This window comes from Triturus cristatus, chromosome 12 (assembly GCF_964204655.1).
Source record: "Triturus cristatus chromosome 12, aTriCri1.1, whole genome shotgun sequence".
Classification (NCBI taxonomy): domain Eukaryota; kingdom Metazoa; phylum Chordata; class Amphibia; order Caudata; family Salamandridae; genus Triturus; species Triturus cristatus.
This window is the reverse complement of record NC_140595.1, coordinates 784097319-784169407: the sequence shown is the minus strand read 5'-3', so window position 1 is coordinate 784169407 and position 72089 is coordinate 784097319. Positions and strand designations below refer to the sequence as shown.

At 49.7% G+C, this 72089-nt stretch overlaps 1 protein-coding gene across 1 annotated transcript; it reads right to left on the bottom strand.

Annotated features, from left to right (window-relative positions):
- Positions 1-41614: 41614 nt before the first annotated feature.
- On the bottom strand, positions 41615-64923 carry ATP1B2 (ATPase Na+/K+ transporting subunit beta 2). Its single transcript, XM_085639115.1, has 7 exons — positions 64680-64923; positions 50798-50926; positions 49787-49891; positions 48748-48956; positions 47627-47695; positions 46240-46353; positions 41615-43025 (listed from the first exon to the last, which is right to left on the bottom strand). Exons 1-7 carry the CDS (start codon positions 64786-64788, stop codon positions 42867-42869), a joined length of 894 nt encoding a protein of 297 aa, XP_085495241.1. The 5' UTR covers positions 64789-64923; the 3' UTR covers positions 41615-42866.
- Positions 64924-72089: the final 7166 nt, after the last annotated feature.

Here is a 72089-nt window from a genome sequence, read left to right as displayed (position 1 = left end):
TGTGGGTCATGGAGCCAACAATAGGGCAACAGCTGATTGGTGAACAGTCTCTCACCTCGCTTCCCCTTCTCACACAGCCCTTCTTATAGTCCTTTTCCAGGCACCAAATGTGATTTAGGGTCTGAGTCTTTGAACTTTTATGCTGGGGTTATGATTCTTGTGATGTGTATGCTTCTCTCTTTCTTCTTTTTCCATGAAAGATGTACGTCACAGCAGGCATGACTCCAAAGCTGGTTGACCCACAACCACATTCATGGGAGTGTTCCGTGTTCACACCTGAATGTCAACCACAGTGATATGTGCATCAAAAGGTTAACCCCAGGCTCCCAGCCCTACCCTTTATGATTCTCTTATCAGCCCCATCTCCCTTCCTCAGGTGTGTCCAGGCCCCTTCTTTACTGAGTCAAAGAGTAACCTCTTGAAGTAGAAAGGAAGTCCCTCCCTCCAGTGTGTGTCCCTCCCAGCCCACAGGAATGCAGCAATCTACCAATCTCTCTGGGGGGATTCCTATTCTCTCATGCCGCCGCCAGGCAGGCCTGGGACCCCAAAATGAAACCCAGAGTTCTCCATATAAAGCATCCTTGCAGGCACTGTACACTCGTAGCAAATCTGCTGTCCAGCACTAACACCCCTATGCCTTGTACCCTTGCATGTACACATGACACAGCACACACACTCAATCTCCACTCACCGCACTGTTCAGTACTGAAGCTTCCCTTGATTCATCCAGGGCGTGCTTATTTTGAAACACACACACTGCCAGCCTTCACACTCACTATGTGTGCGCCGCACAACACTTCACCATTCATGTGTTGTACTTCATGTAAGCACACATACACCCAGCACATGCTTCCCCCGCGCACGCACTGCACAGCACTACATCTCTCATGTAATGTATTCCTTTCATTCATACTTACACCCAGTGCATGTACTAACCACACAAACAGTCCACAGTACTGCTCCATCCTTGTACAGTACCCTTACCAGACACACATACATCCAGTGTAGTCACTACTACTGCACTGCGCAGCACTTCACATCTGCCAGACGAGTTGAGCACACAGTAGCGGAACTTTACAAACGATGAGTGAGCCTGTAGGCCTCACTTCAGTGACACAGGATAAAAAAAGTTTTGTTCACTATTACTGACCACTACAAGGTATGCTGCCACCACCACCACCACACTCATGCTGCTTAACTCCTGGTGAAGGGAGTAGCCCCTTTCACCTGTATGAGGGAAGCGCTTTGGGCCTATGTCAAGGCGCACATATATGATCTGTGTTCGCCTATCACAAAAAGTCAGCAGTTGTCTCCAGACACTGTACAAAAGTGCGCTCAGGGCATGGGTACACGCCTTTACCACGTGGAGGACTTTTCCATCCCAACACACCATTAGGAGTGAAAGGCCACCCCAAGCAACCAACACTCTGAGTCAACTTTGAAAAACAGAAGTCATCAGAATCCACTTGGTGTCCTTGGTGAAAGATTGCAAATCGCCTGCTTGCACAAGAAACATGGGCATAACACCATCAGTTAAGGATGGGAGGTGTCTGTAGGAGAGTAGGATCTGCTTCATATAGTTAACTCCACTTTTTGCTGATGTTTCACTGTTTTTCTAATTAGACTGGCTGGGATCCTGCTGTCCAGGACCCCAGTCTAGCTGCTTTCTTCTCTAAATTGATTGCATGTACTTTAGGTACACTCCAGATTGGATTCTGGGGTACCCTTATAAGTCCCTAGTATATGGTATACTATATACCCAGGGCATAGGTACCCCAGAGGCCTCTCAGGGGCTGTAGCATGTATTCAAAATGACACAACAGGTCTGCTACAGCAGCCTGTGTAAGGTGGTGCATGCACCCTGTACTTAGATATAGGTTCACTATATCTATCCATATCACTGCACATATAAACCTATCAGTCATCCCTATGGCAGGCCTTATCAATCCAGAAGGCAGGGTGCTGGGTTTTATGTGAGAGGGTGCCACTGCAGGAGCAGAGCCCCTCTGCAGCCTTCGGAACCTCTATTCCGGGGTTGTTTGTGATGCAGCCAACCATATACTCTTAAGTGCATTGTAACCTCGCGGTAAATGCTAACTTTAAAACGGCTGCATGGAAACATGTCGTGTTTGGTGTCAAACACCTTGGAATCATAGCCAGTAATTGGTGGGGGAGGTATGATTCCACCCTCCTAGAGGGAGAAATATGACTCCGGTAGGGGACAGCTGGACCACCTCCCAGACAGGCTTGAGTGTATCTGGGCTGGGTGGGTGCACTCTGAGAGTGCTTTGATGTCTGCACTTGGGGCACATTTGGTTTCCCTGTGCATAGTCCAGCTCAAACCGGTTGCAGGGGCTATCAGCCCCTGCTCTGACACGAAACTGGACAAAGGACGTGGGTGTAGCCACCCCTCTGTCCTGACCCTCCCATAGGTGGGTTCCCAGAGTTCATCCCACCCCTTCCTTGTGTATAAAGTAGGAACCCCTAGCTACAGGACTTTAGATTTACCTGGACGAAACTCTGCTACAGAAACCAAGTACTTCAACTACCTACACTATGTTGGGTGACCGAAGAATCTCCCTTGGAGTAAAGGAGTTTCTCCCCTGCAAGGCAGGCGCCTGAAATGCATCTGACCGGTTTGCATCTATGCAGCTCCTGAAGGACTCAGAAGATTTTGCAACTTAGGAGGTGGGTTCCCAAGCTTCCCTGAGATTGACTAGTGCTCTCAGCAAACCTGAGACCCACAGCCCTCGTGGGGACCGTGCAACCCATACCCCTGGACACCATGCACATTTGCAGCAGCATGTGCTTTTTGGCAATCCCTGAGGCTGTGCTTTAGGCTACTTGTAGTCCAGACCCCTAGCAGTGATTCCACCAAAGATTACTGGCTTACACTTCACGAGTGTTCCGTGGGCTGGTATTTTGTGATTCCTCTCGAGGTCCCTTCGCGATCCCTGGTCCGTCGACCTGTGGGTCCCTGAGAAGGGAACTTTAACTTTCAGTGAGCTTTCCTGGTTGCTCCAGATGTGCCCTGACTCTCCATTACTTGGGGAGTCCCCAGGACCTTGCTGGTCCACACCGAAACATCTTTTCTCTCACCGAGTGGGTTGCAGTTGCCAAGGTTTGTTGGTCTCCAATCCAGACACTGACCCCTCAGCACTCGACATCCTTTGTGGGACAGCTCACCTGCGGACTTTGGTCATTGTTGACGTCTCATGGTCCCCGTGGCTGCAGAGTCCAGCTTCACCTCTTTGCACCTGAAAGACCCAACATCGGTGGGCATTCGTCTCCTGAGCCCCTGGTCACCGTGAAGTGACCCAGACTCTGTCCCCTCTGCTTTCAGATTCTTCTTAGCTCTGATCCAGGCTTGGATCACACCGGACACTTTTCCTCTTCCCGGCAGCAGCACTTTGCAGCATCACGCCATTGAAAACGACGAAGATTCCCGACACCATTTGACACCTATGCAACCAGCTTCCCTGGGTTAGGTAACGCGAGTACTCTGGTGCTCACATGAGTGCTGGCCTTCGAACCTTCTAAGTTTGAAAGGGTTTGCTCAAAGTCTTCTCCTAAGTGTCCTTAATCTTTAAAATTCCAACCGCGACTTTCCCATAGGATTGTTCGGAGCTCGGGGCTGTGTTCTCACGCTGCACGCGTCCTCCGTGGGTCCCCTGTGTCACTACCTTGGGTGGGTCCTTGGGGTCCCAGCGATTCTACGTGCTCTAGGCACTGTGTCTAGTCAAGTTTTGGTTGTTATACCACTTTCTTAGTATATGGTTTGGTCACCCCCTGGAGCCAGCTGTGTATTGTGCTATTTACTGTCGTTCTAGTGCTTTAATATTGTGTACCTTGTTCTCTAATCTCATAAAGAGGTTAGTAGAGAGTGTTTAGTAATAAATACATATATTTTATATATATATATACCTTGTGTGGTTCTCCTTTCATTTGGTCATTCAGGAGGTTATAATCTGGTAAACCAAGCTGCTTTACATTCCTTCGAGACTTCGCCTGAAGGCTGCTCTCCATAGCTACCACTAGGATAGCTTTCAATAAGGGTTGTCTTTAACCTATCATCAATAAGGGGTTGTTTGGACTGGTGCAAGGTGCCCACTATAACCAGTGGACAGCATATACCAGGCCAACTTCTCACAGTGTCATCGAAATGGGCACTTGGACCCTGGGGTTTTGGGAAGCATTGAACAATGAAGAAGGAAGGATGGCCAGGCTGAGGGCAAAGGGTGAGCATTATAACCAGGCCTGCAGAGGGCGCACATGTTGAAAGGCAAGCTCCAGCAGCTGCAGAGAACAAGTGAATAGGGAGGCATTTGACTACTATGGTAGTAGTCTCTGTGTCTTCCTTTACCTGTGCGCTGTCGGCCTCCACGAGGATCAGACCGCGCGCGCTGCAAGCACGCGACTGCGCCCCTGTTAGTTAAAGACAGTATGTGCTGTGACCGCCTCCGTGGTTTTTTTCCACGAGTCCCAGCAACCAAAGCTGATTGCGCAGGCTTAGTGGGAATCAGCTTTGACTGTCACGTCTTTTTCTCTGAAAAGTACTCCGGGCGCTTCCAGTTGCTTATTGAATAACCAGCTGGAAGGGACGCTGTCCTGTCTGGAGGATTGGCCTGCCCGACAAATAGGGGAAGTACATTCGGTGGAATTCCTGAATTCACTCCGAGTTTTGCTACCACTTCCCACGAATGAAAAATAAAACCTCCTGCAATACTGCTGATGACAGCAGGGCCCCGTGCGTGAAGCTCGGTCCCCCAGAATGCCCTGGGTAGTGTGAGACTGTCTACCCTTTGACCTCTCCCTCAGCAAGGTCACCCTGAGCTCCTCAGCGTCCTCCTGTTTGCTGCTGTGAGGCCGGGCAGCACCACTGCAGATAATCAACATGTCTGCTAAGGCTGTTTACTTTCTTGCCTTGTCGCTGCCTTCATGAGAAGGGCACCAACGGCCAGCCCTGACTGCCCCCACTGGCATGATCCAGGACACTAGCCCTGTGGGTACAGGTGAGCGTGGTAAGGGGCACAGTTGCCCCAGTACTTGAATATGACGCCCTTAGTTATTGGATGAAGACAGTAAACATTGAAAATTGCACTGCCGTCCAGGAGGCTTCACAGCACTGCACCTGCACTGCCAGCCAGGTAGCACCACAGCACGGCTCCTGCACTGCGAGTCAGGTGCCTTCACAGCACTGCACCTGCACTGCCAGCCAGGTAGCACCACAGCACGGCTCCTGCACTGCGAGTCAGGTGCCTTCACAGCACTGCACCTGCACTGCCAGCCAGGTAGCACCACAGCACGGCTCTTTCACTGCGAGCCAGGTAGCTTCACAGCACGGCTCTTTCACTGCGAGCCAGGTGGCATCACAGCACTGCGCCTGCACTGCGAGCCAGGTGGCATCACAGCACTGCGCCTGCACTGCGAGCCAGGTGGCATCACAGCACTGCGCCTGCACTGCGCCTGCACTGCGAACCAAGTGGCTTCACAGCACTGCGCCTGCACTGCGAGCCAAGTGGCTTCACAGCACAGCTCCTTCACTGCGAGCCAGGTGGCTTCACAGCACTGCACCTGCACTGCGAGCCAGGTGGCTTCACTGCGCCTGCACTGCGAGCCAGGTGGCATCACAGCACTGCGCCTGCACTGCAAGCCAAGTGGCTTCACAGCACTGCGCCTGCACTGCGAGCCAGTGGCATCACAGCACTGCGCCTGCACTGCGAGCCAGGTGGCTTCACAGCACTGCGCCTGCACTGCGAGCCAGGTGGCATCACAGCACTGCGCCTGCACTGCGAGCCAGGTGGCATCACAGCACTGCACTGCACCTGCACTGCGAGCCAGGTGGCATCACAGCACTGTGCCTGCACTGCGAGCCAGGTGGCATAACAGCACTGCGCCTGCACTGCGAGCCAGGTGGCATCACAGCACTGCGCCTGCACCGCGAGCCAAGTGGCTTCACAGCACTGCGCCTGCACTGCGAGCCAGGTGGCATCACAGCACTGCGCCTGCACTGCGAGCCAGGTGGCATCACAGCACTGCGCCTGCACTGCGAGCCAGGTGGCATCACAGCACTGCACCTGCACTGCGAGCCAGGTGGCATCACAGCACTGCGCCTGCACTGCGAGCCAGGTGGCATAACAGCACTGCACCTGCACTGCGAGCCAGGTGGCATCACAGCACTGCGCCTGCACCGCGAGCCAAGTGGCTTCACAGCACTGCGCCTGCACTGCGAGCCAGGTGGCATCACAGCACTGCGCCTGCACTGCGAGCCAGGTGGCATCACAGCACTGCGCCTGCACTGCGAGCCAGGTGGCACCCCATCTGTGGTAAAGTTTTGCAAAGCAGCACAGATGCCATCTCCGTTTCCACAAGTACACAGCTCCAGTAGTTTGCAAACCACTGACACATCTTCTTGCAAATCACAAGCGAGGCTTTGCCCCCTTCTTTTCCTTATGATAAAATGTTTAGAGGATGTTTGCAATTTGCAATGTAATTTGAATTCATTTCTTTTTGGTTTTCCTCCCATGCCTGTCACTTGCCGCAGTGCAGGCTTTACCAGAGAGTCATTCACTGGGCTGTAGTTTAAGGTTGCTCCCACTAATGTAGGTGCAATAGCGGACAAGCTCAGCTCTGGTACACTGTCCCCATCAACTGATTGCTTTTGTACCTGACAAAAAGGGTTTATAAGCCCTTATGGTGTGTTCTCCAAGTCAAGAAGGACAGAATATGAGGAGCCTAAGAAGATGCAAAGCTTTCTCTGGTGATCTCTCTGTAATTCTCCACAATACTAAGATTACTACCCATAGTTTGCAAAGTTTTCTGCTGATTTCTACCTTTCCTGCTTTCTCCTGGTTCTCACACTAAAATCAAGTTAAAACCGCAACCTTTCCTTCCCTTTAAAGCTGTTTTAAGAAAACAAATATCACCACTATCCTTTTAGTTTCCAAGTGTGAGGAAAATCAATTTAAAGTTGCGTGGGAAACGTACGCCAGGGAGAGTGGAAAGCGGGACACATTGTCTAGCACATCTTTTTCAATGCTCCCCAGTGCTCAGTATCCGCGGCTTGCGTGGGAAACGTACGCCAGGGAGAGTGGAAAGCGGGACACATTGAAAAGCACATCTTTTTCAATGCTCCCCAGTGCTCAGTATCCGCGCCTTGCGTGGGAAGCGTATGCCAGGGAGAGTGGAAAGCGGGACACATTGTATAGCACATCTTTTTCAATGCTCCCCAGTGCTCAGTATCCGCGGCTTGCGTGGGAAACGTACGCCAGGGAGAGTGGAAAGCGGGACACATTGTATAGCACATCTTTTTCAATGCTCCCCAGTGCTCAGTATCCGCGGCTTGCGTGGGAAACGTACGCCAGGGAGAGTGGAAAGCGGGACACATTGTACAGCACATCTTTTTCAATGCTCCCCAGTGCTCAGTATCCGCGGCTTGCGTGGGAAACGTACGCCAGGGAGAGTGGAAAGCGGGACACATTGTATAGCACATATTTTTCAATGCTCCCCAGTGCTCAGTATGCGCGGCTTGCGTGGGAAACGTACGCCAGGGAGAGTGGAAAGCGGGACACATTGTACAGCACATCTTTTTCAATGCTCCTGAGTGCTCAGTATCCGCGGCTTGCGTGGGAAACGTATGCCAGGGAGAGTGGAAAGCGGGACACATTGTATAGCACATCGTTTTCAATGCTCCTGAGTGCTCAGTATCAGCGGCTTGCGTGGGAAACGTGTGCCAGGGAGATTGGAAAGTGGGACACATTGTATAGCACATCTTTTTCAATGCTCCCCAGTGCTCAGTATCCGCGGCTTGCGTGGGAAACGTACGCCAGGGAGAGTGGAAAGCGGGACACATTGTATAGCACATCTTTTTCAATGCTCCTCAGTGCTCAGTATCCGCGCCTTGCGTGGGAAACGTACGCCAGGGAGAGTGGAAAGCGGGACACATTGTATAGCACATCTTTTTCAATGCTCCTCAGTGCTCAGTATCCGCGGCTTGCGTGGGAAACGTACGCCAGGGAGAGTGGAAAGCGGGACACATTGTATAGCACATCTTTTTCAATGCTCCCCAGTGCTCAGTATCCGTGGCTTGCGTGGGAAACGTACGCCAGGGAGAGTGGAAAGCGGGACACATTGTAAAGCACATCTTTTTCAATGCTCCCCAGTGCTCAGTATCCGCGCCTTGCGTGGGAAGCGTATGCCAGGGAGAGTGGAAAGCGGGACACATTGTATAGCACATCTTTTTCAATGCTCCCCAGTGCTCAGTATCCGCGGCTTGCGTGGGAAACGTACGCCAGGGAGAGTGGAAAGCGGGACACATTGTATAGCACATCTTTTTCAATGCTCCCCAGTGCTCAGTATCCGCGGCTTGCGTGGGAAACGTACGCCAGGGAGAGTGGAAAGCGGGACACATTGTACAGCACATCTTTTTCAATGCTCCCCAGTGCTCAGTATCCGCGGCTTGCGTGGGAAACGTACGCCAGGGAGAGTGGAAAGCGGGACACATTGTATAGCACATATTTTTCAATGCTCCCCAGTGCTCAGTATGCGCGGCTTGCGTGGGAAACGTACGCCAGGGAGAGTGGAAAGCGGGACACATTGTACAGCACATCTTTTTCAATGCTCCTGAGTGCTCAGTATCCGCGGCTTGCGTGGGAAACGTATGCCAGGGAGAGTGGAAAGTGGGACACATTGTATAGCACATCTTTTTCAATGCTCCTGAGTGCTCAGTATCAGCGGCTTGCGTGGGAAACGTGTGCCAGGGAGATTGGAAAGTGGGACACATTGTATAGCACATCTTTTTCAATGCTCCTGAGTGCTCAGTATCCGCGGCTTGCGTGGGAAACGTATGCCAGGGAGAGTGGAAAGTGGGACACATTGTATAGCACATCTTTCTCAATGCTCCCCAGTGCTCACTATCCGCGGCTTGCGTAGGAAACGTACGCCAGGGAGAGTGGAAAGCAGGACACATTGTATAGCACATCTTTGTCAATGCTCCCCAGTGCTCACTATCCGCGGCTTGCGTAGGAAATGTACGCCAGGGAGAGTGGAAAGCGGGACACATTGCCCGATTAATTTCGATATATGTGGTAAATCGTTTTACTGCACATATCGAAATTATGGGTTTGTAATAGAATGTAATAAATATCGTCCGGTTTAAATCTTGTGATCTATATATAGGGGGAAACCCAGTGTTAACCAGAACAAGCAGGTTTTGGTGTAGTAAACACCAGTAGCAGCATGTTATTCCCAAAAGCCGTAATCTCGCCCAACCAATTCTGGCTTGGTGCAGCCGGATTGTATCTGGTGTGATAAATCTCCCACCATTTACTGGGCACTCGTAATGTGGGCCCAAGGGGGGCAACAATCGTGTTCTCCTCAAGACTTGCTCGCCTAGTAAAAAAAAATCGCGCAACTACCAAATATTTGACCATTTCACTTTGGTTTTTTTGAAAGATTTATGGTTTTAAACATCAAATCAATTTAAAATTTAAGAGACCAATGATGTTTGGAGGCCTTCTCAGAAGGAGGTGCATCTCTACTGCAGAAGGACTGATGTATAGACAAAGAGTCAGTCATTGCTGAACATGCCAGCGTCATTGCGATAGACAATAGACTGGCTGATCTTGGACAGATTCCCAAAGGCGTAGAGCAACCCAGTGGAATCGAGTTCATGTCCAGATTAAATTCAGTGATCTTACTTGATTCTCAGACACCATCATTCAAAGCGATTAAAGCTGCCGAGCCCTCACATAATGTAGCTATTGGCCTTAAAAGCTGGCTCAGAAATCCCATAGCTTTCAGCACTTTAAATAAAACGTTCCAGCTCACACGGTCAAATGCTTTCTCAGCGTCTATAAACAAAATCTCAGCAGGCATCCCGCTGCCGGAAAAATGATCTATAGCTTCCCCTGGTTGTGCGTATTGCAGTACAGTTGATGCATCGGTAAAAATGCATTCTGGTCATAAGTGACCAGTCAGGGAATCAATTTTGCTACCCTTGCTGCGACTATCTTCATGGTGATCTTGTAATCTGTATTTTGCGGAGTAATCTGGTGGAAGAAATTAAGATCTTTGGGATTCTTAGCCTTTTGCAAGGAAAAGATAAAGACCCCCTTACAAAAGGAAGAAGAAATGGAACCCACTATCTAACAAAAAATCTTTCAACTCCTGGAACAAAGTTTGGGGCCATTCTGACGGGAACCTATCTTCCCTACTGTTTTTATCTAGGAAGTACTTGCAGCTTCGAGTTCCTCCACTACAATAGGGGAAATCAAACTTTGGGCTACTTCTGCGATTATTGCAAGCAGTTTACATGTGATACAAAATCCCTAATATCCCCATCTTTTGGATAGAGCTGTTCATTATAAATTTTAGAGAAAAGTTGATGGAATACTTCTTCATTTTGATATCTTTCAATTAGCAAGTCGATGGAGGCAAGGTCTTTGATTTTCAACCATACATTCTTCAATTGGTGTGCTCTAGACCACCAAGCCAACAGTCGCCCACTCACCTCGCTTTCTTCATATAGTCTCTGTCCAAATGTTCTACAATTAAGTATTTATTTCTCGAACAGGAAGGTCTCTAGCTCCCGAGAAGCCGCGTCTCTAGGTAGATAGTACTGCTGGTGGTCTGATTGGGACAACCTTAGTTCAGCATATGACAAGGTATCTACTAGCACCTTGTACTTAATACTCTCCAACATTCTAAGAGTAAATTGGTAGGCAATTAAATCCCCACTCAAAGTTGCTTTGTATGCTTCCCAAAATATTAAATATAACGGAGGAGTTCTTATTCTCTTCAAGACTTCATCTGCTCAATGGAGGCCCTCACAGCAAGCAGAGCTCTATTGAAAGACCAGCTATAGGAGGAGACACTAATAGACATAAAAGAAACATTCAAAGCAATAGTGGTGTGGTCAGACAAAGGATTTAAAATTATTGATGCTAGGGACATGATAAATTTGGAAGACATTAAAAAAAATCAATTCTAGAAGTCGACTGATATCGAGAAGAAAAGTAGGTATAGCACCTGCAGAGTGGGTTGGCAGCTCGCCATGGATCAATCAAGCCAGGCTCCTCTTTAAGTTTGGCAATAGATCTGGCAGTCTTGGGCTTACGCTGGGGGTTGGATGGTTACTTAAATCTAATTCGGTTGACTGGATACAATTTAAATCCTCCCCACTATTAGATTTTTGAGAAGCCCACTCATCGAGATGATAGCTCATATATCGGCTGGGGATCGATCAAAGTTGACCCATAGAATGAGACCAGCAAAACAATAAACTGATTCATCTGAATCTCTAACACAACACACCTCCCTAGCTGGTTGGAGTCTGATTTAATTATACTACCCCAGAACTTTCTACTTGCTAAGATTGGCCACAACCGACGCCAACTCCGCAGCCAAAGAACAACACTGTTGGATCTCCAGCTGCGCAGACAAACTCGCACCCCTCCACCACCCCATCAACCAATGCCCCCTGAAGGCCGCCTGATTCACCACCGACCTCCAAGAAGCTGGGCCCTCCTGCAGATGTCTCGAGAAACCACCGAAGACCAGAACACCTACAGGAATGCCATGACTGAATACCACCAGCGCATGAGAGCCATCAAGCGGATCTTTATCAAGAACAAAATCCACACCAACGCCAGCAACGCAAAATAACTCTTCAACGTCCTACAGCAGTTCACCAAACCCCCCAGCGAAGCCACGGATGTCACACCATCCCAGGACCTCTGCAACAAGCTCAGCTCCTACTTCCACCTGAAAATCAAGACCCTTTACGACAACTTCAGCGAACAGACTCCAGACCTATGATTCCTGTACGGTGAGCTCCTGTGTGCCCGCGCACCCTACTGTTTGCAGACACGCCGGGCCTCTACTGGAGCGCGCACGAAGAGAAAGACTTCCCGAGCTTTTTAAATCATTAACGCTGAAGGAAACTTTCTCTTGGTGCGGGTTGTCAGAGGAGCAAAACAACTACTCTTCCATAGCTTTTCTGAGGGGGGGCCTCTGGAAAGGGAAAGTATGACAGCTGTCCTGCTGGTGTGTGGTGCATGCTTATGTGGATGCATTTAGACCTTTCAAACCGGATTCCTTTTTAATAAGCTTACTTGTGGCTTCTGCTGCCCTATGGCCAGAGCTGCTGCTAACTTTGGAGCTGATGAAGCAAGTTTGAATCTTGGTCGAGTCTCGGCAGCGCTCAACATCCTGTGATTCTGGGTAGATCACTTAATCTTCCCAGGTTACAAAAGCAATGCAACTGATGCTCATGGTATATGTTCCAATGCCCTGCCCTAAATAAAAAAAAGCAGAAAAATGCTCATTGCGTTAAAATCAAAGCATTGGCATAAAATAGTAAAGACAAAGAGATGCATTTTTGGTGGCTGATTCGTACAAAGTTAAACCTGCTAAAATCATAGCTTACCTGCTTAACATGTGCAATCTTAGACAAATATTTTATTTGACCAAAACTCCTTTTCTTCATTGTTGCATATGAAATCCCTTTCAAGTATGAGTTCAGAATACCAGTTGTACAAAAACCTATTGTGTGTGATTTAATAGAAGATAATGTTGCTCTTTAACAATCTGGGCCACCTACAGGGTTTACATCAGAACTGTCCTGCCTATTAGTTCACTAGTGGTTTGTGTTTAAAAACGATTGGCCTCATTTACAATATTTTGATGCACAGCAGCGCAGCAAGCCTTCCGGACGCACTGCCATGCGTCAAAAGAAAAGGGCAGTAATGCGCCGTATCTACAAGACACAGCGCATTCCTGTCCTTTTCCCCTGAGCTGGCGCACAATGTGCCGCCAACGCAGGCACTCTTGCGACATGGTGCAAGGATGTCTGCGTTGTAGGGGTGCTTGTTTTTGTGCAGGAAGGAACACCTTCTTGGCACAAACAATCACAACAGGAGGTCTCCTCTTTCTATGAGCTGCAGAATTCAGCACACACAGAAACAGGAAAAATTAGGAGAAATAAAGGTATTTCTCCTTGTTGCGCCACCCTTACGCGTAGGAATCTGACGCATTCTCAGGTTTACGAAACCTTGTAAATCTTGGAATGTGCCAGGTTCCATGGATGTTGTGTGGGACAACCCACAGCAACACCCATGAAACACCCCTTTCACGAAGAGTAATGCGTGAAAAGGGGCCTTATTTACAAGGCCAGGAAAAGCTACACAGGGTTAAGGGGTGAGTGATCTAACCTCTGGCAAATACCACTAATTCTGGTAGTGCACTCGCTTGGTTAGTGAGTTGTCACTCACTAACCAAGTGATGCACAGGGCCTTGAATGCAGTGCACAGAGACCATTTTCTGCCGCACACAGGAAATAAACATTAGAGGGAATATTGCTCCAGACACCACCCCCCTCTCCACCACCAACAACCAGCCCACCATCACCACCTGGAAACCTGCTACCACCGAAGACACCGCCATGACCATGAAGAACACCCACTCAGGAGGCCCCACAGACCCCTGGCCGCCACACACCTGCCACAGAGCCGCCGCTGCGATAGCACCTGAACTAGGCCTGACCATTAATGCCTCCTGCGAAGCCTGCACCTTTCCCGATGACTTGAAGTGGGCAGAAGTCAAGCCCTTCCTCAAGAAACCCTCAGCCGACCCGACGGACCTGAAAAACTATTGGCCCATCTCTCCCCTTCCCTTCGCAGCCAAAGTCACCGAGAGATTCGTCAACGCCCAGCTGACCACCTTCATCGAAGAAAATGCCATCCTAGACTCCTCCCAGTCCAGATTTCGCAGCTACGACAGCACCGAGACCGCCCTCCTCGCCGCCACCGATGACATCAGCATGCTACTCGACCAGGGCCACACTGCAGCCCTCATCCTACTAGACCTCTCTGCAGCCTTCGACACGTCTCACACCGCACTCTCGCAGCCAGACTCCACGACGCCTGTACACAAGGAACCGCCCTCGACTGGATCCGCTCCTTTCTCTCCAGCAGAACCCAAAGGATCAGACTCCACCCTTCCTCTCTGAACCAACAGAGATCAACTGTGGAGTACCCCAAGGATCCTTGCTGAGCCCCACGCTCTTCAACATCTAGATGCCCGCCCTTGCCACCATCCTCAGACAGCATGGCCTCAGCATAGTATCCTACGCTGATGACACCCAGCTCATCCTTTTACTCACGAAGAATCCCGAAGACACCAGACTCTGCTTCCAGGAAGGAATGAAGGATGTCGCAGCTTGAATGAACAACAGATACCTGAAGCTCAACTCGGGGAAGAGAGAGATCCTCATCCTTGGACCCTCCTCCACCGCCTGGGACAACACTGTGTGGCCTTCCGGCCTCGGAAACCCACCCACTCCATCAGATCATGCCTGAAACCTCTGCATCATCCTAGACTCCTCCCTCACCGTGACCCACCAGATCAACACCGTCACCTCCACCTGCTTCAACTCCCTCCGCATGACCTTCAAGTGGATCCCCTCGAATGCAGAAAGGCCGTCACCCACGCACTCATAACCAGAAGACTGGACTACAGCAACTCCCTCTACGCTGGAATCAACAGAACCCTGCTACACAAGCTCCAAACCATCCAGAACACCGCAGCCAGACTCGCGCTCGGAACCGCACAACACGAGCACATGACCCAGCACCTACGGAACCTCCACTGGCTCCCCGTCAAGAAGAGAGTAACCTTCAAGCTACAAATCCCTCCAAAACATCAGACCCAAATATCTCAACGAGAGAGTCTCCTTCCACGTACCCAAAAGGAACCTCTGCCGACCTCGCCCTGGCAGAGACCCCACGCATCTGAAAAACCAGAGCAGGCAGAAGATCCTTCTCCTACATCGCAGCAATAACCTGGAACGAGCTCCCAGTCAACATCAGTCGCTCCCTCACTCTGCACACCCTCAGGAAGAGCCTCAAGACCTGGCTCTTTGACTGATTTGGAGCTGCACCCCCCCCCCCAGCACCTTGAGACCCCCACGGGTGAGTAGCGCCCTTTATAAAACCCTGATTGATTGATTGATTGACCACCTCAAAGGCTGCTGATGCGGAGGAGCACCCCACTAATTCAATCAAAACTAGTCCTATTTATTGATTTCTGAAATATATGTCTCCTAAAAAAAATTATAGATGCCCTGTGTTCTGTCAGCCAATCAATATCTGCTTTCCACTTTCTCAAATTGTTCACTCCATTGATATTTAAAGAAACAATCCTTATATTTAGGGTAGTCGTGTATTTAAAATGAAGAAATGCATCCTTTCCGTATGCTGAAAGCTGATCCTCTCCCTCACCAAGGACCCCCTCACCTCCAAATCCAACGTCCACCAGGGAATGAAGGCCGTCGCCGACTGGATGAAGGAAAGCCGACTTAAGCTGAACTCAGACAAGTCAGAGATCCTCATCCTCGGGCCCAACCCTCAGCATGGGACGACTCCTGGTGGCCTGCATCACTGGGGACACCCCCGGCTCCTACCAACCACGCACGCAACCTGGGAGTCATCCTCGACTCGAAACTCACCACGACCAAACAAGTCAACGCAGTCTCCTCCACCTGCTTCAACACCCTCCGTATGCTGTGCAAGATCTACAGATGGATCCCGACAAACACTAGGAAAACAGTTACCCAGGCCCTAGCCAGCAACAGACTTGACTACAGAAACGCCCACTATGCCGGAGCCTTGTCCAAGCTCATCAAAAGACTGCAAAGAATCCAGAACGCCTCTGCACGCCTAATCCTCGACGTCCCGCGCCGCTGATGCAGCGTGGAATGTCAAATCCTCCCTTCGTCACAGACCAAATATCATACTAACACACTCCCTCAATGCATTCATTGGTGGGGCCCATAACACCAACACTCACACTTTATTGATCTGCTCTTATGGGAGGGATACATTTTCCAAACGCTGACATGAAAGGAATACCTTTTCACCTAATTTACATGAATATACATTGAATAACTTTCTTAAACTCAGAACCTCGAGATATTCCCCTCATTTTGTGGATGGATCAGTTAGTTGAATTTGGATATTTGGTAACGCAATTCTTTTATTCTATATTCAATCTTAATCTAATCTCTTCAAATAACAACCCAATACATTTGTTTATTAATCAAAACTTCGTTTATCTAATTAGTTGCTAAATTTAATAGAGCATAAATCAAATCACAAAACATCATATTTACCTAATCTGGCTATCAGTCGTTCTCTAAGTCAATCAAGTCTTGAAAAGGTATTTAATTCATCAAAAGTCAGGCAGCAATTCAGTCTGTCAAAGATTCAGGGAAACAGCTGTCCAGCAGCGTCACCGTCCTCACCGTCAGCATAACGTCAGGGAATTTGCAGCCTCCAGGATTGAGAGAGATGTCAACTCACTATTCTACCATCTTTTATAATGATTTAATGTCAAAATGTATCAAGAATGAGTTTTAGGCAGTCCTGATTGGTGGGTTTGGGGTCGTTCGGTGTAGTTCTCACATAGTCTATTTGGTTAGGTCATCACACTTGCTGGTTCCGGTTTTAAAGACAGTCCTTTGTTTAATAGTCTTGGCAACTCTCCCAGTACGACCTTGATGGGTACATCTCGCACTGGGTCAGGGCGAGTCCACTGTTGTTTGCGGTAGCGCAGGCGCACTTCACCAAAAACCTTGTGGAACGGTGACTAGGGCCGTCAAGTCAAAGTCAGCCATCTTTACGAAGGCCCAATCGGTCAACTTAAGCAAAACAAACACAAATCGTAATTAAAACATGGAAATAGCTAATAAAATGTTAAACCCTCACTAATAACCCTATGTGAATGTAATTATCTAGCATAATAGCAACATTCAAAGCGTTTATATTCATCCAACGATGCCATCTGGTGCGACTTACAATTACGTCACAAAAGCAACATATATCATGCAATATTCTATTTTTCTAGTATTAGTATGCGTACATATATTAGGATACCAATTACTTTAGCCATGCAAATGCAAATTCCCACGTGTAATTCTTTCATTAGTACAGTTGATTAGATATCACTTCAAACAGATTAATATTATAAAAATTAATAGATTATTCGGATTAATATAAACATGCAGAAATGGGGGGTTATACAAAATTTTGTACTACCCGCTCCATGACCGCGACCACATCACCCCCCACCTGAGGAACCTGCACTGGCTCCCCGTCGACAGAAGAATCTCCTTCAAGCTCCTGGTCCACGCACACAAGGCACTCCACAAAACTGGCCCAGCCTATCTCAACAGCCGACTCTCCTTCTACATACCCAACAGGAAACTCCGCTCCGCTGACCACGCCCTGGCCACGGTCCCGCGCATCCGTAGAACCACATCCGGAGGCAGGTCCTTCTCCCACCGCGCCGCCAAGACCTGGAACACCCTCCCCCTCAACCTTCGACAAACCGAAGACCTGCTGACCTTCAGGAGACGACTCAAGACCTGGCTCTTCGACCAGTAGCAGCAGCACCCCCCCCCAAACCCCCCAGCGCCTTGAAACCCTCATGGGTATGTTGTGCGCTTTACAAATGAACTGATTGATTGGTTGATTTATTGATTCCGTACAGCAAAATACCCTGCAGCTCCCATCCTGCGTCTAAATCTTACATCCCTCATGGTTAAAATCATCATAGATATATTAATAATAATAATAATAATAGTGCTTTTGTACAGTAAACCAATTTGCTTTTTTGCATCTTGTGCTGCGGCACCACTGTACGGGCCACAGTCCTCCCACAGCCCCTCCTTCTGATTTCATCCAAGTCTCTCCCCCATTCCTAACCCCTTTTTAGCGTTTCCACGTGGTTCCTCTTCTTCCACCCCTGCTTCGACCTAAAGCTGCCCAGCCCTGGCATCAGTGCCCTCCTTCCTCTGTGGTGCAGTTTTTGCTCCAGTGCTAGATGTTCCCAGTCTATTCCACGCCCCCGTCCAACCCTCACACAGCTAACAGTTATCAGCCTTTCAACATCAACCAGTTACCCCCCACACCTCCCCAGAGAGCCACTCCCCTGTGTACATGTGCACACCCACTGCCTGCACTGTACTATAACCTAAAATCTTACTGAGAGAGAGAGAAGAAGAAGAAAAAGCAAAGCAGTTCATGTAATGAATGGACCTCTCCTCCCATCCTCACAGCATCCTAACGAAGCACCATTGGTTAAGAAAGTCCTCTAATTCAGACAACTTATCAATTTTTCTTACGTCCTGACACCATTTTGCTCAATCTCTATCAGGTAACTCTGGGCAGCTGCTGTTTCGTTGAAGATCTTCAAGTTTCCTTTTGCCAAAACCCTTAATTTCTCTGGTCGTAGTAGCATGGCTTGTGCGTCGGCAGCTTGGAACACTGGGATCAGCAGCCAACGCTCCTTGCACCTCTTTGAAGTCTCTCTCATAAGCCTCATCCGGAAAAACCTGAACACCTTTGTACAGTTTATTCCCTTTTTGCTTAATAACTTGCGAGAGTACATTTTCATGCACTCTGAAATCTCCAAAGTTGACCAGCGTTGTGCGAGGCTGAATGTTATTTGGGTACTCTAAGAACGGGACTCGAAGTGCATGAGTTATCGTTAAATCCACTTTACCCCTGTAGAATATGTTCACAGATTAGATCTTCACGAGATCGCTTTTACCTCTTCCCTCTCTGGGATCCCAACAAATCTGGGATTGATACCCCTTGAGTGATTTTCACGCTCCTCTGGCTGTTGACTTACACTGCCCAAGACTTTTTCAAGCATGTAGTTTTCAGTGGCGGCCGGCATGGCTCGCGGTTCGTAGGCAGGCATGGGGGGGTCATGTGTGGGGGGGTGTACAATATATATTTTTTTTAACTTACCTTGCCGCCGGGGCCTGCTTCTCTGCTCCTGCTCACCTTGTCGAACTCGAGGAACAGGAAGCACAGCCAGGCCCACTGACCAATCACAACGCTACAATGCAGCATTGTGATTGTTAAGCACCCAGGCGCCCCTGATCAATCACAACGTGGTCTGAGCATCCTGGTTCAACACACAGCCAGGGAATGGGGGTCTGGGTATGTTCTCCACACAGGCCGTAATGCAGCCTGCACGGAGAACAAGGAAAGTGCGCATGACTGTTTGGGGCGGCCGAGAGAGTCATGTGCGCTTAGGAGTGGGCAAACCACTCCTTCCCTGTCCTGCTTGGAGAGCAGAGCAGCCCCGCCCACCTGCCCGCCCGCAAAGCACCACAAGCATAAAATGATAATAACTCTAAGGGGCATATCAACATCAACCGGCGATAATTATCGCTGAGCGCACTTAGCGCTCGGATAATTATCGGCCGATTTTTATCGCTGAGATAGCGTGCTATTAGCAATGCTTATCTCATCAGCGATAAAAATCCTAGCGCTAACTGGCTAACGTTAGATTATCGCTGGAAACCCAGCGATAATCTCAAGTTAGCTAGTTGATAGGGACTCACAAACTTAGCCATGATATCCACCTTCCATAGGATATCATGGCTAAGTCAGTCCTGAAGCAGGCGTAAGGAAAGTAGCGATAACAGGGGTTATCGCTACTTTTCCTGACGCAATGCTTCATAGCGTTAGGCTTGCTGATAGGAGAAATGTCGCTTAGCGACATTTCTCCTGTCATGCCAGGTCAGAAACGCCCACTTTGCATCTCATTAGAGATGCAAAGCTGGGTGTTAGGAATCCTGACGCTAAAGCAAGGTTTCACGCGTTAGCGTGACCTTGCTGATTAGGCGATAAAATTATCGCCGCTTTTCGGCCGAAAACGGCCGCAAAAGCGGCGATAATTTTTTATTGCCTGCTTGTTGATATGCCCTTTGGTTATTATCATTTTATGTTTATACTTTGCAGTGGGGCGACGCTCCTCCACCAAACCAGATTGAGTGCCCTCTAAATTTGAGGTCCTTAATTTAATTTAATCCACCTGTACTACATAAACGTCAATCTTGTTTTTGACCTCAGACATTTTATTACTCACAGTTTGAGCAAGGAGGGTCTGGCTAACTTTCATCCCTTATATTTCTACCAGGATGGTAGACAACAATGATTCCATTTTTGTTTCTGGAATTTGCATCTTTTCCTCCCCGCTTTCTTCTGCAGCTTAGTTGTTACAACTTTTTGGGTCTTGCAGCACCTTTATGATAGTTTCCTGAATCGCTGAGCAGTCCTGCATTGGTCCAATGGTCAAAGTGGGGGGGCGGGGGGGGATCTGAGGGACATGACTTGCTCATGCTTCTTTAATGTTAGAAAAACAGTTTCCCAACTTTTTGTGAAAAGACGACCATCCTGGGAATTCCCACAGCTGAAATGCTTCAGCAGAAGTGTAAGACTAGGAATCTTCTGTGCTGTGAAACCGAGACAGGGGCACACAGATAAACAAGCAGGGGTGGCTCCTCCACTAGGGCGGAGGAGCGTCACCCCATTGCTTTCTCGCAGTGCGAGAAGCAGAAACGTAAAATGGTAATAACTTCCAGTTATTACCATTCTATGTATGGCTGCGGGCGGGAGGGTGGGCGGGGCTGCAATCACATTTATTCTTTTTGAGAGGTAGTGTAAGGGAGCTACCAGCTAAGCTGTCAATCATATGCTTTTAAAAGACAGATATAAAAAACTAACTGCACTATGTACACTTTGGGTTTTACAAAACCTATATTTAGGAAGCCCTTGTGTCAGCCTCATTCTACTGTGAGTCATGCAGGTTTATAATAATGACTCACATAATCGTAGCGCTTTCTGTTTCAGTACTAACCATACACAAGTCGCTATTCTCCACTGCACCCCAGGATTCATTTCTGTGGCTCTCCGGTGGAGTGCATTAAGTAAAAGAGGTTTCATAATGTACAATAGTACATTTCCCACTAATTAACTTATCTTGCATTTCATTTTCACTTAAGCTGTGTGTTATGCTATATGTAGCCACTGGAAGGTGAAAGACACACAGTTCCGGAATATTTTGTTTTGTTTTTTTATCCACACCTTCGACCTCTCCCCAAGCTCCCTCACTCTGCCCCCATTGCGCGCAGCATCACAGGTCCCAAACTTGCACTTCGACCGCAGCGTTGGTCGCAGTTCCTGAAGCCGGCGCTGAAGATATCTATTCCTCCACTAGCTGCCAGACCCCCCCCCGCTCCCCCCCATCGCCCCACCCCCTCCTATTAAGTATTGATTTATTTCCATTTCCAAAGACTGGGAAAATCTTCCCCGAAGTGATTCTGTCGAGGTTACCGAAACGCGCTAGGTTTGTAGGTGCGTACAGCTTTAATGAGGGAAACAGCAAATACCACGACCGCCAAACAACGCCTCAGCTATGCAACGGGGCGGAACCACAAATGCGCCTGGACTACACATTCCATTGACAAAGCAAGGCGTTACAATGACATGTGTTAGGTAAAGCGGCGTTGGACGCTTTACCTACTGTTGTAGGGTCTGGAGTTGGAGTAGTAAATTATACTATTTCAAAGTCCAGCGCCCCCCTAAGGCAAGTCGTTGTAACGACGTTGTAAGTGGAATGCATGGTTCAGGCGCTTTAGTTGCACCGCCCACGTAATGGAACACATAGGAAAGGAAAGCTGTGTTTGTGTCGTGCAACCCTTTGACCGAGATGGAGTTTGTGAATGGAGCACGGATTTTTTGCTGCCAAGAGTATCCGTCCCAAAATGCCAGCACCATCCGGATTTACCGAATTATCTAATTGATCAGTTTCTAAAACTCCTGGAGTCTTCCGTCGGCATTCTAGGCGCCCCTGTGGACCGTCAATAACTGATATTAGAGGACTTCCGGTATTTCCTCAGGACGCAGCGGCGGTTCACATACGGACGCTTTGATGAATGTTACTAGATTTTACATGAAATTTTACATTTAAGATAATGTTTTGCTACAATAGATTGTGTATTGTATATGTTGTAAGTATCGATGTGAATAACGGTGCTGGCGTGTGTAGCGCCTACATGGTGCCAGGTCAGGCAAGAGGGCATGTTTACCCCAAAAGTTGAAAAGATAAACTTTACCGTTCAAAGGAAACCGCCGACACTTTGCGTTTACTGTCGCCAAAGTAATCGGAGCCAAGCGTTGTTGATTGCAAAGAAACAGACAAAAGCGTTGTAGCTCGTTCTGTGTCAGGTTTCTGGTGCAGGCCTGTGTAGGCCGGTCAGAGGGGATGCCACAAACTGGTGTAACTCGCCTGCAGGTTCCCGCCTCCCTCCCAAGCGAGTGCAGGTGTGGCGGGACTTACACATTTGTAAACGGAGGTTTGGGGCCTGAGGGTGTTCTGGAGGTGGCCTACCTTCGAAAGTTGGTGACCACCCACAAACCTGTGGGTTTTAGGAGTTACAAAATGTGCTTGATTTTCTTTTTTGTCTAATTACGCCGTGTGCCTGTGACCTCACAAGGACAGACACAGCATAGACAGAGGCAGTGCAAGAGTCGCACTCTGGCACACATTCCCTTCCACACAAGAAACAACATGGGGAGCATAAGTGCAAGCTTCCCTCACAGACAGAAGGCATACCGCAGGGTGTTAGTAATGCAAGCTTCGCACACACACAAAAACATGCACAACAGGCCCCACGGACTCCAACACAGCCGCCCGCAACTTCAGGCAATGGATCAACGACTGCGTCAACACTCTCGCCCCGATCAGGAAACCCTCAAACAGACGCATCGACAGGAGGGCCATCTGGTTCACCACCGACCTTCAGGCATCCAAGCAGACTTGCCGAAGACTCGAGACGAAGTGGCGCCACAAACAGACACCGGACAACCACGCAGCCCTCAAGAACACCAGCCGCAAGCACCACCAACTAATTTGAACCGCCAAAACGACCTCCTTCAAGGAACGCATCAACAACAGCGCGCACAACAGCAAAGACTTCTTCAACATCGTGAAAGAACTCGCCAACCCCAGCTCCAGTTCCAAAGATATCCCGCTGTCGCAAGACCTCTGCTACTCCCTAGCCACCTTCTTGCACCGCAGGATCGCAGACATCCATGACAGCTGCAACAGGCAGACTCCCCCGACATCCGCCAACACTTCAGACTCACCACCCCCAAACCACACCAGCCTCCTGCTCTCCTGGAACCACGTCAACGACGACGACACCATCAAAATCATGAACACCATCCACTCTGGCTCACCATCCGACCCCTGCCCTCACCACATCTTCAACAAAGCGAGCTCCATCATCGCACCCCAACTCCAGAAGATGATCAACAGCTCCTTTGAGACCGCCACTTTTCCAGAGAGCTGGAAACACGCCGAGATCAACGCCCTACTCAAGAAACCCAAGGTGGACCCAAAGGACTTCAAGAACTTCCGACCCATCTCCCTGCTCCTGTTCCCGGCGAAAGTCATCGAGAAGACTGTCAACAGGCAACTGACCCGCTTCCTCGAGGAGAACAACATCCTGGACTCGTTGCAATCCGGATTCCGCAGCAACCACAGCACCAAAAACGCCCTCATCGCCACCACCGACGTCATCAGGGCCCTGTTGGACAACGGCAAAACCGCGGCCCTCATCCTCCTGGATCTCTCGGCGGCCTTCGACACTGTCTGCCACCACACCCTATGTACACGCCTCCACGACGCAGGGATCCACGACAAAACCCTGGACTGGATCCCCTCCTTCCTCACCGGCAGAACCCAGAGAGTCCGCCTCCCCCGATTCCAATCCGAAGCCACCAAGATCACCTGCGGCATACCCCAAGGAGCATCCCTCAGCCCGACCCTTTTTAACATCTACATGGCACCGCTCGCCAACATCGTCCGATCGCACGACCTGAACATCATCTCATACGCTGACAACACCCAGCTGATCCTCTCTCTCACCAAGGACCCCACCACCGCCAAAACCAACCTTCACGAAGGAATGAAGGCCGTCACCGAATGGATGAAGAACAGTCACCTGAAACTGAACTCAGACAAGACGGAGGTCCTCATCCTCGGCTCCACCCCATCCACCTGGGACGACTCCTGGTGGCCGGCCGCGCTGGGAGCTGCACCAACACCCACTGACCACGCACACAACCTGGGGTTCATCCTGAACTCATCACTCTCAATGACCCAGCAAGTCAACGCCGTCTCCTCCTCCTGCTTCAACACCCTCCGCATGCTTTGCAAGATCTACAGATGGATCCCCACCGGAACCAGAAGGACGGTCACCCAGGCCCTCGTCAGCAGCAGACTGGACTACGGCAATGCCCTCAAAGCGGGAACCACGGCCAAACTCCAAAAAAGACTTCAACGCATACAGAACGCCTCCACACGCCTTATCCTCGACATCCCCCACCACAGCCACATCACTGCCCACCTGTGAGACCTGCACTGGCTCCCCATCAACAAGAGGATCACCTTCAAGCTCCTCAACTACACACACAAAGCACTCCACAACGCTGGATCAGCATACCTCATCAAACGACTCACCTTCTACACCCCGAACCGCCAGCTTCGCTCCGCTGACCTCGCACTAGCCACCATTCCACGCATCCACACCAGTGGCAGATCATTCTCCCACCTCGCTGCCAAGACATGCAACACCATTCCCATCCACCTGCGACAGACCCAGGACCTGCTGACCTTCAGGAGACATCTCAAGACCTGGCTGTGCGAGCAGTAGCAGCACCTCCCCCCCTTTAGCGCCATGAGACCCTCACGGGTGAGTAGTGCGCTCTACAAATTGATTGATTGAACAGGCATAGCATTGCCAGAAGCTTGTCGAAACTTCACACTCTCGTACACATGCCCCTCCTGGACAGCATAAGTGCAAGCTTCCCTCACAGACAGAACTCATACTGCAGGGCATCAGCAACGCAGGCTTCTCCCACACATAAAAACATGCTCAGCATGCATAGCACAGTCAGAAGCGTGTGGAAGCTTCACACTCTTGTACACACTCCCTTCCCCTCAGGAAACCACATAGACAGCATAAGTGCAAGCTTACCTCACAGACAGAACACATACCGCAGGGCATCAGCAATGCAAGCTTAGCACACACACAGGAACATGCACAACAGGCATAGCATAGCCAGAAGCGTGTCAAAACTTCACACTCTCGTACACATGCCCCTCCCATCAGGAAACCACATGGACAGCATAAGTGCAAGCTTCCCTCGCAGACAGAACTCATACTGCAGGGCATCAGCAATACAAGCTTCTCCCACACATAAAAACATGCTCAGCATGCATAGCACAGTCAGAAGCGTGTGGAAGCTTCACACTCTCGTGCACAATCCCTTCCTCTCAGGAAGCAACATGGACAGCACAAGTGCAAGCATCCCTCACAGGCAGAACCCATACTTCAGGCCATCAGCAATGCAAGCTTCCCAAACACACGAATGAATGCACAACAAGGATAGCACAGGCAGAAACAGTGGCAGCTTCACTCTCTTGTACACATCCCCCTCCCCTCAGGAAACCACATGGACAGCATAAGTGCAAGCTTCCCTCACAGACAGAATGCATACTGCAGGACAGCAGGAATGCAAGCTTCCCACACACACAAACATGCACCACAGGTACAGCAGAGGCATTAGCAGTGCATGCAACACACTCCCACGCATGCACTCAAACACACCTGGTACAGTACAGTATGAGAAGCAGCAGTACAAGCCTCACTCACATTAACAATTTCCTTCAGTTTATGTTGCAGGGAAGAGGTAACTCCTGTTCCAACTTGGCTGAAGTTCAGCCCAAACAGCAGTCTCTTCCCTCCGTTCATACTCGTTCCCTCCCAGAGTCCTCAGCATCCATGCACCATGTGACCGAAGCGGACATTGAGAGCTTACTCTGCATTACTGCTCTCTATCACACCTCCTGCTGGGAGTCCCTCCTATGAAGTTATCCCCGGAATGGTCATGGGTAGCTGCCAGTATCAGTGCCGTCTTAAGGCATGCTGGGCAGTAACCTGGGGCCCCCTCCCCCATCCCCCAAGCATAGTGGCAACATGCAGACCAGAATTTACCACTGATTTTCCATGAAACATTGTTATTCCGGGTGGGGGGGTGTAGGCAGGGCCGGGTGCACTGCTTTGGCCGGGGGCCTATAATGCTGTTAAGACGGCCCTGGTCAGCAGAGCTGCCAAGTGTTCACATTGCTCATGTATGACATTTCCATGCTTTCAGTGTCTGTATGAAGGACATTCTACTGACTAATGTGTGACTCTTCATGTGACACCTTCACATGAATAAAGCCAAGCAATGAACCCCATGTGAAGAGACGAGTACCAGAAATGTCATCTTTTGAGTAAAGAAAAACTCTAAAGGAGCTTTCTGCTGTAAAACACGTGGAATCAAAGTACTTGATAGTTCTTACATTTACTGGAGAAATCTGTGTGTAGTGTAGTCACGGGCATTACTCATCATAAAATAGTCTATAGGGGTAACACACCTGCTGCAAAGTACAACATACAGCATGCAGATCACAGACGTATTTTATGTAGACAGCTCAGTGGTTTATGAACCGGCACCAAGAAGGTGCATGTAACCTGCAAAGCATACACGTAGAAGGTTATTATTCTTTTCTCAGTCTTTCATTATGCTAAGGTTGCTAAAAAGGGTTCTTTTTTTAATTCATGTTTTGTTACACAACTGCACACAATAAAAAAAGTGAAAACAAGCCCAACCACAGCATTGCGGGCAGATTTTCTGCTGACACGTGCACCATGAGCCCTCAAGAACAAGGCATCAGGTGCCTCGGTTCATGAACATTGACGGGGCCCCATATATTTTTAAGTTGTGATGACTCTGGCACTTCCTCAACATATGTCTCTAATTGTTCTTTGAAATAGTCCAAATCTGAGATCCCCTGCTGCTCCGTGGGCTTTCTCCGCTTACCCCAACATGTTGCCACTCTACCTTTGGCCATGAACGACGTCACTGTAGCCAATTTGTGCACCTTTAGTTACGTCGCCTTTAAAATAAAGCACATGGATTACCAAACTTTGGTCGGTTGACTATGGCCTCAATATAGATAGAGAAATCTTTGTACCATGTAGTGCACTTTATTAGGGACTTATAAGTAAATTAAATATGCCAATTGCCAGGGTTACCATGTTTAGAGGTGACCCTTCAGAGAGGACCATTTTCCAACATGACCCCCCTCCAGCTAAAGCAAGGGCAGGCTAATCAATACCTTGATGGACATCCTGGCTTAGGCGATAGAACGTGGACAATGGCCCCTACTGGAGGGACACTTGTCACTTCTAGACCTTTCTAACCTCAGTTTGACCCTTTTATCTATACTTTCTTGAGCCACTGATCTAACCCATGGGGTACCCTTCTCTTCATCTGTACACCCCATCGATGCAGCACCTATCCTTAATTTGCTCACAAATGCATCCCAGTGGGTAGACATGTACCATTGTGGCCAACAAAGTGATGTAGCCCATTCCCCCTCTTGGATCAGACTTCTGTTCCCAACCCAAGGAAAACTCTGTCCATAAGGACAGTAACCAACAGAGGCCACTGACAGATGTTAGTGTCAAGACCCAGACTCCAGCCATTCTCTGCTAGGTGGTGTCTCCAAGTGGGGATATTGAGGAGGCCTCGCTTCCAGCCTTGGGGGTGGCAAGGAGTTCACTATGGGCTCCTGAGGTTTTTAGGACCTCTGAGGTGTCTTAGAGTGGGAGGGCGGTAGCCCTAGCGGTTTTGCACTCCACTTCCACTCTACCTCCCACCAGTTCAGGAGTGATCTCTTGTCAGTGGTTCTTTAACCCAGGATCTGTACCCTGAGGCTGAACAGGGGACAGGGGTGAGTTCTCCATCACCCGGCCCCTCTATCTGGGCTCCCGTACCCTCCGCTTGGGAGTGTGACCCCCAGACAACTGATCTGTCAGGGTGCCCTTGGTGGCCACCCCTCTCAGTTCTCCTGACACCGGGTGCAACTCATTCCCCAGAATGCAGTCTATGAACATCTGGAACTAACCCTCCTCTGGGTCACCCCCCTACCTCATTCCAGGGGTACCAAGGCCATAGGGTGGAAAATGTTCTGCCCATGGGCCCGAGTAACCCTACACACCTGGCCAGTGTGCTGCTCTGGGGCAACTAAATTTTCCACAACCATAGTCTGGCTCTCCCCGGTATCCTGCAGAGCAGTGACCCCATTCACTTTCACCTAGTGGAATGATGCCACCCACCCTCAGGGATCACCAGCTAACCCTCAGAGTGTATTCCCCAACTAAAGAAGATCATTGCATGGTCTATGACCTGCGCCTGGGGACTATTAACCCCTAAGGCCATATTGGCCACCCCTGTAGAGGTCCCACCGGTGGGTGGTTTCTTTGGACAGACAAAGTCCCACTGCTTGTGTCCTATCAGGAAGCACTCAAAGTAGCAGGGTTGGAAATGGGGTGCCTTGGGCCACCAGCCACCAGAACCACCCCCTTTTTTCTCGGTTGGACATGGGAATCCTTTCTTTTCCCCTTACTCTGGGACCTATCTGGTTCATCTTTATCCTCCCTTCACTCTGCTGGGGGCATCCTGAACTACCCTTCTTGGGGTCACCAGCACTAAAAGGTGTGACACTAACTCGCAATGCTGGGCAATTGGCAGGGATGTATCATTAAAAAAATGTCAACACTTTGTTTGCTGACCCTTTGTGGGGAGGTGCGGCAGGGTGCTGACGGATGCCCCCAACCTTGTGGGATTGCAGGGCCATCAAAATTGTTAACTGTACAGTGCTACGTTTGTACCGAGGAGGGTGCAGGCAAAGAAGAGTGGAGAAAAGTACAGGGGAAAGCAGAAAGGAGAAGAGAAAGTGAGAGTTTGTGAGTTTCAAAGAAGATGAGACTACAGTGCTGAGCGAGTAGTGTCAGAGGAGAGTCATAAACTGGATTTTTAAATTGAGAAATGATTGTAACAAAACTAATTTTTAATTGTCATTTTAATGGCACTGTGAGTCTTATGAAACAACTGTTATCCATTTAAAGGTACCATTTTCTCTACTCCACCTCCCAGGAAATTTTATCCGCTTGCGTCTGTCCTCTCCTGACTGCTCCTGTCTGCCATTTCCAAGGGATTGAATTTCAGCTAAATTTCAGTACTCATCTCCCCCACTTGAAGTGATCCTACTACACCTTGTGCACTGTTTCCTCACTGCATTCCTGTCCTACTTGCCCCTCATACCATCTGGCAGATTTGATAGGGAGATCCACAGGAAGTTGATACAAAATAGTCCTTCGCACTAACGTGAACTACTTTGAGTGTGGATGTGCACGCAGAATGGTGTCAGGCACAGTGAAGTTAACCAATGGCTATTGCCTCGTGCTGTAGTGGGCGGAAGAACAACATGAATGGCACTGCAGTAGACCAATGGAAGAAGAAGGCCCGCTGAAAGCCCTTATTGTTAAGTGATATATGCCTCCCTACACAGTCTTTGACATGCCTGATTTGGGCCGGCCGTAGAACTCTGGTTGCCTGAAATACCCTTGTACTCCAATATGAACGCGGTGGCTTTGCCATCCCCGACTTTCAAATTTAATTTATGGTCGCTCTGGCTTAATAATTTGCATACCATGGGAATCACCCAGATGCCGGCCTACCTTACGCTAAACCAGAGCTTGAGCTAGCTGACCCAACTCTTCTGGCTGCTTTATTGCCGCAAAGCCAAAAACTTGACTCATCGGATATACAGACCTTATCTTTGTGTTGGGCCCTCTGGAAGCTATGCAGAGCCTTGGGTTATGACTTTGTATACTCTTAGGCACTCACCCCTTCCCAAAATCCCTGGTTACCTCTTACACTTTAAAAACGAGTACAGCGTAGACTGACCAGACATGAGCTCCACACCTTTGGTGACTTATTCCCTGACGGTCTTGTGATATCCCTCACCACTGGCACCACTACTACTGATGTCATATATATAGATCAATTCATTTTTCGCAGATTTTATGGGATGTTATGCTCTCGCCTCCTCTCCTATCCTTTGGCCTCTGAGGACTTCACACCCCTAACACTCCTAATACGGGACCCAGCTGGGACACGTTTGGGGGCATATTCTCAAGGAGTTATCGCTGAGTTATTGGCACCTTAGCGCAGCCAAAGTCATGATAAAGTTATCGCCCCATTCACAAGCTGGTGCTAACATCTGATATCATCAGTTTTCTGGCGATAGCATCCTCAAAAAACATCACCACGGATGACCCCGGCAACTATCGCTAATGAGATGCAGAGTAGGCGTTACCGAGCAAAACGCAGCAAGAACACCACTTCATAACATTCTCAACAACCAGCCAGATCGGCGGCAAGATCCCAAAACAGGCGATAAGGCGCGTTAGCAGCAGGAAACTAACACCTGCTCTGATCTGGTGTAAAGTCGGACGACAACCGGCACCAGCCAGGGGAGCACAGCCCAGAGCCAAGCATGAAGAACAAGAGATGCTCAGGAGCAACTGAACATGCAGCCCGGATCCCCAATAGGTCAACAACACCGACCGCCACCACCCCCAGGACCCCACTCCCCCCCTTGCTTTGGACAAAGAGAATTCACATCAACAACACACCGAAACCATGAACCAAACAAATCGCCTGAAGTCGCACAATCACATCACCTAACATATAGGTGCGGCCAGAAAAAGGGAAATCATACATTCATATCATATAATCCAAATAAAAACTTTATTATAGATTAAACAAAAAACAACAATCTTGAAGAGGCACAGCGGGTCTTCTCTGGGCATTCTGTAAGTCACAGCCTGCAATACAGAAATACAGATAAGAAGGTGTGTCATGCGCCCAGCAAAGTACAGAGAGAGAGAGCGAAAGAGAGAGAGAGAGAGAGCGAGGGAGAAAGAGAGAGAAAGAGAGGGAGAGAGAGGGAGAGAGAAATAGAGGGAGAGAGAGAGGGAAATAGAGAGAGAAAGAGAGAGAGGGAGAAAGAGAGGGAGAGAGAAAGAGAGGGAGAGAGAAAGAGAGGGAGAGAGAAAGAGAGGGAGAGTGCCAACACTGCAGACCCAGGCCTCACTGCTCACCTGCAGCCACTGGTGTGTCTCCAACCATGTGCCGGTACACACTGCAGTCAGGGCGGGACTGGGAACCACAACCGGCCCTGGCAAAGTGCTCGGCAGGCCCCCACACCCCGGCGGGGTTGGGGGTGCCGCCGAGCTCTTTGCCAAAGCCGGTTTTCGGCCGATTTTGTTACAGGGCCCATTTTGCAGCTATGCTGCATAAACAGCCCTGTAACAAAAATGCCCCCCAGGGGCCCAAAACCGGCCCCCACCCGTGCGGCTCACCGGGGAATTGCCCGGTACCCGCTACGGCCAGTCTGGCCCTGACTGCAGTCCCCCAGGTCCCTCATCTGAAGCAGTTGCCAGAGACATGAATGGCAGAGTCTACAGAGCCGGCCCCTGTGCACACAGGCTGATACACCCCAGCCCCTCCCGCCGCCCAGCAGTGATTGCCTGCCCCTGTGCAACCAGGCCTCACTGCTCACCTTCCACCACCAGCGTGTCTCCAAGAGGGCCCACCTCGTGCCGCTGGGAACTCCAACCCCGGGGCCCACGACCATGGCACCCGCCACATCATGCAGCCCCGCACCGCGGGCCACCAGGTCACACACTTGATTCTGGGTCTTGATTTTGCTATGGCAGAGAACATATGAATGCACCGGGCCTCATCGCAGGCTGCACACCTGCTCCGCACTAGAGGTGCCACTAACTCTGTGAACTGTGAGGCGACGCCACTTGTTGGTAGGCCCGCACTGCCCGCTGGCTCAGGCCTATACTGCGGTTCAGCAGGGCTCACACTAATGCCACCATTCCGGACCACCTGGGTGGCGTATCATTGCAGGCTGCACACCCGCTCAGCACTTTAGGTTCCCCTACCTCAGTGCACTGAAAGACACCATCCTGTGGCGGTGTGCCTGTGCCTGCCGCAGTGTATCCGGTGCCACCAAGTCTGTGCCACGCAAGCCATGGACCCTTCATGATTGAGTCCCGTGGTGTGGACGCCATCATATCACCTCCGGCACTGGGCAATATGAGGTGGCAGGGCCCTAGGTCCTCATGCATAAATGATAACCACACGGGGACACCCAGTTAGAGAGTGGAAATGGCGTCCAACATGTGCGCCAGGCCCTTTTTACTGGAAGGGTCACATGTCCTGTGACGCCGGTGCTGAATGGGTGTGGTGTGGGTGTGAACCAGCCATGAGGGAGTGGCTGTGGCATGCTGACAGCTAGACCTGTGAGCATCAGATCCTCACAGGGAAGACCTGGGACGTGTAGCGTTGTTGTCCCCCCTGTGAGCGTAAGCGGAATGGGCTGGCCTGGCATATGCCAGTCCACCGTAAGGGTGTGAACAATGACCCCAGGGCTCTGGTTGTGCTTCCGTTCTGGGCTGGACAAGGAAGTGACTAATGCGTGTGTCTCCGTTCTAGTGTCGGCGCCACTCGGACCGCAATCGGCAATGTGTCACCCTGTGACCCAAGTCCCACAACATGAGCAACATGGACGTAAGGGGGAATCATTGATCCTACATCCATCTATACCTCCACACTTGCAAGATCATAGACATGACACATCGGTGTGACAAAGAATGTTTAATGCACAATTAATGGAGTGTCGTAGCTGGAGCAGTACAGGGCCATGCAAACCCCACTTTACATTGATAGCCCGTGGAGGGCCAGCCAGAGTCCTTCAGGGAAGGACAAGTACATCAGAAGAGGAGGAGTTCAGTCCGCAGTCTGATAGCTGTGTCATTGGTGAGCAAACAGAATATGGCAGTCCATGTTGAGGTGCAAGGTGAGTGTTGCAGAGTGCATCAGGGAACAGTGGAAGGTGATGATGCAGAGGGCAGAACCAAGCAGAAACAGGCCATATGCACCGTCAGCCGCTCTTTCAGCACGCATCCTCTCCGTGTTCTCCATGAGCCTCTGCATGAGTCCCAACTCCCAGACGAGCTCGCTGGAGCCACTCTGACTAGACAGTCATTCTTGTCACACAGTCAGAACTCTGGCGATGTCAGCCATGGTTCGTTGTAGGGCATGGAGCGGACTGTCGGTGACCGTTAGGGACTGTGAGTGGTCCCTGATGGGACTTAGACACCCAGGTGTGGCGTCCAGTTTGTCTGCCATGCGGTCAAACCCCACCTGCACCTGTTCAGCCAGCTTCTCCTGGCACCCCAACGCACGGCGTTGGAACGCCATGTGTTCGTCGTGGGGGTCCTGGGAGGCAGCCGTGGTGGTGGGTGCTGCCTGCTGTGTGTTCTGTGCAGGGGGTGGGTTCTCCTCGTAGCAGCTGGGCTGCCCTGCTCCTGGAAGTGGGCTGCAGAAGCTGTCTACGAGCTGTTGGAGGGCGTCGGAGTCGAAGGTGTCGTGGTCCTCTTCGTCATCAGAGAAGAGAGGTTGGGACTGCTCTGCAGGAGGTGTTGAATTTCCCTCTGCAATGTGAAGGGGAGATGCAGTTTAACATTGTGTTCACATGTATGTCGACGCATTGTACATGTTTACATTCGGACTGAATGACAGTGTACATTGTGACTGTTTGTGGGGAGCTGCCTATATAATGTGGGACAGTGGACATTTCAACAACATCACAGATGTGTGTTTGTACTTGTACATTGTCAACTCACATTTCCCTGCAATGCCAAATGTGAATGGCCATTTTCTGCACACAAGCGGCACCAGTTGTGTCCTCTGTTCTGTTGTGGACGTGTTGAGGATTGTGCCACATCGTTGTCAATGTTGATGTGCTCTGCATGTGGTGTGTGTGTGGCGCATTTTGGGGTAGTTGCTCCTGCAGCTCTGATGTGGTTGCTCCTTATCCCTTACATGCAGTGTACAGTGCTGGGATGTTGCATACTTGGGTGCATTGGTCTCTTGGTGGGAGTTGGGGGTCTGGGGCCTGGTTTGTCAGCAGATGTGCTATGCTTACTTGTGCATGTGTGCCATTGTGTCCATCTCCCCCCGTCCCCCCAGTCCCTGGTCGTTACTCACCCTGTTGCTGTTGTTTCCGGTTATGTGTGAGCATTGTCCGGGCCCCCGACTCCTGCCACCGTCTCCCCAACGATGACTGTGGACACCATTTCCTCCAGTCTGCATTGCTTCCTTCTAATTGTTTGCGAGTTTCTGCTTGGTTTTGCGCTTGAGATCATTCCAGCGCCCCTTGACCTCTTCCATTGTCCTCTTCGAGCACTCAGACTGCATTCAGCTTGTCCACAATGGTCTGCCATTTTCCATTTTTGGTTCCCGGTGACACAGTGGAGGTGATGAACAGTAGTTGATGGCGTTCTATCACCTCCATTATCAGGATCCTGTTTTCCTGCGGACTGAACCTTTTCTTCCTACTCTTCTTGTCCTTGCCCTTCCCTGACCCCAAGGTCCCACCCTGGTCCTCCGGGGGGCTTGTGGGGTTCTGGTTGTCTTCTTCCACTTGCTCCGGCTAACTCCATTGTGCTCTGCTGTTGTTTGGCTTCTGTATGTGTTTTTTTTCTACTTTTGTAGTGCTTTTTCATGCATGTCGCGTTGGGATTGCAGGCCTGTGGCTGGTTTTTGCTGATTTTTGTATCGTGATTTGCGTCATGGCCGCTTTTTTCTCATTAGTGTTTTGTGTTTTTGCCGCGTTGCGTTGATTTTATTGCTTTCATTTGACATGTTGTGGTGGATCTATCGCATATTGCTGCCATGTTGAGAATACCACGTTGACACTGTGTTATTTTCCCACAATAGACTGCGATGTGAAGAGTTGCGTTAAGCTACTTTTGCGGTAGTTATCACACGTTCTTGAGAATATTCCCCTTGGTCTCTAGACTCTACCATGCCAGGATGGCTCCTAAACACACTCACAACAGCAAGGTTCAGCAGCAATGGGAACAAGACCATGAGCTCCCCCTTTCTGACTGTAATTGGGCTTATTGCTAAGCACAACATTAAACTGGTATCCCCATCCATTATCATTAATTACTTCATTGTCGATTTCTACAAAGAAATTACACCTTGTCTGCCAGCCTTGCCAAAATCGACCCTGACCTAAATGCAAATTACCTCAGGCAGATTCTTGACATATGGCCTGGACCTGCCCTGCTGTCGCCCCATACTGTTCGGACGTATTTGATATCAGGCCAGACTGGTGGCCTCCTGACTGGTGGTTGCCAGACTGGTGGCCTCCTGAGTTAGGCAAGGTTCCTTCGCCCAGTAAGGTAGCGAAAAACCATCGAGTTAGGGTTAACCAGGAACCGAACATGAGGGAGCAGGTTATACCCACCACAGGCATTTGCTTTTCTACTTTACACCTATTAAAGGAAGCCCTGCCATGTCTCCCACGGACAGCCAGAAAGTGCTTGCTACAGGCTCTTGTGGTAAGGCGGTTGGATTAGGGGAATGTGCTTTTGGCTTCTGTCAATGAGTCTTTAACAGCCAAATTACAGGTTGTCCAAAACACGGCCACCCTGCTGATCTGTCATCAGCCTCTCAGAAAGCCATCGGCCCCTCTTCTACTTTCTTTACACTGGTTGCCAGAAAAAGAAATGTTGCTTTTAAAACCTTCTGTTTAACTTATAAATAGGGCTCCCGGTTTTATGGTATTTATTTTTTTGCCATTTCACTCTGTATTTATCTATATTTATTTTGGGTTTTGTGGAAAAAGTAAGCTGAAATTAGTATATTTTCACATTTATTTAACCAATAAATATGCACTAATGCTTGAAGGTCTGCGAGGTTTCAGACCTGTGAACACCCACAGAAGATAAATCAGTGCACTTATGTGTAAAAAATGCAAATTTCAGTTTCAACCATGTGCATATCTACTGCTGTTAAAGCCTCTTTACTAAAATTCCTTTTTTAAACCCCCTTATCTAACAATCCAGATATCTATCGTCCTGGCAGCATGGCAGACAGTATTTAGAATTACCCAAAAAGCAACCCAATTTCCGTTTTTATCCACATTTTAAAATAAATACAGACAAGAAAATGAATGTTTTCTGTCTGTATTTAACTGTAAAAATCATTAAAAACGGAAAACAGGGAGCCTTACTTATAAAGCACTTCAGGCAAAAGGTTCCCAGTGTCTCTGTCAGAAACTCAAGCGCAATCTTCCCACTATTTATTTATTTATTTTATTTAGAAAGCTTTTCTATAGCTCCCACCACATGCCTTTCTCTCTTTGAACTTGCCCAGACTACACCAACTTCAGGAAAGCATTAAAAACAGTCCTGTTCCAGATCTCATGCACAGGCTTGAATTGACCGAGCCAGAGATACCCCTGCCTGGGTGATTCGTGCACGATATCAAATTGTATTAGTAATAATAATCCTCTCCCGCACAATGCCACTAGTTCTTAACCCCACTTCTGGGTAAAGCATCATCCCTCCCTAAGAACCTCTGTAGGATCCCAGCCATTGCTTTATCACCAGTCAGAGGAGATGGCATTGCGATGGGGCAGTACGGCACGCCCCACTACTAAGGCCTGGCTCAGGAATATGACATATTGTGACCTAACAAGTGAAGTTTACACCACATTACAACCCCCTTCCTCTAGACCCAAAGATATCTGGCAACCACTTCGAACTTATTTATTAACTCTGGAATTGGACCTCCAAAACCCTACCCCTGAACCTCCCCCCACCATGCCCTCTCTTTGTCTCACCAGCCAAGACTGTTGACTAGGGCCCACTTCCTCTCCCCCCACTCAGCTCTTTTTCTCATTGACCGTTGTTAGTTTGTGTGATCATTCTGATGTCAAGTCCTATTAAGTGCATCTTACACTACAATTTTCGATGAGTGCTCGGTTCATGTTGGGACCTCATGTATTGACATACTGTCACACATATCGTACTGCCTATTTCTTGTTTATTGAAAAATGATAACGTTTAAAAACAAAAAATTGTATTGGGGAACAATCAAAACCTACAAGTGAATAAATCATATCTACATGTGAACAACCAACACCAACCAGGAAACAATATGTTACCTCCAGTTAAACAATCTATACCAGCTGGTAAAAAATCTGTACCTATAGGCGAACAAACCATACCTACAGATAGACATTCCATACCTGCAGTTAAACAATCCAACCTATTGGTGGACAATCCATACATACAGGTAAACAAACCATACCTACTAGCAAACAACAAATACTAACTTGGAAGCAACAAGCCATACCTACATATGCACAACCAATGCCAACTAGGAAAAAATCTATACCTATAGGAGAACAAGCCATACCAACTGGGAAACAATCCATACATGCAGATAAACATTCCATCTCCGTAGATAAACAATCCATACTTATTTGTTGAAAATCCACACCTACTGGTAACCAATCCATACCAACTGGGAAAACACCATGCACAGATGTATACAAGCCAAACCTGGTGTACAGTCCTTAACTACTGGTGATGCCTATGTTGACCACCCCATACTGATGAGTGAATCTTGCACATTTTGGACTCATCACAAACCTGTATGAATCGCAAGATATGCTGGTGTAGTCGTCCAGGTCCATGGACATGTCTCCATTTAGCTCCATCTACTGAAGAATGCGGATGTGTTTTCCACCATTGTCTTTGATAAAACCTCAGCTTCTCTGAAGTCTGTCAGGTGGAGCGTTGAATTATCCCTGCCTGCTGTTCCCAGATGTTGCAGAATGAGGGAGCTGACCAAGTTGCCTCTTGGCCCTGGGCCCAGCCAGGGATTAGTTTTTTTGCCCCCCTAATTTCTCAAGTGACACCCAAACCTTTCATTTAATAGCAGGTCATTGCTCAGGAATCAGGAAGGGATGGGGACCTTGAGATCTGTTATCAGAAGATCTTGGAAGCGTTCCACTTTGAGACCGCGACAGAGTGGCCTATGGAGGAAGGGTGCCACATAGGCAGACACTATGTTTGGTTAAGGAGCTGGAACTTTAGGTCGAGACAGGTAGCTAATATTTAAACAACTATTAGGCAAATGGACACTGCCCAGCAACTTTACGTGTTCCATTGACTCCCCGCGTGCAGTAGAGCTGGGTCCCCATCTCGTTCTGTGCCTATACATTTCCTTCTGATTGGTTCTCTCTGTATTCCTGCTCTTTACCTGATTTCTTTGACTTGGCTTTGTTGCATTGCTGTCTTTCCTTTGCCCTGTCCCTTCTCAATTGCAGTGATTCCTTGGCTTGCCCACAATGGGGCAGATTTATAAGCCCTGTGCGTCACTTTTGCGCCGCCGTTGCGTCACTTTTGTGACGCAGCGGCGGCGCAAAGCCTGCGCCATGCAGCGGCAGATTAACAACGTGACGCATCTAGGGAGATGCGTCACATTGTAAAGCTTGCGCCATATGTGGGCGTACCTTCACAGGGGGGGGGCGTTCTGGTGCAGGAACGCCTCCGAAAAGTGGCTGAGTGAAATCTACAAGATTTCACTCAATCACTTTTCCAGCCATGTTGGTCAAATCCCTGCGCCTGCTTGAAGCAGGCGTAAGGATTGACGCAGCATTGTACCGATAGGGCACCCCCGAGCCTTGCTGGAGCTGCGTCGCGCTTGCGACGCAACTCCAGCAATGCGCCGCCCTTCCGCCATCAGATGCGTCATGCATCTGTTTATCCTTGTGCCACGATGCGCTGCATTGTAAATGCGGCGCATCTATTGTGGCGCAAGGGTAAACTTCCGTGACGCATCTTCCCTGGCGCATCCACGCTGATTTGCAGGGATGCGCCAGGGAACATAAATCTGCCCCTAGCTGTTTTACCAGTCTCCGCCAGTTCGGATTAGGTGCACTACAGCCGCCATCTTGAAGCTGGTATGTGACTGTGGGGTTCTATCATCATAACAAGTGCCTTCTGTAGAATATTGTTACTAAAGTCTTACTTGCTCTTTCCTTCAATAGAGACAACCCCTTATTGGTCGATAACATTGCTGTGACACTAGACGTGAGACAAGAGAGTGGTGCTACATTTGACCTTGGAGAGCTGATTCTCTCTCTCTGAATTTCAGCCCTGTTTCCCTCTGGAATTTAGTTCTGCCTGGAGCTTCCATTTGGGCAGTCCTACATTCTGGGGAGTGAGGCGGATCGTCATCAAAACTTGTCGGACATCACCCGAAAACCCAGACATGTCTTGTGCTGTCTCCTGCTCTGATTTCGATTACGCCTTGCCCACTCTGATCCCGATTCTCTACCAGGACACTGTCTCACATTTTTTTACACTAATGCAAAGGAATGTCTTCTTGAGTTTGTTCTGAGATGCTTTCTTCCTGTCCTTGATTGTGTTCTGCTGTTTCCAGAATAGACTTCTGGAAAATGCTGTTTCGTCTGGACTGTTCCATTCCAGAGCATGAGAGTCCCCACCATGTCTCTGATTGCCACTTCTCTATGTATACTGATTTGTGAGCATCTACATATGGGCCCTATGGCTTCAACCATGTACCACTATCCACTCTCTATATTTTTAATTCTAGAATTGTGCTGTCTGCCCAGAAATCGGCAAAATGTGCCAGGAGATGCCTCCAGAACAGGGCCTAAGATTTCAAGCATGGCCTCTAGAAATGGACACATATTAAGCACACCTGGGCACAATACTTGAAATGTGGTCATCACAACTGGACAATACTAGGTCACCTTTGACTAGCTGAAGTGGACACTGGTGCCAGAAGTTACCTCAGGACATTTCACTCTTCCATAAGCCCCAGAAGTAGGCACAAATCTTCAAATGTGGCCTCCAGAAAGGACATGTGTAATTTGGCCTCCAGAAACAGTTACATCTATGGCTGTGGCTTCTCAGACTGGAGAAAATGTTCCAGGAGACCTCCAGAACTTGACATAGTAGAACCCGAGTCCTGCAGGGCTCGACGAATCACTCACAACTAGCAGAAGTCTTCGGAAGTGGCATCCAATCTAGATTAGGCGTGGGTATAATGTTCCAGAGAAAGCTTTTAGTCCTCATCACAATGATTAAGATGTAACCTCCAGAGGAAACCTCCATAGCTCAACCTAATAGGCATAAAGTCCCCCATATTACAAAACACAGCAAAGCATATGAGACATTAGAAGGTCGAAAATTGGGAGATTTCCCAATTCTGGGAGGCCTTATAGACCTTGGTGATATCTTTGTATGGTCAATGTAGGACCCTAATAACAACACTTGGAAATCAATTCAAACATTTGAGAGGTATAGCCTCACACACCCTCTTGGGTGCCATGCTTTATCGGCGACCATCCGGCCACACCACTGCATTCTCTGGGGGAAGGTCGGCTTCACGGATTAGATATTTGGGAGCCTATTTGGATGCAAGTGGGATCCACACAAAAGGAACAGAAATTTAAAAAAACCTGGAAACCCCACTAAGGGGAGACCTTTATTGAATTGTGAGAGTATCAGGCAGATTGAAGGTTTGATCGATGCCTAGGAGTCGCCACTCATCCTGCATCTAGTAGGTGCTCCCAGAATTGGGGATCCCCACAATTTTGACCTTTTTATGTCTTATTCACTTTGCTGTGTTTTGTACTATGTAAGGGGGGCTGCACAGGAACACAGCCCACTTTTCCTCTCGGTCCCCTGCTCTCCTATAAGAATAGAGTGTCATATGTGTAGCCCGCCACAGTAGCCCAGTTGTGACTTCAGAGCTGAATAAAACAATCTGTGGGACTTCTAGAACTGGATACAGTGTTAGTGGAGGGTGCCAGAACTGGACACAATGTTGCAGCAGAAGGGGGCCAGAACGGGACACAATTTTACTGGAGAGTGCCAGAACTGGACACAATGTTACAGGAGGGGGCTAGAACTGGACAGTGTTGCCGGAGGGTGCTGGCCACCTCGAGAAGTGTCCAGTGATCCAGATTTGAACAGAGAGCTTGAAATTCGGCTTCCAGACTTGGACAAGATATTTCAGATAAAGCTTCCGGAACTGGTCATTACACTGAAGATGTGACCTTCTGGAGTGGACACAATGTTTCACATAATCCTCCAGCCCTTGACATGATGTTCCACACAAGCCTCCAGCGTGGAACGCAGTACTCTAGATACGTTTTCTAGAGTATCTAGAACCCTTGGACGGGACCTGCAGAGCTGGACACAATACTGTAAGATAAGTGTACGGCAGTAACACAAACACAAACTCCCTTTTATTTCTTGAAGTGCCTCCCTCAGTCCCCCACAATATTCCCTTAGTTTATTGTTAGCAAGACATTTTGGTTCTGAAGAACCCACAACCCACCCCAATGAACTGCAGCATGAACCCTCAATTGAGGCATGCAGTCACCCAGAATTGCAGACATTTTAGAGTCTGCGGCTAATCTACATATCACGGACTCGCCAAATGTGAAACACTTTTCCCATAGTTAGAGAGCAGGTGGGACAATAGCGGGGGGAGGGTCCTGGCATAGGTGACTGGGCTTTCACTACATTATTTCCTGAACAGCCACACACAGAGTGGCAATGAAGGGGGTGGGCCATGGAGAAGGGCAGAGTCTGTATGAGGGGGTTGGTCAAAATGGTTTCTGCAACTTCAGGTGAACATTTAATATGAGATACATTTTTATGAAAAGTAGAACAAATCTGTGAGAAACATCACCCCAAATGAAGTTGGGACACTGAGAAAACTTCATAAACTGAACCAGGGAGAAACTTAAAGAAGTGGAGGGTCCTAGAGTGGACCCCATCTTCTGAAGCAGGAGCTTGAACCCCTGTTTTGATCAATGCAAGCAAACTAGCAGAAAGAGCACCCACCCCCCCCAAAGAGGCCACCAAAACACCATGTAAAATACAACATTTTATTTGCGTTCTTTTTCCTTCCATCATTTATTTTAAAGTAAAAATGTTTTCCAACCCATCAAAAATTCTGCAAAGCTGGTTATTCTGTTTAATCTTAGATCACTGATTTAATAGGGCTACTTTGTCGCAGTGGTACCGGTCGTCGAAGACATGGGATGACTGGATACAAGGCCTTCTCCATTATGACTGCTTGTTTATCCACGTCATATGATCTCAGACTGCCAGTCTCCTTTGCAGATACCTCTTCCCTGGGCACCTGTAGCCCTAACATCTGAGAAGCTTTGTGTGTTCACCAACCTAGCCCTTTGCTCCTGTGGCATCTCTAAAAAGCATAGAACAGAGCAGTGCACTGAAGGAAGGCAGAATGAGCGCACCAAGGAAGGAATAATGAGTGTGGGCATTAGAGTAAGGAATGCGCGCGCTAGAGGAAGGAGCAATGCGCAAAAGGCCAAGGAAGAAAGATTGCGCGCGGGCAAAGGAAGGAGAGATGCATATGCCTACATACGCTGATTTGCAATCTCGCCCTCGTTATCTGTTTACAAGAATGGCAGTGACACAAAATGGTAAGCAAGAGGGATTTATCAAACTTGGGGAGGGAGAGAAACAGCAGTCCAAGATGGACCACTTTTGTCTGAAAATGGTGCCTACCACATCCCCGCACGCTCCGCGGGGGGGGGTGAGTGATAATAAAGAAGGAAAAGAGGGCTCCCGAGGACTCCCACCACAACAATGGTTCTCATATGAAAAAAATGTTATCACATTAAAAAAAAAACCCTCATGGAGGGATAACTGTTTGAATGACTCTGAAGGAAGCAATAACTAAGTTGGAGAGAGCACATTTTTTTAAGTCCTGCTTCCCTCACTCTTCCAACCCTAGATCAAAGATGGGTCCTACCCCCTCCCACCAAGAAATGTTAGGGAACTGTAGAACAGAGCAGACCCGTAAATGTGTTTGTCTAAGGCTGTGCCGAGTGACAAATATATGCCCAGTGTGAGAATTAAGGGGCAGTAGAAGGTCCAAAGTTGGCAACATCCCCTCGATGCGACGTGTGCTTTCTTCTCGCCTTCCATGGTCTTCTTTACCCTAGGGGGTTCCAGAGATGGGGCAAATAAATGGAAGACCCCGTCCAAACCCCATTGTTACTCCGTCCTCTTCCTTATGCTTGCCCAACAATGACAAGTCCATCCAGAGCCCTATAGGACGGGCGCAAATTAATTACTAAAAGAGTCAGTGGGCTCATTGGTCAACACGAAGTTTGAAATTTACACGCCCAGCAAAGCTGTCACGAGTCTCGAATGCAATATTCTTGGCGTAGATGGCACATCTGATGTTGTAGTCAGTGTTCATGGTGAGGTTGCTGAACTGGACTGCCACGATTGGTTGGGTGTAGTTTGTCTAGAAAAAACAAGGTAAAAAAAAAACACTTTAGAAAAAACAAGGAAGTAGTGGGAGAAGCTATGTAGTGGACAAATGACCACTGGAGTGAAGCCACACCACCCAGCAAGTGCTGTACCTATTCTATATCGCAAAGGAACCTTGACAACCAGTGGGTCTGACTGAAGCTTGTATGTTTACTACTTCACTCTTTGGTATGCACAATGTGAAGGAAGTTTGCCCATCTGCTCCTTCTGATGCTTTTGCTCAACGACGTGAGCGTTGACAGTTTGCACTGCTATCACTTATGCTGTACTTACTCTCAAAGAGGCACCAATGAACTTTTGCTTCCCATCCTATACCAGTTCTGCATATGATGAGGGAGAAGCGTGTACATATGCCGACTGCCCTATACCTGTTCTGCATGTCATTGTCATGATGGAGAAGCTTGCACAGGTGCTGCCCGTGCTATATTAGTTCTGCATGTGATGATATGGAAGCTTACACAGATGCTTTGCCTGTACTGCGCGTGTCCTGTCACTACTTGTACTGTATCTCCTCTTTGTGAGTGAGGCGGGGTCTTGAGATCCGTGCTGTCCCTTGTCTGTGTTTTATTAGGTGACTTTCACAAAAGCTGCCTGTGCTGCACCAGTGCCTCAATTACTAAAAAATGACGCAGCACAGCACCGCAAGCCATTTTGCTGCACTGAGCTATGTCATTTCAAAAGCACAGAGATGCGTTACAATACAACACATATGTGTGCTCTCCCCTGCACTGGTGCACAATTAACTGCCATGTGCAAGCACAGGCATCCGTGTGTCATGTTTCAAGGGTTCCTGCATTGCGTGGATGATTGTTTTTGTGCAGGATGGAACAACCTCCTGCATAGAAACAATCATTGAAGGCATTTTCCTCTTTTTCTGCGTACTTTAGAATGCAGCACGCATAGAAAGAGGGAAAAACAAGGAGAAATAAAAGTATAACTCCTCTTTGCACCACTCCAACCCCTCCACAAGGGAGGCCTAGGATTCTGACGCATTCTCAGCTTTACAAAACATAAATATGGGAATGCGTCAGGGCCCATGGATATTGAGGGGAACACCCACAGCAACACCAATGGAACGCCCCTTTCATACAAAGCAATACATGAAAGGGGCCCATATTTACAAGGCTGTGCAACTTCAGTTGGCCTTGTAAATATGAGGACACTGCACCCCTGATTCCTTAAAAGTGACTCACCGGCGGCGCAATGGACCTGTAAATGAGGCCCTGTGTGTGCAAGGGAATCCTCACCTGCTGCACCCTCTTCTTGCTTGCATTTCTTGCCCACATATTATTGCTGTTCTGAGTGTGTGATGTAAAGTTTGTGTGAGAGGAGCTTGCCCTGCCTCTGCTAACGTTGCATCTGTGCCGTGTGCTGGAGAGTGGCTGAGCGTGTACTTGTACTTCTCACACTTGCTCTCCGTGTTTATGAGGAATCTTGCTTGTTTTTTACCCATGCTGTACATGCCATGTGTGTGATGAAGCGTGTGCCTATACTGCTTGAGCTCACCAGGTGTGAGAGTAGACCCTCCAGTTATGCTTCCCATGATGCGCCCATTTTGTGTTAACGTAAATTCGCTTCACTTTGCTGGTTTAGTGTGTGGAATCTTGCCATGGTGCTTCCTCAAGTGCATGCTATGTCTGCGTGTGGTGGCGCTTCCTCTAGTGTGCATGTAGTGTGTATGAGAAGTGCTGCTTCCTCTGGTGTGCATGTAGTGTGTATGAGATGTGCTACATCCTCTGGTTTGCATGTTGCATGTATGATAATGCTTCCTCTAGCGTGCATGTTGCATGAATAATGATGCTTCCTCTAGCGTACATGTTGCATGTCTAATGATGCTTCCTGTAGTGTGCATGTTGTATGTGTGATGAGAATCTTGCACTGGTGCATCCTCTAGCGTGCATGTTGCGTGTGTGATGATGCTTCCTCTAGCGTGCATGTTGCATGTGTAATGTTGCTTCCTCTAGCGTACATGTTGTGTGTCTAATGATGCTTCCTGTAATGTGCATGTTGTATGTGTGATGGGAATCTTGCATGGGTGCTTCCTCTAGCATGCATGTTGCATGTGTAATGATGCTTCCTCTAGCGTACATGTTGTGTGTCTAATGATGCTTCCTGTAATGTGCATGTTGTATGTGTGATGGGAATCTTGCATGGGTGCTTCCTCTAGCATGCATGTTGCATGTGTAATGATGCTTCCTCTAGCGTACATGTTGTGTGTCTAATGAAGCTTCCTCTAGCGTGCATGTTGCGTGAGTGATTATGCTTCCTCTAGCGTGCATGTTGCATGTGTAATGATGCTTCGTCTAGCGTACATGTTGTGTGTCGAATAATGCTTCCTGTAGTGTGCATGCTGTATGTGTGATGAGAATCTTGCACTGGTGCTTCCTCTAGCGTGCATGTTGCATGTGTAATGATGCTTCCTCTAGCGTACATGTTGTGTGTCTAATGATGCTTCCTGTAGTGTGCATGTTGTATGTGTGATGAGAATCTTGCACTGGTACATCCTCTAGCGTGCATGTTGCATGTGTAATGAAGCTTCCTCTAGCGTACATGTTGTGTGTCTAATGATGCTTCCTGTAGTGTGCATGTTGTATGTGTGATGAGAATCTTGCACTGGTACATCCTCTAGTGTGCATGTTGTGTGTGATGATAATGATTCCACTAGTGTGCATGTTGCACGCATCATGGGGAATCTTGCACTGGTGCGTCCTCTAGTTTGCATGTGCAGTCCTAACACTGCTTGTACTGCACCTGTTCCCCCTGTGCTTGGGTCGTGAGGCTGCTTTCCTTGTGTGTCAATGTGTAATGGTGCTGCCTATACTATAGGTTGTGTGTGAGAAATCTTGTTTGTTCCAATACTACATGCACTGTGCTGCTGCTTGTGATGTTCCCACTGCTGATCCTATTCTGGGTGGATGGAATTTGCACTTGTGCCTCTTTTGTAAGTTAGAAAGTTTGCAGCATGCTTGCTCCACTTACTATTACTTGTATGTTGACAACTCACACTGCTGCCGATGGACATGTTGTGTGACTTGCAATCTTGATGTCCTATCACCTTCCATATCATCTGACCCTGTTATTGACTCCCCTGCTTGGGGCCATGAGTATTATAGATAGGCACCTTCTGATGGACTAGGCGGGCAGGAGGAGGCACTGTGTAGCTGAGGCATGAGGTCTTCAGGGCTTACCTGAGCTTTCTTTCCGTAGTAGGGAAAATACTTGAGGCTTATGATTCCATAACTATTTGCATCAGCCTCGCTGCTGTATGGGAAGTAAGTTGCATTAAGACCATCAGCAGATTTCTGTAGAGGAAAAGCAGAGAGGTAAGTTCAATACTGCAAGATAAGGATTGCTTTATAGCGCCTTGTCACCACTCCAGGCAAGAAACCCAAGATAAAGATAGGAGGCATTCGGGTTCTTGCCATTTACTGCTGGGACATGCTCAAATTCACACAATGTTTCAGTAGGTAAGAGGTAAGACACGCATTTTCATACAAATCAGTTTAGCAACATGAGTGTAATAAGAACCAACAGGTGAATCATGGGTTGATGTATGGAAGGGTTCCTGAGGTAAAGACTTGAAGCAGCCTGCAGGCCTCAGAGTGTGTGCCATCACAATGTAAAGATGACTTACGAATAAGTCTTGGGAAACGGGTTAGCATGGGCGGGACAGCTCACATTATTCACAAATCATCTCTAATTCTAGTTGCTCTACGTATGATTAGCACATAGTGCACAGCTGAGCAAGAACAAAAAATACCAATTATATCAGACTTCCTGGAGATTTGCATCTTGTTATGATGTGCCACCTCCCAATATATAAACCTCCACCTACACTGTGCCAAATTATAGCAAAGTATGCAATATAATGTGCAATCTTTGCCTATTGCACCACTCAGCATTTAGTTGACAGCCAGATCACTGGAGCCAAAAAGCTTCCGCTATATTCCTAAAGCTAGAGGATTGATATGAGTGAGTTGGAGACAGTACAGCAGCCTAGACTGGAAAATGAATGAGTGATATGTGGGATCCTGTTGCAGAGGTCAAGGGCACAGCAGTCTGAAGGGCATCAACATTCAAAGAGAAACAGCCATAGGCAGACAAATCGGAGGACATCTGTCATTGGGTACTGTTAATACCCTTCATTCAAACCCTGTGACAGGCTGACCACCTTCTAGTGCGTCATCTGCACTGAACGCAGTGCAGCAGGAGGCTCAAGCAGACTTTACACTACAGCAATAACCAAGGAAGCTCACACTGGCAGGTTATCCACCACCCTGTGTACAGTTTATAGTGTATGGTGGGCAACTGCTGAGAGTAAAGTCTCTGCTTATGTTCTTACCAGCCCACGCTGTACAAATCTGAGTCGCTAAAGAGCAGAATAGAGAAAATAGGGCAATGAAGAACTGAAAACACACCCAAAGCAGCTCAGGAGATATGTGTCTGTGGCCCATTTGCCCAAAAGAAACAATTTAAAAGGGATCAGATAGGGGAAAGGGGCTGAATAAACTAAGATGAAAGGTAAAGGAGAGAGAGACAGGGCAGACTGGAGGCCAAGCGCACACACATACTTACAGGTGCTGAGCAGTTGACAGTCACGTAAGTTTGATTGGAAAACAGTGGATCGGGTCGGAAGTTGATGACCTGAAAAAGAGACGCATGTAAGAGTGAAAGTCTGACATGTTACCCACCTTTGAAATGGAACAGCCCCTAGCGGCACACGTTGACACACCTAAAAGGTGTCCTACACGCTGCAACATATCTTATAAAAATCTTGAATAGGATCCATGAGATCACAACAAAACTAAAGCAACTACGTGATTTCTTACTCCAAGCCCATATCATCTTTAAGATCTGCTGCATCACCGACAAGACCATCTGACATATTACACCTAAACCTGAAAATAATTACATCAAGTGGACAATGCCAAACCAGGAGCCGGGATACCAGACTGGAGAACACATGCACGAAGGAAAGAGCAGACAGTCAGCTATATCTATTCAAGCACCCAGGATCTGGAACAACATCCTCATTGACATACCCTCCTGCGAGCCAGAATGAAACTGAAAACCCATCTCTTCAAAGAGCCCTACTCCAACACACCATAGGAACCTTCTAGCAACCTGTATCTTTTATCATTTCTATAGGCCCTAAGACTATAGGAGGTGGACATATGCCCTGCATTATAGTTAATAACGTTTCAGATCCTCTGCACGCACTTCTAGGGAGTGGACAGATCCCAAACATATAGACATTATGGTGTAAAACGCTCCGAGTCACCCACATATTAGGAAGTAGACGGGCCCCTGCATCCAGAATATGGATATTTTTACACATCCCTTGCATCAAGCTTCAGAGTAGACAGGTGCCCTGGACCCAGTCAAGTTCCCCTGCACCCAGACTGTTGGAAGTGGACATAGTCTGCGGGGCCATGAATTGGAAAGCAGACAGATTTCCTGCACCCACACAATAGGGCTTGGATCATCATCTGCATTAAGAAGTGGGCAGGTTCCATTCTCCCACATTTCAGGATGTTAACAGATCCTTTTGGCCCACATTAGTGTGAGAAGAGTACACCACAGAGACTGCTGTTGATTGCTCAAGACATTACTGAAGGCTAACCAAAGCTTGCCTTGCCTGCCTCTTCTTCTACAAGAGCCTTTGGGCAAACGGGGGGGGTAAACTTCCAACCTACCCGGTTCATCTTGATGAGGACGCAGGGTCGGCCTGTCGAGTATCCGTAAGTTGGATCATCTTGACCCGAACAACTGGCTAATGACGATCGATTGAACTGGCAGGCTGTTTTGGGGTAATTCCTCACATCGCCACTGTCTTGCTGAATGTTGTAGCTGGAAATCAAGTTGCAGCGTACATTGTTTTCTGTCTGGATAGTATCATTGTAACCTAAGGAGACAGAATTAAGGACGCGTTAAAATAATTTCTGTGGTTCATGGAGGTGGGGAGGCAGACCAGAAGACCTTACTAGAGTTGAGAGTGTTGCCTCCCTCTTATTTCCTCATAATCAGTGTCTATCGTTTGGATCAAATTTGTTCTGTCATGGTCCTCAGGTAGTCATATTCTAGAATGGTATGCCTATGTTGTTGGTTTGTAGACAGCAATGTAGCCATATTCTAGAATGTGTGTGCGCTGTCCCATGCTAGAGTACTGTCCAAGTGTGGTCATGCTGTTCAGTCTTGGGGTTGTAGTGCTCACTAGGTGCATATTAAATGGCGAATATTTATATTGTGCAGTGGTGTCCAGGTGTAGTTCGGTCAGCTTCTAAATGTCCTGGTAGATGTCTTCTAAAATGCATCTGTGCGCATGGCTGTACTACAACAGTGTGTGGGCAGACTTGTTCAACAGTGTGCGTAATCTTAGCAGGACTTCATTTGTAGACAGGATGTAGTCTAGTCACTACAGTTTTGGTTCTGTAATGTGATACCCAGATAATAATCTCCAGAATCTTCATGTATATTCCTGTTTTACAGGAGTGCCTGGATCTTAAAATGTTACGTCTGCGCATGCGTATTCCACTGGTCCCCATTTAAATTTGTGCATGTTCTAGAATGTAACATGTTGTAGAATGTTGTCAGCTTACCTGTCTGTTATAGAGCTATATCGTAATGCGTTCTAGAATGTGCATGCCTGTGCCCCTTCGTACATTCTAGAATGTGTCATTGTTGTGCGTGCACTTGGAGGGTTCAGAATAACCTATTGTGCCAGGAAGTACTCACTTAACAGGAAGTCGTTCAGCGCGCTGACGCTGGCGTTCCAGGAGGATCTGTCCGAAACGTTGTAAACAATGTCCAAGGAATCGGTCTTGGGACGAATCATCAGCCCTGCGGGAGAGCACGCATCAGAATTAATAGAGTGATAAAGTGAGAAGCGCTAAAGATGTGCAGCGGTCAGAGGTGCACACAGTCCACTAACCCTGCCACGCCCCCCTGGGCCGTGCGTGATGAGCTGCGCCAGTCCAGGTGTTCTCTTTGAATTCTGTGACTTGAACTTGTGTTCATTCCACTATAAAACTCGGACTACACATCTCAGAAAAAACTGGACTGGAGCAGCTCATCATCGCCCATGGACCTGGAGAACTTGGCTGCGATGGGCTACTGTGGGAGACCCCGCACTGAATACAACAGTTGTGTTGACAGGGGTGTTCCCATTTCATGTCCTGTTCAGGCAAATTTTTTTCAGCCAACAGCATTTTCCATGCTGGGATTGTTTAGCCCTTTCGCCCACACTTAATTAAAAGTACAAGTACCACAATTCAATATTCTGTTAGATGGAAAGCGTTTCTCACATGACATGGGACCATCGAGCAGCTATGAGTTACGCGGTACCTCCAAGCATGCTGTCTGTCTGCACCTGTGTCCATGAGGAGGTGGGTTCCAGAACCAACCTTGGTGAACACAAGTGCTTGGAAGGTTAGTAAGGCAGACAGCATGGAGGGTGTTGTGCTGTTCACCCCTGACAGACAAGCCCCATGTTCCATGTATGTGCATGCATTATCTCCAGGTGCGTTCTTGTTATAATCTTAATGTAGTCTCTATATAAAGCCTCACCCCCCTCCCTCCTTCTCTCTACCAGTGGTCTCTTCCTTTGAACCTTCAGGTAGAGCAGGTTTGGAATGTTGGGTTTCTGTGAGGTGCAGATGCCCTGCAAGACTGGAGGCGTCTTGCCCTCAAAACTTCCTAAAATATATCGAAGCCATTCTGCCATAGCTCCATCTTTTCAGGTCTTACCTGGGCTGGAGAGGCGGTCGGTGTACTGGGGCGTATACTCATCAATGGTCTGCAGCATGACCCACATGGTGAGGCTGAAGAGGGCGGTGAGGAAGGCGTAGAAGACCAGGTAGAAGAGGAGGATGAGGGCTGTGGAGAAAGGGAGAGGGTTACAACTCACTCATCACTGCTGCCACCCTGGAAGGATGGCTTAGCCTAGCTGAGATACTGGTGTGTAACCCGTAGCCGGCGCTAGGTGCCAGAAATCTGTGTAACTGAGCTCTCAGCACTGATGGAGCCTGGAACAGGCCCCATTATCTCTCAAAGCTTGAAGTGAGGACGTCCAAGCAGGCGTCCACGGGCTTAGGCAACATCCCACGCCTGCATATTTGGACGTCCTTCTTCTCTGCATGGACTCCAGAGATTTGGACCTCACGCTGAGTTCAAAGACAGCTTCAACCCCATCTGTGCACCCACCTACCTCCTACCTTCCACTTACTCCCTTCTTCATCTGCTAAAAACCTGGGGGTCCTGCCATCCCTTAAATCGGCCACCCGGGAAATTACATCAGAACAGATCTGCAAAGCCCAGATGACCTCCTCAAACAAAGCAACATTCCATAATATTCTGGGCGACCATTGTTGGTGATTGTTAGTGACATAGGACGGAGAAGGGTGTTTTCTTTTCACCCATTGGCTCTCTTAATCACCACAGCTGCCTACCTTCATGACTAGGCAGCATTCTTCCTCGCCACATACACACTCTGGCTGTTGTTAAGCCCCCTCTGTTGTGTGTGCGGTGTAATGTACAACTGCCCTGTCTTCTTGGTCCACGTGTGCCTCATGCACAGCGTTGCATTTGCGTCAGTCTCGGACCCTGTGCCACAGCCCTCAGTCAAACGCTGCCAGCTATCCCCAGGGCCCACCCCGGCAGGGTTCCAAAGGGTCCTGCGATGTGCCACTGGCTGCAGTGATGCTGCGGTGAGGCGGCGACAGCACGACCACAGCACATCTCTGGCACTCGTGCCAGGAGCCCATATCTCTGCATCCAATGCACAGTACCCCATGGGCATGTGCCCCCATGCCAGCCTCGGGGCGGGTGACAGCTCAACAAGAGTGCCCTGTGTAAAGGACAGTGACACTTACAGTTCTACATCTGATGTTGGGGAGGAGACCCTGTCGAGGACAAGGCATCAGGCCATGCGAACACCTGTCTGCATGGGACTTGGCTCCGGTTTGCGTAGAGAGCTGCAATCCGCTGAGCAAAAGCTTTTAATCTCAAATTCCCAGAAAGGGCGAAAGGCTGTGGTATTAAATAAGGCAGCTCAGCGGCACACGGGAGCCCCACTGCCACCGAAAGTTGCAGCACTATTGCAATGAAGAGAAAGGGTTTAAATTTGGTGTGTCAGATGGGGGTTCGGGTGTGGGGGGGGGGGTTGTTCCACAAATTCCCCACATTCGCCAGTCCCCTAACCCCCCTTTCAAGGCACTGGTCACCTACAACCTCCTGTGCTGCAGTGCATGCATCTACAAGAGCCCCTCAGCCTGCAGTGCATGCATCTACCAGAGCACCTCTCCCTGCAATGCATGTATCCGTGCTAACCACCTTAGACTGCAGCACATATATCTACAAGAGAACCTCTCCCTCAATACATGCATCTACAAAAGCACCTCAGCCTGCAGTACATGCATCTACAAAAGCACCTCAGCCTGCAGCGCATGCATCTACAAAAGCACCTCAGCCTGCAGTACATGCATCTACAAAAGCACCTCAGCCTGCAGCGCATGCATCTACAAAAGCACCTCAGCCTGCAGTGCATGCATCTACAAGAGCCCCTCAGCCTGCAGTGCATGCATCTACAAGAGCACCTCAGCCTGCAGTGCATGCATCTACAAGAGCACCTCAGCCTGCAGTGCATGCATCTACAAGAGCACCTCAGCCTGCAGCGCATGCATCTACAAAAGCACCTCAGCCTGCAGTGCATGCATCTACAAGAGCACCTCAGCCTGCAGCGCATGCATCTACAAAAGCACCTCAGCCTGCAGTACATGCATCTACAAGAGCCCCTCAGCCTGCAGTGCATGCATCTACAAGAGCACCTCAGCCTTCAGTGCATGCATCTACAAGAGCACCACAGTCTGCAGTGCATACATCTACAAAAGCACCTCAGCCAGCAGTGCATGAATCTAGAGCACCTCAGCCTGCAGTGCATACATCTACAAAAGCACCTCAGCCAGCAGTGCATGAATCTAGAGCACCTCAGCCTGCAGTGCATGCAGCTAGAGCACTTCAGCCTGCAGGGCATACATCTACCAGAGCACCTCTCCGTGCAATGCATGTATCCGTGCTAACCACCTTAGACTGCAGCACATGTATCTACAAAAGCACCTCAGCCTGCAGTGCATGCATCTACAAAAGCACCTCAGCCAGCAATGCATGAATCTAGAGCACCGCAGCCTGCAGTGCATGCATCTAGAGCACCTCAGCCTGCAGTGCATACATCTACAAGAGCACCTCTCCCTGCAATGCATGTATCCGTGCTAACCACCTTAGACTGAAGCACATGTATCTACCAGAGCACCTCTCCCTGCAATGCATGTATCCGTGCTAACCACCTTAGACTGCAGCACATGTATCTACAAGAGCACCTCAGCCTGCAGTGCATGCATCTACAAGAGCACCACAGTCTGCAGTGCATACATCTACAAAAGCACATCAGCCAGCAGTGCATGAATCTAGAGCACCTCAGCCTGCAGTGCATACATCTACAAAAGCACCTCAGCCAGCAGTGCATGAATCTAGAGCACCTCAGCCTGCAGTGCATGCATCTAGAGCACTTCAGCCTGCAGGGCATACATCTACAAAATCACCTCAGACAGCAGTGCATGAATCTAGAGCACCTCAGCCTGCAGTGCATGCATCTAGAGCACCTCAGCATGCAGGGCATACATCTACCAGAGCACCTCTCCCTGCAATGCATGTATCCGTGCTAACCACCTTAGACTGCAGCACATGTATCTACAAAAGCACCTCAGCCTGCAGTACATGCATCTACAAGAGCACCTCAGCCTGCAGTGCATGCATCTACAAGAGCACCTCAGCCTGCAGTGCATACATCTACAAGAGCACCTCAGCATGCAGCGCATGCATCTACAAGAGCACCTCTCCCTGCGGTGTATACATCTACAAGAGCACCTCAGCCTGCAGTGCATGCATCTACAAGAGCACCTCTCCCTGCAGTGTATACATCTACAAGAGCGCCTCTCCCTGCAGCGTATACATCTACAAGAGCACCTCAGCCTGCAGTGCATGCATCTACAAGAGCACCTCTCCCTGCAGTGTATACATCTACAACAGCGCCTCTCCCTGCAGCGTATACATCTACAAGAGCACCTCAGCCTGCAGTACATGCATCTACAAGAGCAACTCATTCTGCAGTGCATACATCTACAAGAGCACCTCAGCATGCAGCGCATGCATCTACAAGAGCACCTCTCCCTGCAGTGTATACATCTACAAGAGCACCTCAGGCTGCAGCGCATGCATCTACAAGAGCATCTCAGCTGCAGTGCGTGAGTCTACAAGGTAGGCTAGGCCGGTCTTGTGGAGTGCTTTGTGTGAGTGGATGAGGAGCTTGAAGGATATCCTCTTGTTGGTGGGGAGCCAGTGCAGGTTTCTCAAGTGGGGGGTGACGTGGCCGTGTCGTGGTACATCGGGGATCAGTCGTGCCGAGGCGTTTTGGATGCTTTGTACTCATTTGATGAGCTTGGTCGGGGCTCCCGCGTAGAGGGCATTTCCGTAGTCGAGTCTGCTGCTGACGAGGGCCTGGGTGACTGTCTTTCTTGTATCTTTTGGGATCCATCTGTAGATCTTGCGGAGCATGCAGAGGGTGTTGAAGCTGGAGGAGGAGATGGTGTTGACTTGCGTGGTCATTGAGAGCGTTGAGTCGAGGATGATTCCCAGGTTGCGCGCGTGGTTGGTGGGTGTCGGGGCTGCCCCCAGTGCCGTCGGCCACCAGGAGTCGTCCCAGGCTGAAGGGTTGGAGCCGAGGATGAGGACCTCCGTCTTGACCGAGTTCATCTTCAGATGGCTGATCTTCATCCAGTTGGCGACGGCATTCATTCCTTTGTGGAGGTTTGCTTTGGCGGTGATGGGGTCTTTGGTGATGGAGAGGATCAGTTTAGTCTCGTCGGCGTAGGAGATTATGTTGAGGTCATGCTGTCGGGCGACGTGTGCGAGCGGGGCCATGTAAATGTTGAACAGTGTCGGGCTGAGGGAGGATCCCTGGGGTATGCCGCAGGTGATCTTGGAGGCTTTGGAACAGAATGGGGGGAGGTGGACACTCTGGGTTCTGCCGGAAAGGAAGGTGGTCCATTCCAGAGCCTTGTCTCGGATCCCTGCGGAGTGGAGGCATGCGCGTAGTGTGCGGTGGCAGACGGTGTTGAAGGCAGCGGAGAGGTCTAGGAGGATGAGTGCTGAGGTCTTACCGTTGTCCAGCAGGGTCCTGATGTCGTCGGTGGCGGCGATGAGGGCAGTCTCGGTGCTGTGGCTGCTGCGGAACCCTGACTGAGAAGGGTCCAGGATTCTGTTTTCTTCGAGGTATCGGGTTAGCTGTCTGTTGACGATTTTCTCGATGACCTTGGCCGGGAAGGGGAGCAGAGAGATGGGCCGGAAGTTCTTGAGGTCTCTTGGGTCCGCCTTAGGTTTTTTGAGTAGGGCGTTTATCTTGGCGTGTTTCCAGCTCTCTGGGAAGGTCGCGATGGAGAGGTTGATGACGTTGCGCAGGTGGGGTGCGATGGAGCTTCTTGCTATGTTGAAGACGTGGTGCGGAAATGGGTCTGACGGAGAACCGGAGTGGATTGTGCTCATGGTCTTGATGGTGTTATCGATGCTCACGCTGGCCCAGGGTAGCAGCGGGTCGTGGTCAACGGTGTGCGGAGGGTCTGTTGTGTTGCTGTCTGTTGGGGCTGTCTGGATGTTGAAGCTGTCGTGGATGTCTGCTATCTTGCGGTGGAAGAAGGTGTCGAGGGAGTCGCACAGGGCTTGCGACGGCGGGATGTCGTTGGAGCTGGGGTTGGAGAGTTCCATCACGATGTTGAAGAGCTCCTTGCTATTGTGTGCGTTGTTGTTAAGGCGGTCTTTGAAGGAGGTCCTCTTGGCCTCCCTGATGAGGTGGTGGTTGTTGCTGCTGGCGTCCTTGTGTGCTGCGTGGCTGTCCGGAGTTTGTTCCCTGTGCCATTCCTTCTCTAGTTTCCGGCAGGCTTGCTTGGAGGCAAGAAGTTCTGGGGTGAACCAGCTGGCCCTCTTGCTGGTGTCTCTGTGGGGGGGTTTCTTCAGTGGGTAGAGGGTGTTGGCACAGTCCTCGATCCAGCGTCTGAGGCTGTGGGCAGCGTTGGTGTTGGAGGGTTCGGTGGGTGGGCTGAGAGCGAGGTTTGTATGTAGTTGGTATTCTGTGATTTTGCTCCAGCAGCGGCGGGGGATCTGTTGGGTGCGGTGGTGGGTTCCCGGAAGGCGAAGTGGATGCAGCGGTGGTCGGTCCAGAGGAGTTCGGTGGTGTGGCTGACGGAGACGTGTGGGTTTGAGGAGAAGATGGGGCCGAGCGTGTGGTCGGCGGAGTGGGTGGGCGTTGTGACGAGTTGCTTCAGTCCGAGGTTGGTGAGGTTATCGATCAGGGTTGTGGAGTTGTTGTTGTTGTTGTTCTCAAGGTGAAAGTTCAGGTCTCCGAGGAGGATGTAGTCGGTGGAGATCAGGGCGATGGAGTCGATGTACTTGGGACGCGGTCCGGGGCGTCGGTAGACAAGGGTGCCTCTGAGGGTGGAATTAGGGTCTGTGTGGATCTAGAAGTGCATGTGTTCCGCGGTGCTGAGCACGTCGTCGGTACTAGTCGAGACCCTGATGCTGTTCTTGTGGACGATGGCGATTCCTCCACCGACTCCGTTGGTGCGTTCTCTGCGGGTGATCTTGTAGCCATCTGGGATGGCTATGGCGATGTCGGGTGCGGAGGAGTCGTTCAGCCAAGTCTCTGTCAGGAAGGCGACGTCGGGGATGTTGTGTTGAGCAGGTCCCAGAGCTCTACAGCGTGTTTGTGTGCGGAGCGGGTGTTCAGTAGTATGCATCGGAGGTGGTTGGGGTCTTTCTTGGCGGGTGGTTCGTCGGCTCTGAGGCTGGTGTAGCAGCAGTTCCGGCAGGTGAAGGGACCGTGTGTGCGTTTTGGGGCGGCCTTGAAGCAGGTGTGGGTCCATCCGGAGTTGAGAGCGTGCAGAGTGCTGGCGTCGTAGTGGCAGCGGTCGTTGTGGCGGGGGCCAGGGGTCCCGGCGCTGGGCGCGGTCCAGACACGGACGGGTGCAGATGGGCTTGCCTTAGGCGCGCCTTCGGCGCGGCAGCGGCCAGCATATATAGGGAGGTGGGAGGGAGGAGCAGCTGGGAGGCGGGAGGCGGGCAGCGAATGGGCAGTCAGGAGGGCGGGGCCACAGCGGCAGGGGCGGTGAGGGACGATGAAGGGACCAGAAGGCAAAAGGGCACAAAAAACTAGGGAAAACGAGTGGCACAGAAGGCAAAAAGGGCACAAAATCGAGGTTAAACGAGTGTCACAGAAGGCAAGAGGGCACAGAAATACAGGGAAAAAACGAGTGGCACAGAAGGCAAAAAGGGCACAGAATTACAGGTAAAACGAGTCTCACAGAAGGCAAGAGGGCACAGAAATACAGGGAAAAAACGCATGCATCTGCAAAAGCACCTCTCCCTGCTGTGCATGCATCTGTGCTAACCACTTCAGCCTGCAGTACATGAGCATACAAGAGCACCTCTCCCTACAGTGCATACATCTATAAGAGCAACTCTCCCTACAGTGTATGCATCCATGCTAACCACCTAAGCCTGCAGTGCATGCATCTACAGGAGGACCTGTCTGCTGTGTGTGCATCTACAATAGCACCTCTCCCTGCAGTGAATACATCTGTAAGAACAACTTTCCCTGCAGTGTATGCACCCATGCTAACCACCTAAGCATGCAGTGCATGCATCTATAAGAGCACTTCAGCTGCAGTGTGTGTCTACAAGAGCACCTCAGCCTGTACTAAGAATACTTCCTGAAGTAAGAATCTACAAGAGCACCTCAGCCTGCAGTACAAGTCTACAAGAGCACCTCAACCGGAAGCGCATAAATGTACAAGAGCACCTCAGCTGCAATGCGAGTCAACAAGAGCACCTCAGCTGCAGTGCGAGTCAACAAGAGCACCTCAGCTGCAGTGCATGAGTCTACAAGAGCACCTCAGCCTGAAGTACATGAGCCTACAAGAGCACCTCTCCCTGCAGGGCATGCATCTACAAGAGCACCTCTCCCTGCAGGGCATGCATCTACAAGAGCACCTCAGCCTGCAGTGCATGCATCTACAAGAGCACTTCTCCCTGCCGTGTATACATCTACAAATGCACCTCAGCTGCAGTGTGAATCTACAAGAGCACCAACTCCTGAAGTACATTAGCCTACAAAACCACCTGTCCCTGCAGTGCATGCATCTACAAGAGCACCTCAGCTGCAGTGCTTGAGTCTACAAGAGCACCTCAGCTGCAGTGCATGAGTCTACAAGAGCACCTCAGCTGCAGTGCTTGAGTCTACAAGAGCACCTCAGCTGCAGTGCTTGAGTCTACAAGAGCACCTCAGCTGCAGTGCATGAGTCTACAAGAGCACCTCAGCTGCAGTGCATGAGTCTACAAGAGCACCTCAGCTGCAGTGCGTGAGTCTACAAGAGCACCTCAGCTGCAGTGCGTGAGTCTACAAGAGCACCTCAGCTGCAGTGTGTGAGTCTACAAGAGCACCTCAGCCTGAAGTACATGCATCTACAAGAGCACCTCAGCCTGCAGTGCATGCATCTACAAGAGCACTTCTCCCTGCAGTGTATACATCTACAAAAGCATCTCAGCTGCAGGGTGAATCTACAAGAGCACCAACTCCTGAAGTACATTAGCCTACAAAAGCACCTGTCCCTGCAGTGCATGCATCTACAAGAGCACCTCAGCTGCAGTGCTTGAGTCTACAAGAGCACCTCAGCTGCAGTGCGTGAGTCTACAAGAGCACCTCAGCTGCAGTGCATGCATCTACAAGAGCACCTCCGCTGCAGCGCATGCATCTACAAAAGCACCTGTCCCTGCAGTGCATGCATCTACAAGAGCACCTCAGCTGCAGTGCTTGAGTCTACAAGAGCACCTCAGCTGCAGTGCATGAGTCTACAAGAGCACCTCAGCTGCAGTGCTTGAGTCTACAAGAGCACCTCAGCTGCAGTGCATGAGTCTACAAGAGCACCTCAGCTGCAGTGCTTGAGTCTACAAGAGCACCTCAGCTGCAGTGCATGAGTCTACAAGAGCACCTCAGCTGCAGTGCATGAGTCTACAAGAGCACCTCAGCCTGTAGTAAGAATACTTCCTGAAGTAAGAATCTACAAGAGCACCTCAGCTGCAGTGCGTGAGTCTACAAGAGCACCTCAGCTGCAGTGCGTGAGTCTACAAGAGCACCACAGCCTGTAGTGAGAATACTTCCTGAAGTAAGAATCTACAAGAGCACCTCAGCTGCAGTGCGTGAGTCTACAAGAGCACCTCAGCTGCAGTGCGTGAGTCTACAAGAGCACCACAGCCTGTAGTGAGAATACTTCCTGAAGTAAGAATCTACAAGAGCACCTCAGCTGCAGTGCGTGAGTCTACAAGAGCACCTCAGCTGCAGTGCGTGAGTCTACAAGAGCACCACAGCCTGTAGTGAGAATACTTCCTGAAGTAAGAATCTACAAGAGCACCTCAGCTGCAGTGCGTGAGTCTACAAGAGCACCACAGCCTGTAGTGAGAATACTTCCTGAAGTAAGAATCTACAAGAGCACCTCTTGCCAAGCAGGCAGGTGGGAATGAGTGAGACGTCACAAACTGCAACAAGTAGGAGTGTATTTTCGACATGAAAATAGTTCAATTTAATAGGGATGATGTTGCTAAAATATAACGTTTGGTTGTGTGAACAAATGCAATTTTTCAGTATTGATAACAGTGTTCACCCGCATGGCCCAGTGTTGGCCACAGTATGTCCTAAAAATGTCAGAGTTGGCCCAAGAAGTGAAGGGTCGACAACAAAAATTCCAGAACGCTGACCAATCCGCAGGTTACTGAGTAATTTCAGGATCTGTCCTAGAACAAAACTTAAAGCAAAACCAAAGGGGATGTTGGTTGGAGTGTTGAACATTGCAAGCACTCACCCCCAGTCAACTGATCTGAGTTAAACCATCATCATTCTTTAGCTCACTCCGCCACCCCAGTTCAGACATGCAAATCAGTCTGACCCTGTGCCTCATGGGAACAGTCCAGCCCAAACTGCCAAGCCATGTCTTCCCTGGACCGGAAACAAGCTTCCTAGGACCGGTTTCTGGCATTTCAGCCATCTTCAGCCAGGCTTGCTTGAATCCAGTGGCAAAGTGAGCAAGGGACTCACGTCTGAGCATATCCTGCCAACTTATGGCGACAAAGCAAAAACCAAAGGAAATGATGGACGGAGTGTTGAACATTGCAAGCACTCACCCCCAGTCAACTTATCTGGGTTTAATTCATCACCGTTCTTTAGCCCACTCTGCCACCCCAGTTCAGACATGGGCATATGCAAATCAGTCTGACCCTGTGCCTCATGGGAACAGTCCAGCCCGAACTGCCAAGCTGTGCTCTCCATGCCACTGGAGTCAAGCTATCCTGGCTGATGAGGGCTGAAAGCCCGAAACCGGTCCTAGGATGCTTGATTCCGGTCTAAGAATGACATGGCAGTTCGGGCTGGACTGTTCCCATGAGGCACAGGGTCAAGACTGATTTGCATATGGCCATGTCTGAACTGGGGTGGCGTGGTGAGCAAAATAAGGATGGATTAAACCCAGATCTGTGACTGGGGGTGAATGTTTTGCCATTGTGCAACATTCCGTCCATCATCTTGTGTGTTTTGCTGTTCACCCTATGTGGGAAGGGTATGCTCAGACGTGAGTCCTGGGCTCACTGTGCCACTGGAATCAAGCTATCCTGGCTGAAGAGGGGTGAAAGCCCTAAACCGATCCTAGGATGCTTGTTTCAAGTCCAGGGAGGACCTGGCCTGGCAGTTCGGGCTGGACTGTTCCCATTGGGTGCAGGGTCAAGACTGATTTGCATATGGCTGGGTTCAAACTATAATGGCATGATGAGAAAAAAAACGATGGATTTAGGCCAAGATCTCTGTACTGGGGTGAATGTATGACATTGTTCTGCATTCTGTCCATCAATAGTTTTTTTGCACCTAGAACAAAACTTGCCAACTCTGAGGGAACTAGGGGCTTTTGGTAGCTCTGTGAGGGACGGGTAAGATTCCCTTTTCTAACAACCTGCTCATGCCGACACCACTGTGAAATGCCCTCTGGGCGAGCAACTTCACCAGAAGAGATGGTGAATGGGGATTTCAACATGCAGCTCGGTAGCACAGAGTAACGACAACTCAGACAAGGTGTAGGTCGGTACTCTGACTGTAACTCTCCCTTGATGTGTCCATGAAGTGAGACTTTCAAATGCAAGATGGGGTAGTCAGGCCTCAAGATGGGGTAGTCAGGCCTCCTAAACAAAATGGTCACCACTGGCAGGACACGAGCCAACCAAGCCGCAGGAGATAACTGTTCTTAGCAGGGATCAACCCTGATTGGGGGCGGTAGAAGATGAGCCCCCAGCGACAGCCAATCACTGTAGTAGTTGCCGAGGCACGCACGCGCCGGGTCATCACCAGCGGTAGCATAATTAAATGGAGTGAGATGATTAATCCGAGAGGAGCCGGAGCCTCCCCCAAATTCCCAAGCTTTAAATCCGATAATCCTCTATTCATGGAGGGCATGATATGAGCCAGGGAGATGGACGAGGGAAGAGGTGCATGCTGGGAAGCCACGTGGCCGTCAGACTCAGAAATGGACTGCCTGCTAGGTGGTGTGTGAAGGGGGAGGGGCGGTTGGGGGATCAACGTGATATCTTTGACCTCCTGCACCCCCACCTCCGATGGGATGGAGCACAGATCCCACGGGGCAGCTTTCAAATATGAGGTCAACATATCAGGCGCCCCAGAGGCCGTGTTTGCGTGTTGGGGGGGTCTGCTCCACTACATGGAGTGGTGTCATATGCCTGCTCACACCCTAGAATTCGAAGGTGCGTGCGGGACCCCGAAAGAGCACCCTGTTTAGGCCTAGCCAGAGAGTTAGACTTCTCCCAGACACCACAGCCGGCTGAGCAGGTGTCCGATCTGTCGAGAGAGGCTCCCTAAAGAACCCCAAAACCAGAAGCATCCTTGGGCACCGTGTGCCCGGTGCACCCCAGTCTCGAGGGGCTAGATGGGCGCCCACTCCTTGGCAGCGCTAGGAGCCATCTGATACTACAACCCGAGGCACAAAAATGAGTCTCGGAATTACAGCCCCCTAATCTGAACTTCTACCCATGCCCCCCTTTACCACCCCACCCCACCTGCCACCACGATTCTCATGGTGACAAACGCAACCCCTAGAAGCAGATCGTGGTGGCGGGGCGTAGTGAACAGGGGCAAAGGTAGGAGTTCATAATAGGGGCAGTAATAGGCGACATTATTCCAATGAAGCTATGACACCACAGGAGATGTAGAGGAAAACTCCATGGGGGTGTGTGTGGGGGGGGGGGGGGGCACATCCTGCGGGGGTTAAAGTTTGTTCAAAGGATATTTTCTAAGTCGAGGCGGGAAGTAGCGAGGACACAAGGAAGGAGTCTGCAGACTGTAATTGATATTGTTTGAGGAATAATACAATTTCTGTACAATACAAATTAAATATTACAATAAAATAAACAATAGATCAAATCAATGTGCATGGCCCTTGTATGTCACGTGTGCCAGCACCCTGCTTGACAACGGTGACAAAATCTGCCTATACTGGTTTGCGGAGCTGTACCCTACTGGAGGGTAGGGGCGCTGCTGGTGCCACGCCAAGTCCTCCGAAGAGAAGTGTCCAGAAAGCTGGAGGGCTTCTCCCGCCACAAACATCCGAATCCGAGCTGCACCAGCCCCGGAAGAAGGACTCAGCCAAACGAGAAATGCCAATTTAATATTAGAGTCTGACACGCCGCGTCGCCCTGGCGACGGTTCCTCTCGGAGAGCATTGGCTGGCAGGGAAAAGGCGGGCACGGACTCCCGAGATAAAATCACACGAACGAGAGTGAGTGAGTTTGAGAGAGAAGTGAGTTCTGAATCACGCACTGGTGATGAAAGCTAAAGATCTCAGGCTCGAAAAGAACCGGGGCACATGGAGGGTCGAAGGGGGAGTGCGGGGGCACACAAACATCGGGAACCCCTACAAGCACCTCACAGCAGACATGCACCCTAGCGCCCTCTGTGCCGCCTCTGCATAACGACTGCACCGCCTACTGTAGCCAGGCAATCCCCGGTGCCACCGATACACTAACGACATCCCCATCCGCTGTAGCACCTACACCGTCAGGTGGGACCAGCATCCCCGGTGCCACCTGTACGGTAACCTGCACCTCCCACTCAGCTGTGCCCAGCATCACCGGTGCCACCTGTACGGTAACCTGCACCTCCCACTCAGCTGTGCCCAGCATCCCTGGTGCCACCTCACCGGTAACACCTGCACCACCCACTCAGCTGTGCCCAGCATCCCTGGTGCCACCTGTCCGGTAGCCTGCACCAACCACTCGTCTGGGCTCAGCATACCCGGTGCCACCTGCACCAACCACTCGTCTGGGCTCAGCATCCCCGGTGCCACCTGTCCACCTGTCCGGTAACACCTGCACCACCCACTCATCTGGGCTCAGCATCCCCGGTGCCACCTGTCCGGTTACACCTGTACCACCCACTCATCTGGGTTCAGCATCCCCGGTGCCACATGTCCGGTAACACCTGTCGCACCCACTCACAGGGCCCATCATCCCCGTGCCAGGTAACATCTTCGCCCCCCACTCATCGGCAGATCCGTGCTTCCTCTCCAGTGCTACCACCCTAGTACGGTAACTAGTCCTCACCATTCGCACTCCCACACCGGTGCTGTGCGGGCTCCCACCTGCCCCTTCCCTACCTAGGTGCGCCAGCATCATGCCGTAGCCCGCCCCCCCTCCCCTGCCCCCGACCCCTCCTGTCCCAGGCCCCTTGCAGTTGCCCAGCTCTGCCGACTGATGCCTTTAGAACATCTCTGCCTTGAGTGTCCGTCATTATCACCCCCCCCCCCCACCTGGCGCCCTTGGTTCTCACTCCCCCCCTCCTCTGTGTTACCACTCCGCCTGTTAATGACATAATGACGAGTAATCCACAGCCTGCAGGTCCCGGGGCTCGAGCTCTGGATCCGCGCATCCCAACCCACCTCCATCCCAGACTTTAATTGGAAATACAGAAGTGCTGCTGCCCGTGGGCTCCTGATAAGTGCTGGCACTCTCTCCTAAAGTATTTCATAGCCGAGCTGAGAAGCACAGGTACTTTTCAAATGAAAGAAGTGCACGTACCCGGTACCGGCCCATTGAAAGCACTGCCAAAGCGACACACAATCGCTAGTTTGAGTCATCGTGTCGGAGAAGGAGCCCCCTATGGGCTGGGGCACGCCATCGGCTCACCCCTCCTGCTCCCCTCTGTTCTTTTGCCCCCAGTGTCTGTATAGCGATTACCTACTGCTCCCCTGCGCCATCCTATCAGGGCAAGGACAGACCGATGGGACAAGAGACAAGTTTTGCATCATCCTGCCCCACTTCTATTTTTACCCCTTCACTGCCTCTCCATGACCCCTGCCCCCTACCCAGGCCCCACGAAACCCCCTTCAACCCCACGTACCCGCACCCTAGTTCCAGACCACCCCGACATCTTGCCGCATGCCCATCCACCCCTGTGCCCCCTTCACTCCGGGTCTCTTACCCCAGCTGCTGCCGGTCCTGCCCATGAACTCCCGGGTCCGGGGGTTCCACATGAACTGCTTGAAGTCGGCCCAAGCCTGCCCGCGTGGCTTCTTCTCCTTGGTGTCCATCCTGCTGCCCTGGGTACAGCCCTCTGCTCTTTGCCCCTGACTCCTGGCCTCTGCCCCGGCCGCTGGTGCTGAAGGGCGCGCGCTGATGGAGTGCTGTACCTCGGGTCTGTTCGTCGTTCTCTGGCTGCCAGATAACCTGGGCCGGGCTACATGCCTATTTATATGCTAATCCTTCGGACAAGCCACGCCCACTCACCCCGCCCTTAGGATCGGCTGCAGGGGGCTGCTTCAGAGGATGTCTTATGGGCACAGGTGTCAGTGTGAACCTCTGCGTGTGTGCCCCAGTGCATGTCTGCGTGTGTCCCAGCGCACGTCTGTGTGTTCCAGGGTATACCCGTGTGTGTCAGTGTGTGCCCCAGTGCAGGTCTGTGTGTGTCCCAGCGCACGTCTGTGTGTTCCAGGGTATACCCGTGTGTGTCAGTGTGTGCCCCAGCGCACGTCTGTGTGTTCCAGGGTATACCCGTGTGTGTCAGTGTGTACCCCAGTGCACGTCTGTGTGTGTCCCAGCGCACGTCTGTGTGTTCCAGGGTATACCCGTGTGTGTCAGTGTGTACCCCAGTGCACGTCTGTGTGTGTCCCAGCGCACGTCTGTGTGTTCCAGGGTATACCCGTGTGTGTCAGTGTGTGCCCCAGTGCATGTCTGTGTGTGTCCCAGCGCACGTCTGTGCGTTCCAGGGTATACCCGTGTGTGTCAGTGTGTACCCCAGTGCAGGTCTGTGTGTGCCTCTGTATGTCCTAGTACATGGCCGTGTGTGCCAGGGAATACCTGTGTGTGCCATGTCTGTGAGTTTCCCAGCGCACGTCTGTGTGTTCCAGGGTATACCCGTGACTGTGTGTATCTGTGTTAACGAAGGTCCATGTGTGCCAACCGGTGCATGTCTGCCAGTGTATGTCTCTGTGTATATGTGTGTGCCAGGGTATACCTGTGTGTGTCCCAGTGCATATATGTGTGTGCCATGTCTGTCAGTGTCCCAGCGCATGTCTGTGTGTATCTGTGGTGATGACTGTGCGTTTGTGTGTATTTGTGTTACAGAGAATATATGTGTGCCAACACGTTCGTGTATGCCACTGTATGTCAGTGTGTATCTGTGGTGATGAGGGTCTAAGTGTGCCACCCTGTGCTTGTATGCCAATGTACGTCTTTGTGTATTTGTGTTAAGGAGAATCTATGTGTGCCAACCTGTGCATGTATGCCGGTGAATGTATGTGTAGCTCGTCCTGTCTATGTTTGTATACATCTGGTATTGTGTGTGCCAATCTGTGCATGTATGCCAGTGCATGTCTACATGTAGTTGTTCCTGTCTATGTTTGTATACATCTGCTAGTGAGTGTGTATGCCACCCTGTGTATGTATGCCAGTGCAGGTGTGTGTAGCTGTTGCTGTCTATGTTTGTATACATCTGCTAGTGAGTGTGTATGCCACCCTGGGCATGTATGCCAATGCAGGTGTGTGTAGCTATTCCTGTCTATGTTTGTATACATCTGCTAGTGAGTGTGTATGCCAACCTGAGCATGTATGCCAGTGCAGGTGTGTGTAGCTGTAACTGTCTATGTTTCCATACATCTGCTAGTGAGTGTGTATGCCACCCTGGGCATGTATGCCAGTGCAGGTGTGTGTAGCTGTTCCTGTCTATGTTTCTATACATCTGCTAGTGAGTGTGTATGCCACCCTGTGCATGTATGCCAGTGCAGGTGTGTTTAGCTGCTCCTGTCAATGTTTGTATTCACCTGCTAGTGAGTGTGTATGCCACCCTGTGCATGTATGCCAGTGCAGGTGTGTGTAGCTGTTGCTGTCTATGTTTGCATACATCTGCTAGTGAGTCTGTATGCCACCTGGTGCATGTATGCCAGTGAATGTGTGTGTAGCTGTTCTGAGTGTGTATGCCACCCTGTGCATGTATGCCAGTGCCGGTGTGTGGAGCTGTGTTAATGAGGATCTATGTGTACCAACATGTGTATGTATGCCACTGTTTGTCTGTGTATATATGCCAACCTGTCAAGTATGCCAGTGTATGTCTATTTGTATCCGTGTTAATGAGGGTCTGTGTATGCCAATCTGTCACGTTTGCCAGTGTATGTCTGTTTCTCTCTGTGTTAATGATGGCCTGTGTGTGCCAACCTGTCATGTATGCCAGTGTGTGTCGGTGTGCATCTGTGTTAATGATGTCTCTGTGTTCCAACCTGTGAATGCATGCCAGTGCATGTCTATGTGTAGCTGTTCCGGTCTATGTTTATATGCATCTGGTACTGTGTGTGCCAATCTGTGCATGCATGCCAGTGCATGTGTGTGTAGCTCGTCCTGTCTATGTTTGCATATATCTACTATTGTGCATGCCAACATGTGCATGTATGCGAGTGCCTGTCTGTGTGTATTTGTGTTGATAAGGGTCTAAGTGTGCCAACCTGTCATGTGTGCCAGTGTATGTCTGTGTGTATCAGTGTTAATGAGGGTCTATGTGTGCTAACCTACCACATATGCCAGTGTATGTCGGTATGCATCTGTGTTAATGATGTCTATGTGTTCCAACCTGTGCAGGTATGCCAGTGTATGTCTGTGTGCATGTATGCCAACCTGTGCATGTATGCCAGTGTATGTCTGTGTGTAGCTGTTCCTGTCTATGTTTGTGCACAGCTGCTAGTGTATGTGCCAGTGTATGCCTGTATGTAGGTATTCCTGTCTATGTTTGTATGCATCTGGTACTGTGTGTGTCAATCTGTGCATGCATGCCAGTGCATGTGTGTGTAGCTCGTCCTGTCTATGTTTGCACATATCTACTATTGTGCATGCCAACATGTGCATGTATGTGAGTGCCTGCCTGTGTGTATTTGTGTTGATGAGGGTCTAAGTGTGTCAACATGTTCATGTATGCCAGTGTATGCCTGTGTGTATCTGTGTTAATGAGAGTCAATATGTGCCAACCTCTGCATGTATGCCAGTGTGTGTCTGTGTGTATCTGTGTTAATGAGAGTCAATGTGTGCCAACCTGTGCATGTATGCCAGTGTATGTCTGTGTGTAGCTGTTCCTGTCTATTTTTTATATATCTGCTAGTGAGTGTGTGTGCCAGCATGTGCTTGAATGCCAGTGCATGTCTGTGTGTAGCTGTTCCTGTTTATGTTTGTACACATCTGCTAGTGAGTGTGTGTGCCAGCCTGTGCATGTATGCCAGTGCATGTGTGCGTGTATCTGTGTTAATGAGGGTCTTTGTGTGCCAAACTGTACATGTATGACAGTGTATGTCTGTGTGCATCTGTTCTAATGAGGGTCTATGTTTGCTAACCTGTCATGTATGACTTTTTTTGTCAGTGTGCATCTGTGCTAATGAGGGTTTATGTGTGGCCACCTGTGCATGTATGCCAGTGCATGTCTGTGTGTATCTTTGCTAATGAGGGTCTATGTGTGCCAATGTGTGCATGTATGCCAGTGTATGTCTGTGTGTATCTGTGTTAATGAGGGTCTACTTGTGCCACCCTGCATGTATGCCAGTGCATGTGTGCGTGTACCTGTGTTAATAAGGGTCTATGTGTGCCAACGTGTGCATGTATGCCAGTGCATGTGTGCATGTACCTGTTATTGATGTCTGTGTGTTCCAACGTGTGCATGTATGCCAGTGCATGTTGGTGTGTATCTGTGTTAATGATGTCTGTGTGTTCCAATGTGTGCATGAATGCCAGTGTATGTTGGTGTGCATCTGTGTTAATGATGTCTGTGTGTTCCAATGTGTGCATGTATGCCAGTGCATGTGCGCATGTACCTATGTTATTGATGTCTGTGTGTTCCAACATGTGCATGAATGCCAGTGTATGTCTGTGTGTATCTGAGTTAATGATGTCTGTGTGTTCCAATGTGTGCATGTATGCCAGTGTATGTCGGTGTGTATCTGTGTTAATGATGTCTGTGTGTTCCAATGTGTGCATGAATGCCAGTGTATGTTGGTGTGCATCTGTGTTAATGATGTCTGTGTGTTCCAACGTGTGCATGTATGCCAGTGCATGTGTGCATGTACCTATATTATTCGTGTCTGTGTGTTCCAATGTATGCACGAATGCCAGTGTATGTCGGTGTGCATCTGTGTTAATGATGTCTGTGTGTTCCAACGTGTGCATGAATGCCAGTGTATGTCGGTGTGCATCTGTGTTCATGATGTCTGTGTGTTCTAACGTGTGCATGTATGTCGGTGTGTATCTGTGTTAATGATGTCTGTGTTTTCCAGCGTGAGCATGTATGCCAGTGTATGTTGGTGTGTATCTGTGTTAATGATGTGTGTGTGCTCCAACCTGTACATATATGTCAGTGTATGTCTGTCTGTATCTGTGTTAATGAGGGTCTACTTGTGCCACCCTGCATGTATGCCAGTGCATGTGTGCGTGTACCTGTGTTAATGAGGGTCTATGTGTGCCAACATGTGCATGTATGCCAGTGCATGTGTGCATGTACCTATGTTATTGATGTCTGTGTGTTCCAATGTGTGCATGAATGCCAGTGTATGTCGGTGTGCATCTGTGTTAATGATGTCTGTGTGTTCCAACGTGTGCATGTATGCCAGTGTATGTCGGTGTGTATCTGTGTTAATGATGTCTGTGTGTTCCAACGTGTGCATGTATGCCAGTGTATGTTGGTGTGTATCTGTGTTAATGATGTCTGTGTGTTCCAACGTGAGCGTGTATGCCAGTGTATGTCGGTATGTATCCGTGTTAATGATTACTGTGTGTTCCAACGTGTGCATGTATGCCAGTGTATGTCTGTGTGTATCTGTGTGAATGATGTCTGTGTGTTCCAACATGTGCATGTATACCAGTGTATGTCGGTGTGCCTCTGTGTTAATGATGTCTGTGTGTTCCAACATGTGCATGTATGCCAGTGTATGTTGGGTTGCATGTGTGTTAATGATGTCTGTGTGTTCCAACGTGTGCATGTATGCCAGTGTATGTTGGTGTGTATCTGTGTTAATGATGTATGTGTGTTCCAAGGTGTGCATGTATGCCAGTGCATGTCTATGTGTATCTGTGTTAATGTTGTCTGTATGTTCCAACGTTTGCATGTATGCCAGTGCATGTATGAGTGTACCTGTGTAAATGGGAGTTTATATGTGCCAACATGCGCATGTATGCCAGTGTATGTCTGTGTGTATCTGTGTTAATTAGGGTCAACTTGTGCCACCCTGCATGTATGCCAGTGCATGTGTGCGTGTACCTGTGTTAATCAGGGTCTCTGTGTGCCAACGTGTGCATGTATGCCTGTGTATGTCGGTGTGTATCTGGGTTAATGATGTCTGTGTGTTCCAACGTGTGCATGTATGCCAGTGTATGTCGGTGTGCATCTGTGTTAATGATGTCTGTGTGTTCCAACGTGTGCATGTATGCCAGTGCATGTGTGCGTGTACCTGTGTAAATGGGGGTTTATGTGTGCCAACGTGTGCATGTATGCCAGTGTATGTCTGTGTGTATCTGTGTTAATTAGGGTCAACTTGTGCCACCCTGCATGTATGCCAGTGCATGTGTGCGTGTACCTGTGTTACTCAGGGTCTATGTGTGCCAACGTGTGCGTGTATGCCTGTGCGTGTCGGTGTGTATCTGGGTTAATGATGTCTGTGTGTTCCAACGTGTGCATGTATGCCAGTGTAGGTCGTTGTGTATCTGTGTTAATGAGTGTCTATGTGTGCCACCCTGCATGTATGTCTGTGTGTAGCTGTTCCTGTCTATGTTTGTATACATCTGCTAGTGTGTGTGCCGACATGTGCATGTGTGCCAGTGCATGTGTGTTTAGCTGTTCTTGTTTATATTTGTATGCGTATTTTCATGAGAGTTTGGCTTTCCCAACCTATGCATGTCTACATGTGTGCACTGGCCCTGTGTCTTGCCTGGCACCCAAGGCCAGTCCAGGAATGTGTAGCGCACAGACCCGCACCCCTCCCGGGAGGGAGCTGGTTGCCTCGTCTTTAGTGCGAATGCCCAAGCTCAAAGCTGGTTCTGCCCAGAGCTGCGGTGTGTGGTGCGCCGTGAAGAGGTGAAGAGGTGCGCTGTGTCTCTGTGTCACAGGCCTTGGCCGAGGACAGGCAGGGACTGGATCTGAACGGCCTTATCTTCGCCACATGTCGACACCCTTTAATTACAGCTGCCGTGCAACCTCCCAATGAATTTCCACTCTCCTCCCAGCAAGGGTACGAGGGGTGAACTCTCTCTAAACTCTGCAGAATGTTAAAAAACCCAGGTATCTGCGGAATCCTGATTTTCAAGAACAGGGCCCGGGGAGGTCGGGGACAGGTTTATCACGAGGAGGCGTGTGTGGGGAAGAGGGCGTAAGGTATGAGGGACCCCCAAGGCAGGTGCATGCCCGAGAAAAGGGCCTCTTGCAGGGGTCTGGCTAAGCACATAGACCCCGACATGGTGTCTGTCCTGATAATGATCTAACGGGAGTCTGACTAGGCAGAACCATCCATAGTAGCAGGAGTCTACTCAGGAGAAGAGCCTCCAGTGGAGTGTCTGTCCTGATAAGGATCACCTACCAGGTGTCTGGCAAGGCAGGACCATCAGTAGCAAGTGGATCCAACATGGTGCCAGTCCAGATAATGATCAAACGGGTGTCTGACCAGGCAGAAGTACCCTTAGCCACTATCTGCTCAGGCGAGGAGTCTCCAGTGGGGTGTCCTGATAAGGATCAGCTAGTAGGTGTCTGGCCAGGCAGGGCCACCCGTAGCAGGAGTCTGCTCAGTCTAGGAGACCTTCCTGGGATGTCTGTACTGATGAGGATCGTCTAGGAGATATCTCATTAAAGGCGTCTACCCAGAAGAGAACCACCTGGCAGGTGAATGACCAGGCAAGGGGAACACAGCAGGTGTCTACCCAGATGAGGAACTGCCAGCTGGTGGCTGCCCAGGCAGGGGAACCAACGCAGTGTTCACCAAGATGAGGTCACCCCGGACGGGTGTTGGTTCATATGAATAACCCATTTCAAGTGTCTGCCCCGACGAGGAGCTAGCTCCTGATATGTTCTAAGAAGATGTCTGCCCATTCCATGACCCCCTTCACAGGTGTTCGCCCAGGAAAGGTTCAGCAGGTCTCTGCCGAGGCAATGACCCAATGTTCCTGGGCTGTATCTGTGAGGTGATGAGCCCTAGCAGGTCCTTGCTCTGGAGCAGAACTGCCATCATGTGTCTGGCCAGGTAAAGAGGCCCAACATGGCGTCTGTCCAGAGAGGAGGATCACATATCAGGACCCACAGTAGGTGTCTGTCCAGATGAGGGCCAACTAGGAGGCGTCTGCCCAGGGAAGAGACCCAAAGTGGTGTCTATCCAGATGGCCT

What these genes read in the sequence shown, in the direction of transcription:
- ATP1B2 (XM_085639115.1), bottom strand. Translation starts at nt 64,788, where the DNA reads ATGGACACCAAGGAGAAGAAGCCACGCGGGCAGGCTTGGGCCGACTTC. An exon ending in CAGGACCGGCAGCAGCTGGG is followed by an intron (nt 50,927 to 64,679) that starts GTAAGAGACCCG and finishes CTTTCTCCACAG; the next exon opens with CCCTCATCCTCCTCTTCTAC. An exon ending in GCTGAACGACTTCCTGTTAA is followed by an intron (nt 48,957 to 49,786) that starts GTGAGTACTTCC and finishes CTGTCTCCTTAG; the next exon opens with GTTACAATGATACTATCCAG.